General features: G+C 54.2%; 1 protein-coding gene across 1 annotated transcript; it reads right to left on the bottom strand.

Annotated features, from left to right (window-relative positions):
- Nucleotides 1-30100: 30100 nt before the first annotated feature.
- On the bottom strand, nt 30101-41878 carry GHRHR (growth hormone releasing hormone receptor). Its single transcript, XM_074283246.1, has 13 exons — nt 41813-41878; nt 41501-41648; nt 40919-41026; nt 40368-40465; nt 39546-39643; nt 35136-35271; nt 34257-34410; nt 33961-34021; nt 33543-33612; nt 33169-33260; nt 32816-32945; nt 32452-32493; nt 30101-31478 (listed from the first exon to the last, which is right to left on the bottom strand). Exons 1-13 carry the CDS (start codon nt 41876-41878, stop codon nt 31395-31397), a joined length of 1287 nt encoding a protein of 428 aa, XP_074139347.1. The 3' UTR covers nt 30101-31394.
- Between the last annotated feature and the right edge of the window lie 24864 nt (nt 41879-66742).

Below are 66742 nucleotides of genomic sequence, written 5' to 3'. Positions count from 1 at the left end.
TGTCAGATTCTGCCCGGACACTTTCTGGTCACTTAGTCACATTCCATTTCAGAACCTCTCCCGTCTGTATCTTTGTTTCTTTCCCTCCCTCCCCTCCCTCCCCCTCCCTCCCCCTCCCTCCTCCTCCCCAATTTTGTTCTTCTCCTCCCGGTTCTCTAAAGAGCTTCTCGGCCGGTTTCAGCGCGGCGGGAGAGCTGCCAGGAAAGAAATTAGAAGCACACATCAGCTATTCTCTGTTTACGACCTGACCGCCAAGGAGAATCTATCTCTTCCACAATTAAATGAATAGAGTTTTAATATCAGCAGCAGCCAAAGGACTCGAGCAACAATGCGGAATTAGGTTAGAGGCAGCCAATTGGATTAACTCCGAGCTCCCGAGTGAGCCGAGGACGTGGACAGCGGCCGCCAATTTTTCTCTCTGGAAGGATCTTGGTGGAGGAAGGGGGCACAGCTGGGGCGAGGAGGGCAGATGGGAGAAACATCTGGCAGGGGAGGGGCTCAGGCTGTTTCCCGGCCGCCCAGGCCCCACCGGCCCCCGGCTCCTTCGCAGTGAGAGGACGGAGACCTCAGCGGACGCTGCCCGTGACCCCGGCCAGCACCCGGGAGCTGTCCAGCCTGGAGGCCTCTGAGACGGCAGGGACAGAGAACTGGAAACCCAGCTCCCCCAGCCCTGGACGCCGCTCTGGGCAGCCTGCTCAGAATGGCCCGGCTCCTTCACACTGAGAGGCCGCTGTCACCCTCCCTCTCCTTGCGCACCAGGACCCTGGTTATCATGGTCTGTGCGTCAGCCTTCCCGGTCTGAGGGAAGCTCCTGGGCAGAAAAGGCAGACGTAGCGCCCCGCAGAGCAATCCAGCTCCCTCTCCGGCAGCCGTTCTCCTCTTCCCTCTGATGACCCTCTCCCGCTCCCTCTGATTTCGAAGGCCGTGAAGGAGCCTGACTTACCTCTGGTGGCGTGACCGGCCTCGACTCCCCCGGACTCCAGCCTCCCTAAAAGGCTTCTGGAAGCCAGGCTGCACACAGACGGATGGGAGGAAGGACCTGGAGGGAGGGCTACCCCATCGTCTGCCAGGGTCCGGATGAAGGAACTGAGAGAGAGGTCACGATGATGGAATGAAAAGGTGAAATCTCCCAGAGAACGAGTCGTCGATTCAGAGGCATCCAGGCCGATGCCTCCCTTCCAGGCAGCAGAGAAGCAGGAGAAGCCGGACTCAGGGAATGGCAAGTGGGCCCTTTTAGCTGGATCATGGAATGTGAGAAGGGGAACAGTGTACAGCAGGCTCAGACAGGCAGACTGAGGCCACGTGGTCAGGGTCTCGGCTGCCAGGCTGAAGAATTTGTGCCTTGTCCCTTGGCAGGGACTTACACTTTGGGAAAATCTCCTTGGCAGCTGTGAGGAGGATGAGTCCGGAAATGGGCCTCTTCCTCACCCCCACCGCCCAGGGCCCTCGCAGTCTCCTCGATAGCCTTGTCAGGGCTCCTCTGGGGCTCCTCCTCCCTGCCAGGCCGCTGTGTCTTTGCCACCTTTGCTTAATCCTCATCCAGATCGTAGGCATCTCACGGGTTCTGTCCCGGGCTGTTCTCTCCCTCCTTCTTGGAAGCACCCTGGGATAGAATTGTTATCTCTACGGGAAGGATTCTCAGATCAAACTTTCCTGCCCCAATCTCTCGGTTAACTTTCAATCTCACACTTTCAACTGCTCTTCAGACATGTGGAGGTCCTAGTAGACATCTTAACCTCACCACGTCCCAAACAGACGTCTGTGCTAGTAAACCTTCCTTTCCCCACTTATGCTCCTCCTGATATGTAGAAGGCAGCATCCTCCTCTAGTCCCTCAGACTCATAAGCTAGGAGTCGTCCGGGACTCCTCACTGTATGTAACACTTGCCCTCAGGTCCAAGGTCTGACCCAAACCAAGAGGAAACAGGATCAATGGGAGACTGGGGGGGGGTTACAGCACAGAGAGAAGGGGACAGATGTGAGAAATGTGTCCGTCTCTTAGCTTTCCCTTTAATTTGTGATCATAACTTCTCTCGTCTTCTCCTTGGGACATTGATTTTTTGTACCACAGTGTAAGACTTCACATTGATCTCTATTGTCAGTTATAAGCACCATATCTCCTCCAGCAGCAAAGCTCCCTTCTATGATCCCGCTCTTCTCCCTACACACAGAAGCTAGGGAACTCTTGGAGAAGCTTTCCTTGCCGGCCTCAGCGCAGCCTGAGCCCGAGATGACACCCTGTAACACTCCTCCCTATTGTAGCTTTCATCTTCCACTCTGTTCTTTTGCAGATTTTAAAATTCTAAGTTCACTGGTGAATTCCCTCTATGTCTCTTCAGATGGGTCCTCTCTTCCTTCCTCTTTGTAATCATTTATTTTTGCCTCTTCAAAATGTATCGATTGTTCCCCAGCCACGCTGACCAGAATTTCCCCATGGAAATGATGGGGTTTTTCTGAACATTCTGAAATTTCTTCTTTCTAAGGGTTCTTATCAGACTGAATCTGGTTTCTCCTTTCTTACAAAATGTAAAATGGAATTATTAGCCACTTCTCCACGAGCTTCCCATCATTCCCTGTCAAGTCATTAGCTACTCCCTGCTGGTGAAAAGCAGCTTCAGACCACAATTGCCCCTTCTTGGGTCTTTTACCTTTTGAAGGATGAAATTATCATCCAAATGAATCAAGAAGCTGTTCACGCTCTGCTCTTGTCAGAGAAGGTCGTTCAGGGTATGTGCAGATAACTGAACGCTGCCACCCGTCCAGCCCAGAGCAAGTGTCTCCCTCTGGGTTACGTGTGCTGAGGAGGCTGGGGAGAAGGTGGGACATGCAGGAACAGCAGCTTGGGCCAGCCCCACTCTGCTCCCAAAGGCCCAGAACACCATGGGCCAGAGGATTGGGTCCGGGCAGACAGGTGCGGGCAGAAGTGGGCGCCCTGTTCTAGTGAGAGCGAAAAGGACCAATGAGCACAGCTTTGGGGGGGGTGACAGTCAGAGGGAAGGCACAGAGCCTGCAGCATCCGCCAGTCAGTTCTGCTTCGGCCCTGGCTTTCCGCTCTGGAGTCTGGCTCCAGGGAGGGGCAAACTCCTACTCTGTCATTGCCTGAAATGTGGCCTTGGGGGCCAGGTAGCGAGGTCCTTCCTCTGCATCTCTGCCCTCTCAAGTCCAGGGAAGGCTCTCCTCATGATCCAGCAGAAGCTCCAAGCCCCTTTCTCACAGTTCCCACTGATTCAGGTCACCAAATGTTTGCTATGAGAAGATGCTGCTCTCAGGACTGGCAATAAAACACTTTCAGGCGTGTGAGAGAGTGAGTGTGTGTGTGTGTGTGAGTCTGTGAGTGTGTGTGTGTGTGTGAGTGTCTCTATGTGTGTGTGGTGTGTGTGTGAGTGTGAGTGTGTGTCTGTGTGTGGTGTGTGTGTGTCTGTGTGTGTGAGTGTGGTGTGGGTGTGTATGTCTCTGTGTGTGTCTGTGGTGTGTGTGTGTGAGTGTGTGGTGTGTGTGAGTCTGTGAGTGTGTGTGTGTGTGGTGTGTGTGTGTGTGTGAGTGTGTGGTGTGTGTGTGTATAGTGTGTGTGTCTGTATCTCTCTCTGTGTGTGTGTCTGTGTATGTGTGGTGTGTGTGTCTGTGTGGTGTGTGTGTGTATAATGTGTGTGTGGTGTGTGTGAGTGTGTGTGTGAGTGTGAGTGTGTGGTGTGTATAATGTGTGTGTGGTGTGTGTGAGTCTGTGAGTGTGTGTGAGTGTGTGGTGTGTGTGTGTGAGTCTGTGTGTGTGGTGTGGGTGTGTATGGGTGTCTCTGTATGTGTCTGTGTGTGAGTGTGTCTGTGTGTCTCTGTGTGTCAGTGTCTGTGTGTGAGTGTGTGTGTGTCTGTGTGTGTGAGTGTGGTGTGGGTGTGTATGTCTCTGTGTGTGTCTGTGTGTGTGTCTGCGTGTGTGGTGTGTGAGTGTGTGTCTGTGTGTGTGTGTGTGGTATGTGTGTGTGTGTGGTATGTGTGTGTGTATCTCTGTGTGTGTCTGTGTGTGTGTGTATAGTGTGTGAGTGTGTGTGTGTATAGTGTGTGTGTCTGTGTGTGTGTGGTGTGTGTGTCTGTGTGTGTGGTATGTGTGTGAGTGTGTGTCTGTGTGTGTGAGTGTGTGTGTGGTGTGGGTGTGTATGTCTCTGTGTGTGTCTCTGTGTGTGTCTGTGTGGTGTGTGTGTATGGTGTGGGTGTGTATGTGTGTCTCTGTGTGTGTCTGTGTCTCTGTGTCTGTGTGTGTGTGTGTGTGGGGGGGTGTGTATGTGTGTCTCTGTGTGTGTTTCTGTGTGTGTCTCTGTGTGTGTCTGTGTCTCTGTATCTCTGTGTGTGTCAGTGTCTGTGTGTCTGTGTGTGGTGTGTGTGAGTCTGTGAGTGTGTGTGGTGTGTGTGGGGGTGAGAAGCCATGGACATGGATAATTCAGAAAGAAAACAAAGTGCCAGGGCCAGGGAGAAGCTCAGGCCAGGGGGGACGCTTTGCAGGGGGGGAGCGAGGCTCCTGGCAGCTGCGGGTAAAAGGGATTCTTCTCTCAGCCTTTGCCAAGCACTGATTAAGTGCCTACTATGTGCCAGGCTCCACGGGAGCAGCTGAGGAGTCCGGCATAAAAGAAAGAACGGAAACTTCAGGAGTGACAGAGCTCGTGAGACGAGGAGGGGGTAGGGGCCATTTGTGGGCTCCAGAGTTGTCCAGTTTTCTACAGTGGACGGTGTGTGAAGCGCCAGAGCAGATGCAGCGCGCCCGGAGCCAGCTGGTGGAAGGCTGTCAGGGAAAGCATGCAGAGGTTCTCTCTAGCCATCCATGGGGAGTGACTGGGAGGTGAGTCGGCAGAGGAGGGAGACAACCAGAGCAGGGCTTTGGGCAGAGTCCGGGGGCGTCCGTGTGACAGGAGAGAGCCGGAGTTGGAGGAAGAGCGAGGCTGGGTCAACGATCTGGACAAGGTGGATGAAAACTGGACTTGGGCCACTGGGACGGCGATGGAAAGGGAGAGACAGAAAGGAGATATTGAGAGGCAAAACCTCCCAGAGCCGGGTGGGAGCGGGACACGGGAGGGGAAAGGATTGAAGAGACGCCGAGAGACGGGAAGAGAGAGAGAATCCAAAGAGAACTGCTGAGTTTCTAGGGGGGCAGCGGAAGGCCCCGCCTCAGGTCTTCAAGGCCCCGAGGGTCGTTTCTCCCCCATTTACACGGTGGGTAGTGGTTGTTCCAGTTCTGGCTACTTCACCTCGCGTCCACTGTAGAATCTCCGGGCGGCCCTTTCTATAGAGAGCACACCCAACTCTGGTCAATCTTGCTCCACACATGGCCTAGTTAGAATGTAAGAGAGCACGGGCTGCTTCTGCCCTTCTCCAGACCCACAGTGCCTTACTTAGTGGGCTCTTAACAAGGCTTTACCAGCTTGGCTTGGCTGGGTCCCTGCAACAACACAGGGCAGCCTTTTTATGTTTTACTGGGTTCCCTGAAGCAAATGGGGAATCCAATTGGCCACCAGGATGTCCCTTCCTCCACAGGATGTACTAAAGCCCTCTGGGGCCCCGACTTAACGTGGAAATTTCCCAGCTCTTCCAGGACATTCCTCTAAAACTGGAACTCCCATCAGCTGAATAACTTGTGGTACATGAATGTTACGGAATATTACTGTTCTGTAAGAAATGAGCAGCAGGAGGATTGCAGAGAGGCCCGGAGAGACTCACAGGAACCGATGCTGAGGGAAATGAGCAGGACCAGGAGATCGTTGTACACTTCAACAACAATACTATGTGATGATCAATTCTGATGGACGAGGCCTCTCCGACAATGAGATGAACCAAGCAGTTCCAACAGAGCAGTGATGAACTGAGCCAGGGAAAGAACTCTGGGAGACGACTATGAAACTACATAGAATTCCCAGTCCCTCTTTTTCTTCACAGGCTGATTGTACACTATTTCAAACTCCGATTCTTTTTGTGCAGCAAAACAACTGTTTGGACATGTAGACATATATTGTATTTAACTTATACTTTAATATATGTAACATGTATTGGTCAACCTGCCATCTTAAGGAGGGGGTGAGAGTAAGGAGGGGCAAAATTGGAACAAAAGGTTTGGCAATTGTCAATGCTGTAAAATTACTCATGTACATATCTGGTAAATAAAAAGCCATACATATATATATATATATTTTTTTAAAAAGGATAAATCACTTTAAAAAAATAAAATGAAATCTCAGTGATTTGACTCAAAAAAAAATAAAATAAAATAAAAATAAAACTGGAAATCCAAACTATCCTCCCTAGGACAAGTAGGTTTCTTACCAAACCCCCAGGGCTATTGGGCAAACATTTTATGGACCTTAAGGATCTCATAAGGCAAGCTGTCTAAGAGTGTTTAAAAGCAAAAGCAAAAGAAGAACACTGATCATCTGGGGAGCAGCATTTGATGAATGCAAAATCCCTACTCTTCTATTAGATTCAGATTCTTGCTGGATACAGAAATGCAAGAATTGTCAGTACACAAGCGTTCAAACGAGCTAAGCTTATCTCAAAAGAGCTGATCTGACTTTTAAAAAAACTCACTAGAAAAACTGTGCAATTATGTCTAGAAGAAGAGAGGGAAGTAAATTGCAGTTTTTCTGCAGCTCTTAACACCAGGGATGCAGTAAACAAAGTCTTGGCTGAGGAATCTACCCAGAGCTGTGAACGACCCGGTATGTATTCCAGACGGGGTCCCGCACGCAGCAATGCTCGGGAGCTGCTGTCCCGTCTCCACTTTCCCAGGGCCATCGACCCCAAGTGTGGCTGCGCCACCCCCCAGGGCTCTAGAGGGGTTGGGGCTCTTTTTCGAGCCATTTGGTTCATAAATCCCCAATGATATTCGATTATATTTAATGTGCTTTTAGAAAGAGCTGTTTACTAAAACGACATCATGGTACAATAGTCCCCTGAGGACCCTCCGTGACGGTCCGTACAGAATCCAGAGGAAGCTCGCCTCAGTGAGCACGTGCTCATAGATAAATATGTATGTATATACTCCAGAAGTCGATTTGTGCTCCAGACTTTCCCAGGCTTCCAAGTCCACTCGATTCCCCTCCGGCCGAGAGCTTGAGCAGCCCAGACTGAGAACGAGGTTGGGGCTCTGCTTCTCCGGCCCTCGGCCCCTTCTCAGACCTGGAATTTGCTCTGACTCTGACCCGGTTCTGACCGACTCCCTGGATTCATCCAGGCCCCCCGAACGTCACGGAGCTTCCGGACTCCTGCCGCATCACTGCAGATAATTAAGGACTTTGGGGGCCGGTGTGAGGGCAACGGCTGCCCCGGCTGGGAATCACCTGGCTGAGCCCTTAGCAATGCCCCTTCTACTACTTATTTTAAGGAAGGGCCGGGCTCTCCATCCCCCTCGGCCCTTCAAACAACCGTCACGGAAATGCTGAGTTCCTCATCTCTGCAAATAGTCAAGTGGATGCAATGAAAGAGAACTTGAGCGTGGCTTCCAGGCTGGGCCCGCCTCCGCCATGGGGTGATGGGTGGCCAAGCAGCCTGTGCTTGAGGACCTCCAGGGAGGTGACCCCCCCCAGAACCCCCCACCCCCACGGACTCCCCTCCTCCTCACTTATCGCCCTCTCCCCCATCACTCCTGCTTCCTCTGGCCCAGGAGGGTCCTCGAGAGGCTCGGAGATGGCTCCTGTACCTCCCCCCATCACTGAGAGTCTCCTCCGGCACGAATCCCGCTTCCTCCGGCTGTCACTGATGCTCCAGGGGGATCATGGTCTGGGGGGTTGCGGGGAGGAGGAGGCGGTCTCCCGCATCCCCATTGCTCTTCGAATCTGGCTCCAAGGTTCATCTGAAGGCCCCCTCCCCTTAACTCTGCTTTTCTGTTTCCTCCCAGCCATAGTCATACCCCTTCCTTCCCTCCCCCTGCAGCCTCTGGTGTCTGAATCCCCATTCTGTCCAGAAGACTCTGAGGGTTTATTGGAGGGAGGTCTCATCCCCCCCCCCCGCACGGAGGGCAGAGGGTGTGCCACATTGCTTCAGTCCCCCCAAAGGGCTGAATCCAGGGTCCGGCAGCCAGGCTCTCTCTTGGGGTAAGTGGGCAAAGTTAAAAGCTGGTGGAATGGGTAAAGTATACCCAGGGTCCCAGGGAGGGTCCCAGACAGAGCAGCAGATGCAGGGCCAGGCCTGTAATCGGGAGGATGCGAGTTCAGATCCACCTCCACAGGCTCACTAGCTGTGTGGTCCCCACTTAACCCTGTTTGCCTCAGTTTTCTCACCTGTAAAACGGGGATAATAACGGGATGTACCTTGTATGGATGTTGTGAAAATGAAATGAGATATAAAGTGCTGAGCACAGGGCCTGGCACATAATGGCGTAAGAGAAATGGTTGTTCTCTTCCCCTTCCCCTTCCCCTTCCTCTTCTTCTCCTTCCCCTTTATTTAAAGAAACTTCTGGAAAGTGGTGGGACCTTCAGCAAAGCCTAGGGCTTGTAAAGTCTCCTGTCCAGCTGCTGACTGGGTGATTGGGCTGTCTTTGTCCTGGGGCCTGGGCCCTTGCTGGGGCGTGGCCCTGGGCCAGCCCTCTAGGGACCTGGCTTCCCCCACATACCCGGGGTGTGGGGGTCTGGCAGGCCAGACTCCTCTATGGCTCAGGATCATGGGGGTTCGTAAAATCGCTCCCACGGTTTGCAGATGATCCTGGGGATGCCCCGGGAGAGGGAGGCTCAGGTCGAAATGGGGTGAGTCCTTCTCCTCAGCTAGACTTTGTCTCCCCCTCTTCTCTGGATCAGCCACGCTGGAGGAAAGGGGGCCGGAGGGGCCCCCCCGGATGTCCTATGTGCTCCAAACGGCGAGGAAGGGTCAAGGTTGTCTGTTCTTGGCAGGAACCAAGCATTTATGACAAGTGCAGCACTTACAGCTGAAGGACGAGAGGGGAGAGAGATGATGACATGTTCTGGGAGAGCCTCTGCCATGGAGTCAGGGAGAGCTCCAGCAGAGAAAGGGAGGCCAGAGGCAGAGCAGGGCTTCCCACAGCCTCCGTCCTTTCCGAGGGAGCTTAGACAGACGAGGCTCGCTCTCTCTCAGAGGAGAGAATGGCTTTTGCTCCTCCAGGAGCTCAGTGCCCACCAGTGGCTTCGATATGTGACCGTGTCAGCCAAATAGAGTCCGTGACTCACGGTATCTGAGAGGGCCCCTTAGGAGGGGGGACATTGCAGCCACAGGGAAAGGCCTGGCTGGGGAAGGAGGAGCGCCCAGACCGTCCATGCAGCCATGACTTTCCCTCCCTCCTCCCAGTCCTCCCTAGATTTCTATTTCTTCTACTGGGGCTTGTCATTGAGTCTGTCCTACCTACCACGGCCCCTGGACATGAGCCCTGCCCCTCCCAGGGATTCCACCCCCAACATGGCCACCTTCCCCTCCTCTGCTCTTTTCACCCATCAGAGCCTAAGTCCTCGAAGGCGGGACTTGTGTTTGTATCCAGAGTATTTCTGCCAGCCAAGAAGTCTCCTCCTCCTCGGAGGGGGGGGGGTCCCCAGAGCTTGGAAACTTCTCACCCGAGTTTTCAGGGTGGGGGTCATCCTGTCCAATGGCCGCAGATCGAGCCCCATCAGGGAGCTTTCTTCCGGATTATCCGCTGAGAATAATCTGGTCAGTCAGTCCTAAATAGCAATGAAGGTTTTTATAAAAAGCATAAAATTTCCCCCAAGTCTGTGACTCTTTCCCCCACTCGGAGAGCCAGGGTCCAGCCCAAAGCGCTCTCCAGCTTAGAACACATGTTGCAATCACAGCTCCTGGTGACCAGAAACCCTTTCATCCCTTAAAAAGTGTGGAGTCCATTTGTTGGGCTCCTTGTAGTTGCCAGTCTGTCACCACCAGCCCCTCCGAGAATGTCCCCCCGGGAAAATGGAAAGGTCCAAACTCCTTCAGGCCTAGAAGCTGGAAAAGTTCTCCAGCCCAGGGAAAGGGGGGGGACCTGGCTGAGCCCTCCATGTCTCCTCAGGCTACCTCAGGGAGCACTGGAAAGCCACACCCTCCCGCTCCTGGGAGACGCCTCCCATTTCTCAACTGGATTGAGAATTCATAGGTCAAGGGCAGTGGCCATTATCCGTGCTTTGGGCTAAAAGAATTCTTGTGTGACGTCATTCCATCATGTTCCATCAAAGGCCTTTTCCCATAGAGTGCAAGGTCTTTAGAGAGATGCAGTGATTGAAACCCGCTCTCCCCTAGTGAGGATGTCCAGTCAAAATGACCGCGCAGTCCTGGACTCCACCCTCCCAGGTGACAGATTCAGACTAAGTACTTTTTATTCATCAGAGTGTGAATTAATGTATAGAGGCGGGAAATGTAGCCTATTTGTAAGGGGCACCAGCAAAGAACCTGGTTTGGCTGGACCACAGAGAGAACTACTATGAGGCTGAAAAAGATGCAAGAATCTTGGGTGACAGCTAGGGAGGTTGGAATTTGCTCAGGAGGCGATAGGGAGCTATGGTGTGCTTTGGAGCGAAGGAGTCATGAGATGCATTCTACACATCATCAGATCTATAAGCAGTTATCTTGCCTTGCTTGCTGTGTTAAACGCAGGATACAAGGAAAGACAAAAACAATTTCTGCCCACAAGGAGCCCACCCCCTAACAAGGGACACAACCTTCAAACAACTGTGTACCTGGGATGAGATCTTCAATTTCTTATTATAGCTTTTTATTTACAAAACACATGCATGGGTAATTTTTCAGCATTGACAATTGCAAAACTTTCTGTTCCAAATTTTCCCCTCCTTCCCCCCATCTCTTCCCCTAGCTGGCAGGTAGACCAATACATGTTAAATATGTTAAAATATATGTTAAATCCAATATGTGTGTACATATTTATAAAGTTATGTTACTGCATGAGAAAAATTGGATCAAGAAGGAAAAAAAACTGGGAAAGAAAACAAAATGCAAGCAAACAACAGGGAGAGTGAGAATGCTGTGTTGTGGTCCACACTCAGTTCCCATAGTCCTCTCTCCAAGTGCAGATGGCTCTCTCCATCACTGAACAATTGGAACTGGTTTGAATCGTCTCATTGTTGGAGAGGCCACGTCCATCAGAATTAATCATCGTATAGTCTTGTTGTTGAAGTGGATAATGATCTGGTTTCTGCTCATTTCCCTCAGCATCAGCTCATATAAGTCTCTCCAGCCTCTCTGAAATCATCCCGTTGGTCATTCCTTACAGAACATTAATATTCCACAACCTTCATGTACTACAATTTATTCAGCCATTCCCCAATGGATGGGCATCCATTCATTTTCCAGTTTCTAGCCACAACAAAAGAGCTGCCACAAACATTTTGCACATACAGGTCCCTTTCCCCTCTTTAGTATTTCTTTGGGATATAAGCCCAGGAGTAGCACTGCTGGGTCAAAGGGTCTGCACAGTTTGATCACTTTTTGAGCATAGTTCCAAACTGCTCTCCAGAATTCAGTTCCACCAACAATGTATCAGTGCCTGGGATGAGATCTAATGCCTTCTGCCAGATCAGGCCTCATCCCTGGAGCTAGAGGCAAAGGGTCAGCTATGAATTCAAACAGATTCCTGCTACATCCTCTTTATGTGTCTTGGATATGTCAGTCACTCCATGTATTCTCCCTCACCGCAGAGTGTGAGCTGCTCTAACCTCTTTCTGCATTTGTCCCCAGTTACCTGGCGTTTGTTGGTAAGGGAGGAAAACCTTTGGGGCACTTCTTCCCTGTTAAAGGATAGTGACCAGGACTTCAGTTTCAGCCTAAAAATTATTTTTTTCTAAACTATGAATATTTAGGGGAGTAGACAGATATAATTTTAGCTAGCACTCTTTTTTTCCTGAGGAAACCAGAGTGCTAGACTCTAGCCCTAAACTCCTTCACTCCTGGTAGGAATCTAGTCCTGGAAAAGGCTGGGACAGGGACACCAGATTTATTTTTTTCTTCCCTTTCTATGAGTCACAACTGGACAGACCCATGTGGACCTGTATGGACAACCTATCACGCTTACATGCAAAATCATCAAGAAAAAGGGGGTGTGAAAAATGGGGAATGTTGAAAGCTGAAAATAACTGAAGCAGTCAGGTGGCTTGTGCAATACCCCAAATATCCAGCCTGCTGTGGTGCTTCTGGACCCAGCTCACTGACTCGCCTCATGAGTCCATGAGTTACCCATCCAGCTGAGGGTCCCAGGCCGGGCAATGGGTATCTTTTATATGCCTGCAGAGAACAGGTTCTCCATAGCCATTAATCTCATGGAGAAGGTTCAAAAGGCGGTCAGAGAAGCGCTGGCGGTCTGTCCCCTTCACATCTCTTTGGAGCCCTCCTCCTCCCAGTTTCAGCGGCGAATGCTCTTGGGATGACGTGACAGCTGTTCCCCATGAAACTCTGCGGTCCATTTCCCTCTCCCTAGCTTTCCATTGTCATGTCGGGCAGGTTGCTTGTGATCTTCAAGCTTCTCCCTCAGTTTTTCTGCTTGGTTTCTAAGCTGGCTTTGATCTCATCTCTCTCTCTCCACTTCCTAAAACATCAAATGTTCTGACTGAGGAGGTTTCTGGGATCTGGCGGCCTCCTCCGGACAAATATTCGCATAGCCTAAACAACTCCAAGGTTTATCAAAAGGCAGCCGGGCTTTACTTTGGGCCCTTTCCTCTTTCTCAGACGACAGCTTGATTAAGCAGCTTAGGTTTGAGCTGCTGTCAACACAGCCATTGTTTTTCTCTCCTTTTTATTCTTTTCTTCAAATTGAGACTATTTTTGGCCTTTGCTCTCACCAGGCTGCAGCCAATCAATTAACTGATTCAGAAAATACTCCCATTTCCATAATTGCCATTTGCCATGTGCAAAGATAGACTCAATTTCATCTGTGGTATATTGTTCAATGCCCTTGTCCCATATATAGGTGCAAAGCCTCGAATCATCCGTCGGCCAGCATTTGACCTTTTTTTCCACCTAAATCCTTTTTCCCAACATATTTTTGGATATCTCGGGCCTCCGCAGTAGACAAAATCCTCAGCATACTTCTATTCTACCTTCCAACCTACTCCTGGGATGGGCCAAGGCCAGACACTGGCCGACAAATTAGCTTTCATGGGAAGGACTTGGAGAAAGGAAGAAGTCAGAGGCTGAGCTGAGGCTTTGTGCCCAGGCCTGGGCCCCGGGAGCCCGAGGAACACTGGGTCAGTAGTCAGCCAGGCCGCTGCTCTAGAGACCGAGAGGTGACCACAAGAGGAGCATCATGGGAAAAATTCCCTCTTCCCCCTCCCTGTCAAGCTGGTGACTGACTAAATGAACTAGATACCTTCTCATAGGTCTGGCCTTTACCATGATGGAGACAAGAGGAGCAGGAAGAGAAGGAGAAGGAGAAGGAGGAGAAGGAGGAGAAGAAGGAGAAGGAGGAGGAGGAGGAGCAGGAGAAGGAGAAGGAGAAGGAGGAGAAGGAGAAGGAGAAGGAGAAGGAGGAGAAGGAGGAGAAGGAGAAGGAGGAGAAGGAGCAGGAGAAGGAGAAGAAGGAGGAGGAGGAGGAGGAGGAGGAGCAGGAGGAGGAGAAGGAGAAGGAGAAGGAGAAGGAGGAGGAGGAGGAGGAGGAGAAGGAGGAGGAGGAGGAGGAGAAGGAGGAGAAGGAGAAGGAGAAAGAGAAGGAGAAGGAGAAAGAGAAGGAGAAGGAGAAGGAGAAGGAGGAGAAGGAGAAGGAAAAGGAGAAGGAGGAGAAGGAGAAGGAGGAGGAGGAGGAGAAGGAGAAGGAGGAGAAGGAGAAGGAGGAGAAGGAGAAGGAGAAAGAGAAGGAGAAGGAGAAGGAGAAGGAGGAGAAGGAGAAGGAAAAGGAGAAGGAGGAGAAGGAGAAGGAGGTGGAGGAGGAGAAGGAGAAGGAGGAGAAGGAGAAGGAGAAGGAGAAAGAGAAGGAGAAGGAGAAGGAGAAGGAGAAGGAGGAGAAGGAGAGGCAGGAGGAGATAAAGAGGAGGAGAGACAAAAGGACAGGAAGAAATGCTCTATTTAATGTTCGTCCCCGTCCTCCTCGGTCTGGGCCCTCTGATGTCCTTCTGCCTTCTCCAAAGCTCCTGGTGCTCTGCTCTTCAGCTCCCAGCTCCGCCTGAGGCGTCTTCTCTTCCCATGACCCGAAGGCTAAGGAGCCCCCCTGGGGAGGGAGGAGGCTGGCCTCCAGCCGGGCCAGTTGAGCAATGATTAGACCTTTAAAACGACATGTATTTGAAGGGTGTCCAAGCCCCTTCGTTTCACATTTAATCCGCCAGCTCCCAGGACGTGACTCCTGAGAATGGACAAGGATGAAGGCAGAAGGTCCCATCTGGTCCCAGCTGCCGCGGGAGCCTGAGCTCCGAGATGCTCGGGAGCACTCCCGGGCCTGTGCTCCGCCTGTCCTGGCAGCCGGCTCTCCTCCGGCGCTTCCCACACACCCAGGGATGTCCCCAGCCTCAGTTTTGAATCATCTTCAGACCTGAAGCTTAGGAAATGTTTGTTGACCAACTGAGGGATGAGCTGGCTATGCTCATCCCAGCCCCTAATCAAAGGTCCCTGGGCCTCGCCTGGAGAGAACTCCTGCGCCTCTGGCAATGAGCCAAGGACCTCTCTGAGCGCCCAGCCATGGCCGGCAGCAGGGGAGGCCCGGGGCTCCCCTGGGGGGGGCCAGAGTGGCTGCGTTCAGGGCCGCGCTGGGTCCCCTTTGTGGCCGGGCTCTGGTTGGGGCTAAAGTGAGACTGTGTCTAATAGGGGCGGTCCGTCCCTGGCTGGAGCCCAGGCACACCTGGGTCCAGGTATTAATACCACAGGTATTAGCCCTCAGCCTGCTGCCGGTGTCAGAGGTCAGGGGTCAGGGGCCGGGCCTTGGGAAGTCTTCTGGTACCAATGAGGATGGGGCCGATCTCTCGGCTCCAGAGCCCGCGGCTGTCACTCAGCGGGGGAGCCTCAGAGGCTCCTTCCCTCGGCGTGTCCTCCAGAGTCGGGAGCTCCTTCTGCTGCTCCCAGGGGCCGCAGCGATGCCATGGCGACTGCTGGTAACCATGGGGATGCCTTCCGCCCAGCTGCTGGGGAGGGCAGGGAGGAGGGGGTCCCGCAACCTTTCCAGGTGGGGGGGCTGGCCCTCGGTGTCCGGGGCCCACGGGCCCAGGGAGGCACTGAAGGACTGTCTCCAGGGGGCCTCCATCCGCCCCCCTGGCCAAGCCGGGCACGAGAAAGGGACTGAGCTCTCCGGGGCACGGGAAGGCAGGAGCGCCCGGAGGGGGTCATTTACAAGAGAGGACACAAGCGAAGGTGAGTGCAGGCTCAGGGGGCTCCGCGGCAGCCCCAGGCACACATGGGTGGGGAGCCTTTGTGACCAGGCCCTGGCCCGGAGCTTCTGCCCCGACCAGAAAGGTTCTGGATGCCCGGGGTCCCGCCCTTGGGAGCTGGCTCTCCTGCCCCCCCCCCCCCCCACTGCTTCCCCAGACATCCAGGTACCGGGCGGGGGCAGCTCGGCCCCCACCCTCCTGCCTCGGGCGGCCCCGGCTCCTTTGTGCTTCACAGGGAGACCCCCTCCCTCCCGGGCTCCGGCGGGCCTGGCCTGGGCCTCTGTCCCCAGAACATCGCACCTGCCTCCCGGGGGCTGCGGCCGCTCTCCGGCTCACAATCACCAGTGGCTCCCAGTGCTCCTGGAGCACAAAGCTCCTCCCTCCCTCCCATCCTGGGGCACAGACTCCTCCCCGACTATGTTCTCCCTGCCCCCAAAAGTGCCCCCTGCTGTTCCCCCTCCAGACATTCAGGGGCGCCCTCCCAGCCTGGAACAGTTTCAGTTTGGCCTCTATCGGCTTTATGTCCTTTCAAGCCCCAGCTCAGGGCCCACTTGTCCCAGAGTGTCCACCTCTGTACAGATCCTCCTCCCGGATCCCTCCTCCCCTTCCTCCTTTCTCCCCCTCCTCCCCTTCCTCCTTTCTCCCCCTCCTCCCCTTCCTCCTTTCTCCCCCTCCTCCCCTTCCTCCTTTCTCCCCCTCCTCCCCTTCCTCCTTTCTCCCCCTCCTCTTCTTCCTCCTTTCTCCCCCTCCTCCCCTTCCTCCTTTCTCCCCCTCCTCCCCTTCCTCCTTTCTCCCCCTCCTCTTCTTCCTCCTTTCTCCCCCTCCTCCTTTCTCCCCCTCCTCTTCTTCCTCCTTTCTCCCCCTCCTCCCCTTCCTCCTTTCTCCCCCTCCTCTTCTTCCTCCTTTCTCCCCCTCCTCCTTTCTCCCCCTCCTCTTCTTCCTCCTTTCTCCCCCTGCTCCCCTTCCTCCTTTCTCCCCCTCCTCTTCTTCCTCCTTTCTCCCCCTCCTCCCCTTCCTCCTTTCTCCCCCTCCTCTTCTTCCTCCTTTCTCCCCCTCCTCCCCTTCCTCCTTTCTCCCCCTCCTCCCCTTCCTCCTTTCTCCCCCTCCTCTTCTTCCTCCTTTCTCCCCCTCCTCCTTTCTCCCCCTCCTCTTCTTCCTCCTTTCTCCCCCTGCTCCCCTTCCTCCTTTCTCCCCCTCCTCCCCTTCCTCCTTTCTCCCCCTCCTCCCCTTCCTCCTTTCTCCCCCTCCTCTTCTTCCTCCTTTCTCCCCCTCCTCCTTTCTCCCCCTCCTCTTCTTCCTCCTTTCTCCCCCTGCTCCCCTTCCTCCTTTCTCCCCCTCCTCCCCTTCCTCCTTTCTCCCCCTCCTCCCCTTCCTCCTTTCTCCCCCTCCTCCTTTCTCCCCCTCCTCCCCTTCCTCCTTTCTCCCCCTCCTTCCCTTCCTCCTTTCTCCCCCTCCTCTTCTTCCTCCTTTCTCCCCCTCCTCTTCTTCCTCCTTTCTCCCCCTCCTCCCCTTCCTCCTTTCTCCCCCTCCTCCCCTTCCTCCTTTCTCCCCCTCCTCCCCTTCCTCCTTTCTCCCCCTCCTCCTTTCTCCCCCTCCTCCCCTTCCTCCTTTCTCCCCCTCCTCCCCTTCCTCCTTTCTCCCCCTCCTCTTCTTCCTCCTTTCTCCCCCTCCTTCCCTTCCTCCTTTCTCCCCCTCCTCTTCTTCCTCCTTTCTCCCCCTCCTCCCCTTCCTCCTTTCTCCCCCTCCTCTTCTTCCTCCTTTCTCCCCCTCCTCTTCTTCCTCCTTTCTCCCCCTCCTTCCCTTCCTCCTTTCTCCCCCTCCTCCCCTTCCTCCTTTCTCCCCCTCCTCCCCTTCCTCCTTTCTCCCCCTCCTCCTTTCTCCCCCTCCTCCCCTTCCTCCTTTCTCCCCCTCCTCCCCTTCCTCCTTTCTCCCCCTCCTCTTCTTCCTCCTTTCTCCCCCTCCTTCCCTTCCTCCTTTCTCCCCCTCCTCTTCTTCCTCCTTTCTCCCCCTCCTCCCCTTCCTCCTTTCTCCCCCTCCTCTTCTTCCTCCTTTCTCCCCCTCCTCTTCTTCCTCCTTTCTCCCCCTCCTCCCCTTCCTCCTTTCTCCCCCTCCTCTTCTTCCTCCTTTCTCCCCCTCCTCTTCTTCCTCCTTTCTCCCCCTCCTCCCCTTCCTCCTTTCTCCCCCTCCTCTTCTTCCTCCTTTCTCCCCCTCCTCCTTTCTCCCCCTCCTCTTCTTCCTCCTTTCTCCCCCTCCTCCTTTCTCCCCCTCCTCCCCTTCCTCCTTTCTCCCCCTCCTCTTCTTCCTCCTTTCTCCCCCTCCTCTTCTTCCTCCTTTCTCCCCCTCCTTCCCTTCCTCCTTTCTCCCCCTCCTCCCCTTCCTCCTTTCTCCCCCTCCTCTTCTTCCTCCTTCCTCCCCCTCCTCCTTTCTCCCCCTCCTCTTCTTCCTCCTTTCTCCCCCTGCTCCCCTTCCTCCTTTCTCCCCCTCCTCCCCTTCCTCCTTTCTCCCCCTCCTCCCCTTCCTCCTTTCTCCCCCTCCTCTTCTTCCTCCTTTCTCCCCCTCCTCCTTTCTCCCCCTCCTCTTCTTCCTCCTTTCTCCCCCTGCTCCCCTTCCTCCTTTCTCCCCCTCCTCCCCTTCCTCCTTTCTCCCCCTCCTCCCCTTCCTCCTTTCTCCCCCTCCTCCTTTCTCCCCCTCCTCCCCTTCCTCCTTTCTCCCCCTCCTTCCCTTCCTCCTTTCTCCCCCTCCTCTTCTTCCTCCTTTCTCCCCCTCCTCTTCTTCCTCCTTTCTCCCCCTCCTCCCCTTCCTCCTTTCTCCCCCTCCTCCCCTTCCTCCTTTCTCCCCCTCCTCCCCTTCCTCCTTTCTCCCCCTCCTCCTTTCTCCCCCTCCTCCCCTTCCTCCTTTCTCCCCCTCCTCCCCTTCCTCCTTTCTCCCCCTCCTCTTCTTCCTCCTTTCTCCCCCTCCTTCCCTTCCTCCTTTCTCCCCCTCCTCTTCTTCCTCCTTTCTCCCCCTCCTCCCCTTCCTCCTTTCTCCCCCTCCTCTTCTTCCTCCTTTCTCCCCCTCCTCTTCTTCCTCCTTTCTCCCCCTCCTTCCCTTCCTCCTTTCTCCCCCTCCTCCCCTTCCTCCTTTCTCCCCCTCCTCCCCTTCCTCCTTTCTCCCCCTCCTCCTTTCTCCCCCTCCTCCCCTTCCTCCTTTCTCCCCCTCCTCCCCTTCCTCCTTTCTCCCCCTCCTCTTCTTCCTCCTTTCTCCCCCTCCTTCCCTTCCTCCTTTCTCCCCCTCCTCTTCTTCCTCCTTTCTCCCCCTCCTCCCCTTCCTCCTTTCTCCCCCTCCTCTTCTTCCTCCTTTCTCCCCCTCCTCTTCTTCCTCCTTTCTCCCCCTCCTCCCCTTCCTCCTTTCTCCCCCTCCTCTTCTTCCTCCTTTCTCCCCCTCCTCTTCTTCCTCCTTTCTCCCCCTCCTCCCCTTCCTCCTTTCTCCCCCTCCTCTTCTTCCTCCTTTCTCCCCCTCCTCCTTTCTCCCCCTCCTCTTCTTCCTCCTTTCTCCCCCTCCTCCTTTCTCCCCCTCCTCCCCTTCCTCCTTTCTCCCCCTCCTCTTCTTCCTCCTTTCTCCCCCTCCTCTTCTTCCTCCTTTCTCCCCCTCCTTCCCTTCCTCCTTTCTCCCCCTCCTCCCCTTCCTCCTTTCTCCCCCTCCTCTTCTTCCTCCTTTCTCCCCCTCCTCCTTTCTCCCCCTCCTCTTCTTCCTCCTTTCTCCCCCTCCTCTTCTTCCTCCTTTCTCCCCCTCCTCCTTTCTCCCCCTGCTCCCCTTCCTCCTTTCTCCCCCTCCTCTTCTTCCTCCTTCCTCCCCCTCCTCCTTTCTCCCCCTCCTCCCCTTCCTCCTTTCTCCCCCTGCTCCCCTTCCTCCTTTCTCCCCCTCCTCCCCTTCCTCCTTTCTCCCCCTCCTCCCTGGCCTCCTCCTCCACCGCAGCCTCGCCCCTCCCCTTCTCCATCTGCGGGACGCAGCCCCCGCTCTTGCCGCTCCTCCCCTCCCGTGCCCGCTCCGGCCCAAGGCCTCGGCCCGCGCCTGCAGGGAGGGTGGGAGAAGGACTGGCCGCGCCCCCCGGCGGCAGGAGGGGGCAGCGCGCGGTTCCGCTGGGTTTGCCCTGCCCTCTAGTGGCGGGACGGGGCACCAGCAGTCCACTGTATGGACTAAAATGACAGAAAAGAGCCGTTTAAAGCCGGAGGGACCGCGGGCCACGTGGTCCAGTCCCCTCATTGGCGACCCCCAGGCCCCTCCCCCCTCCCCCCCCCCCCGCTTCCCTCCCCGTTCGGTCAGCGCCAGCCCCCACCGAGACCCTCCCTGGTCCCGAACAGCCTCCTCGTCCCCTTCTTCATCCCCGCCTCTCCCTCCCTCCTCCCTCTGCCTCCGGCCCAGCCCCTTGGGACACAACAAATAAATGGGAATTTGGGGGATTTTCTGGAACAGGAAGGTTGGATCGCCCCACGTTACCCCCTTTAGGGGGTAAAGTGCAAAGGTCGGCAGATGGTCCAGAAAGAGTTTAGAAACTCGGCAGCGCATAAGGACACGCACAGAATATACAGAATAATACCGACATATTTATCCTCTAACACTGTGAACAAGAGGTCAGGTTCTTCCCTGGTCGGGAGCGAGGGCCTCGAGAGGAGACCCGGGGCACCACCCCTGACCCCCGGGCCACCACCCCTGACCCCCGGGGCACCACCCCCTGACCCCCGGGGCACCACCCCCTGACCCCCGGGGCTTGGAGTGACCGCTCCCATCTCGGGCATCGTTTTAAAGAGCGTTGTCACTCACGCCCGTCTCTCACCTCAGACTTCTGGGACTGATTCTGGACCCGGATGTGAGCCCCCATCTACGCCACCGCACTCGTTCACCAGCTGCTTGGCAAATAGCTCCCTCCCGCCACGCCCCAGACTCACCAGGCGCGAGGCGGGCAGGCCCCGCTGTGCTCGGGCTCCGCTGAGACACACCTCGCGCGTGCCCAGGTGGACGCCGGGTAAGCTAGAGGCGATCTGGCAGAGGGGACCAGGAAGGCCCCTTGTCCGGGCGAGCGCCCCCGAGCGGAGCCTCCGGGCTGAGGCGGCAAGCCGGCTTGGAAGCGGGAAGGGCGGGTCGGTGAGAGGGACGGCGGAGCCGGACCCCGAGCGGGCCCCCTGGACTGCAGAGGGCGCGGGCAGGGGAGCGAGCCCGGCTGTGACAGATGTAAGTGACACAAACCGGCCGAGTTCTCCGGAGTCGGTGGCGGTCGGGCGGCTTTAGGACTACCTTGGCTCGGTGTGGAGCCCAGAACGGAGCTGCCTGAGCAGGGAGACCGACTTTTCCCCTCGCCCTCCATTCTCCACGTTCATGGGGCCGTCAGTTCCATATAGATTGTGCAGTGGAGAAGGGGACGGCAGAAGCTTTGACCCGCGGCCCCCCAGTTCTTCGCCTGGAATGGTGCCGGCCTTCACCCGAGTCCTGGAGCCGTCCTGGGTCCCTGGTTACCACACGGTGCCTCGCGGTGCTGCTCGCGCCATTTTGTACCGCTCACGTGCGCCCCTCGTTTTCTCTGAGGGCGCCGCCCGCCGCCCTGTAGAACAGCAGTGCTCCACCCCCTCGCGGTCCCAGCTTACCCAGAGCCCTCCCTCCGGTAGAACAGCAGTGCTCCACCCCCTCGAGGTCACGGCTTACCCAGAGCCCTCCCTCCGGTAGAACAGCAGTGCTCCACCCCCTCGAGGTCACGGCTTACCCAGAGCCCTCCCTCCGGTAGAACAGCAGTGCTCCACCCCCTCGCGGTCACGGCTTACCCAGAGCCCTCCCTCCGGTAGAACAGCAGTGCTCCACCCCCTCGCGGTCACGGCTTACCCAGAGCCGCTCCCTCCGAGGGCGCCCCTCAGTTTTGGGCCCTCACCGCCACGGAGTAGCGCTGGGAGCACCTTTGTTCCGTCCCGGGAGGCAGAACCGGTCGCTGTCGGGATCCTCACAAGGCGGGTGGAACGGACTGAGCCAACAGCTACCTCGGCCGCCGGGTCTGACCCACAGGAGGCGCCCCGGGCCAGAACTTGAGACAAGGCCCCGAGGGGGACCGAGGAGACGGCGGCGAAACCGAGCTTAGCACGGATTAAATCCCGCAACAAATGAAGGTTTCCTAGTGACGTCATGACTGGCGTGCGCTCGCGGGCTGCGAGGAGGAGCCCTCGGAACGTGGAGAACTTCAGGGGACGCCGGGAGATCCGCGAGGCGGGAACCCGCAAGCCGCGCTCTGAGGGGAAGGTTCAGGATCCGCTCCCATCCCCCTCATGCGGGCTGGAGGCGTTGGGAAAACCGAGGCTGAAGCTGCAGACAAAGGACTGGCCGGAGAGCTCGGAGCCCGGGAGCCTCGGGGAGCCGGCCGAGCCCCGAGAAGGGGACGGGCCGGAAGAGGCAGCTTTACCTCCGACTGCACGAGGGCCGCTCCAGAGCCCGGAATCCTGGCCCAGAGAACGATTATGAGTGAGAGCAGAGCCTCCCGGCAGCGGCCCGCGAGGCCCGAATGCCCGCCCGCTTTGCGGCTCTTAGGCCCAGTCCCGGGTCACGGTACAGGACGCTCCGCGCCATCCCACCCCAGGGCCGAGCGTCCATTTCCGCCCTCAGATCTCCGGCCGCCTGGGGCTCTGAGAGGGCGGGCGAGCTCGGAGCCGGGCAGGCTGCATTCCTCCCATCAGTAGTGACTTGGAAGTTTCACGGGATCCGGACTTGGCTACTTTGACTGTTCACCTTTCACCCTCAGCCATGGAAGCAGGACATTTGTTTCTGTGTATTTGAGACTCGGGGCCTTTGTTAGAGAAACTTGCTGTGAATCTTCTCCATTACGATTACTGACTGTGCGTTTCACTCCGGGCCCTTTTCCTCCCGTTTATCTCTGTCCATCTCTCTCCTCTCAGTCTGCGCATTCTCAGAAGTGTTTTGCTTTTGACTTTCCCCTCCCCCACTTTGCCCCCCTTTTATCCCTTCCCCTCCTACAACTCTGTAGGGTGAGACGGACGGCTGTGCCCAGCCTCGTGTGTGCTATCCCCGCTCTGAGCCGATCCAGTGAGAGTGAGACTCACACATTGCTTCTCACACCCCCTCGTTACCTGCATCAAAAAAACTCTTTTATATCAGACAGTTCATCCCATTCTGACTCTCCCCTTTCCATTCTGACTGTGCATTTCTTTTTCACCCTCTGATTTTGAGTTTAGATAATCATTCCATCATATTCAACTCATTCCCGCTTCCTGTGTCAGTGTGTACTCCTTCTAACTGCCCTAATAATGACAAAGAGTCTAGGAGTCACGAGTATGAAGGCTTTGGGGGGCCAGTGCTCCTCCTCACCCGAGAAGCGCCACCCAGGACTGCAAACCAGATCCAAGTACGGGCAAAGAGTCCTGCTGCCAGTGCCAGCCGGGGCACCCCGCTAATCTCCTCCTTCAGTGCGAGAGAGGCCCAGAAACCCCACTGCTACTTCTGGTTCAGTCTTTGCCCCCAAGGAGTTTACATTCTTATGGAGGCAAAGTTTGGAGGACACCTGCTCAACCTTAGAGCTTCCACCCCTAACTTTTCTCTGATATCCTTGTAGGGAGTTTCATTTCTCAATTTAATTTTCATAACTCTGCGGAAGCCAAGTAAATTCCCATCCGTTTCTCACCCCAGAGCACCTGGAAGGAGCATCTTGCCTCTATCAGGGCGGAGATATTAGGAAGGGGAGTGGGTTTGGGAGAAAAGACAGTGAGTTCTGTTTTAGACATGGTAAGTCTACACACCTCTCAGATTGGCTAAGATGACAGGAAAAGATAATGACCATTGTTGGAGGCAATGTGGGAAAACTGGGACACTGATGCATTGTTGGTGGAGTTGTGAACCGATCCAGCCATTCCGGAGAGCAGTTTGGAACTCCGCTCAAAGGGCCATCAAGTTCTGCAGACCCTTTGATCCGGCAGTGTTTCTACTGGGCTCATATCCCAAAGAGATCTTAAAGGAGAGAAAGGGACCCACAAGTGCACAAATGTTTGCGGCAGCCCTCTTTGTAGTGGCAAGAAACTGGAAACTGAATGGATGCCATCAGCTGGGGAATGGCTGAGTAAGTTGTGGTATGTGAATGTTACGGAATATGATTGTTCTGTAAGAAATGACCAGCAGGATGATTTCGGAGAGACCTGGAGAGACTGACATGAACTGATGCGGAGTGAAACGAGCACAACCAGGAGATCGTTGTACACGGCAACAAGACTATACAATGATCAATTCTGATGAACGTGGCTCTTTCCAGCAATGAGATGACTGATGCCAGTTCCAATGATCTTGTGATGAAGAGAACCATTGACACCCAGAGAGAAAACTGTGGGAACTGAATGTGGATCACTACATAACATTCTCACTCTATTTGTTGTTGTCGGCTTGCCTTTTGTTTTCTTACTCATTTTCTTTTCTTTTTGATCTGATTTTTTTTTTTTTGTGCAACAAGAGAATTGTATAAATATGTTCACACATACTGGATTTAACATATATTTGAACATGTCTAACATATATTGGATTACTTGCCATCTGGGGAGGGGGTGGGAGGAAGGAGGGGAAAATCTGAAACACAAGGCTATGCAAGGGTCAATGTTGAAAAATTATCCATGCATATGTTTTGAAAAAAAAAAAAGCTTTAAAAATTAATAAAAAAAAGAAAAAGAAAGCCTGAGAAGGAGCAAATAGCTATCAGAATAATCAAGAGAGAACAATTACTGGAAAACACAGAGCAGAGAGAGCATCTAGGCCGAGGTGGGAGTCAGCGCATCAAACACTTGATAAAGAAGGATGAGCCCAAGAAGAACAGCCTATGGGACTGAGCAATTAAGAAATCATTAGTAACCTTGGAGACAGACTCAGTAGAATGTTGAGGTTAGAAACCAGACTGGGAAAGATTGAAAATGAATGTTGTTGTTGTCATTTCAATTCTGTCTGGCCGTTAGCGATCCCATTTGGGGTTTTCTTGGCAGAGATTCTGCAGTTTTTGCCGACTTCTTCTCCACCTCATCTTACAGATGAAGAAACTGAGATAAACAAGGTTACTTTCCCAGGATCACACAGTAAGTGCTTAAGGCCAGATTTGGACTCAGGAAGGTGAATTTTCCTGACTCCAATACTCTGAACTGTGGTGACACTTAGCTGGCAAAAATAAGTGCCAGGTGGAAAAGTAGAGGCTACAATTATGAACTGTTATTTTTTTTCAGAGAAAAGAGAGATGTAGCAGTGTAATTTGAAAGGATGGTAGGATCTCAGGAAGTGTTTTTAGTGCCAGAGCACACTATATCTGTATAAATTCAATATCAAAACTTTCCTTAAATTAAAAAAAAAAGCTTAAATAGCTATACGAATATTCAGTACTCATGGTTAAGCCATGTAATGGAATAAAAACGCCAATTAACCAAAGTTAATTTACAATTTAAATTCTATACTAATAACAAATATCATCATTCTTCTGGAAAAATAAAAGACAAAGAGGTAGGACAGAAGAAAAATTGCTCTTTCAGACCTCAAACTATGTTCCCAAGCAGCAGTTATCAAAATCATCTGGTATTGGCTAAAAAATAGAAACCCGACAAAATGATAGAGAAACAGTGGGATTTAATAATGCAGAGTTCAATAAAGTGGAAAATATAAATTTGTTAGAAAATAACACCTTCCTCAATAAACACTGCTTGGAAAAATTGGAAAGCAGTCTGGCAGAAATTAGATTTACAGTAACACCTTATATCTTATTCCACAATACATTTTAAATGAATATGGAGCCTTAATATTAAAGATAATATAAAAAATAAAAAGAAGTAGATCATATACTTCTCACAGCTGGGGTAGGAGAGATTTTTTTTTTAATTAAAGCTTTTTATGTTCTAGGCCTTTCTAAAATCAGCTTGTTCATCAATTTTTTTTTTTTTTTTTTTTTGAGACAATTGAAGTTAAATGAGTTGCCCAGGGTCACACAGCCAGGCAGTGTTAAGTGTCTGAGACCAGATTTGAACTCGGTCCTCTTGACTTCAGGGCTGGTGCTCTATGCACTGCGCCACCTAGCTGCCCCATTGTTCACTTTTTATAGAATAATAATATCCCATTACCTTCATGTATCACAACTTGTTCAGCCATTCCCAATTGCCTGGCATATTCATTTTCCAATTCTTTGCTACCACAAAAGAGCTGCTACAAACATTTTTGCACATGTGGATCCTTTTCCCTCCTTTATGATTTCTTTGGGTATAAACCCAGTAATGACACAGCTGGGTCAAAGGGTATGCACAGTTTGATAGTCCTTTGGGCATAGTCCCAGATTACTCTTCAGAATGGTTAGATCATTTCACAACTCCATCAACAATGCTTTAGTGTCCCAGTTTTCCCACATTCTCTCTAACACTTATTATCTTTCTCTATCATCTTCGGTAATCTGAAAGGTGTGAGGTGGTACCTCAGAGTTGTTTTAATCCAAATTAAAATTTGCATTTCTCTAATCAATAGTGATTTGGAGCATTTTTTTCACATGACTATAAACGACTTTAATTTCATCATCTGAAAATTGTTCATATCTTTTGACCATTTATCAATTGGGGAATGATTTGTATTCTTATAAATTTGATACATATATATTTTATCTATATTTTATAAATAAGACCTTTATCAGAACCATTGGATGTATAGATTTGTTCCCAGCTTTATTTTTGCAAAACTTGTGCAAAACATTTTTAATTTAGGGGCAGCTAGGTGGTGCAGTGGATAGAGAACCAGCCTTGAATTCAGGAGGACCCAAGTTCAAATCTGATCTCAGACACTTAACACTTCCTAGCTGTGTGACCCTATGCAAGTCACTTAACTCCAGCCTTAAAAAAAACAAAACAAAAACTTTTTAATTTAATGCAATCAAAGTTGTCCATTTTGCCTTTCATCAATGCAACCATTTTGGAAAGCAATTTGAATTAGGCAAATAAAGTGACTAAAAGTTCATTCTCTTTGAACCAGAGATTTCTTTGCTGGGCTTATATCCCAAAGAGGCCACTGATAAGAAGCAAGTCCCACATACAACAAACATTTATAACAACATTTTTTGTGCTAGCAAAAAAGTTGAAAACAAAGTAGATGCCCATTGAGTGAGAAATGGCTAAACAAATTATGGTACATATAGGTAATGGAATATTTCTGTGTTGTAAGAAATGATTAATATGGTGAATAACAAGAAGAAAAAAGATCTACACTAACTGGTGCAGAGAGAAGTGAGCAGAGTCAAGAAAATATTGTATACAGTGAACACAATGATGTAAAACTTTTCACAAAATAATAAAAAAGTTACAAAGGACAAGTATAGCTCAAAAGAACTATGAGAAGATACCCCCTGGCACATGTTTTTAGATTTTTCCAGGGTATTGATTAGTTATACTCATTCTCTATTTCATTTTTTGTCTTTAAAATTATATTTGTCATAGGGAATGGCTGAGGGGAAATGAGGCTACTGGGGGAAATTATGGCGATGAGAAAAACAAATGACATCAATGAAAACTTATTAAAAATTTCAAAATGTTCTTTGCAGAAATAGAAGTAGAGACAGATCTAAATAATTAAAGAGATATTCATTGTTCCTGATTGGAAAATGCCAATATGATAAAAAGAATAGTCTTTTAAAAAGAAAGATAATGAGTCGTTTTAGGGATATATCATTTGTCTATGAAACATGCACTGAGCTCAGAGGAAAAACTAGGGGTAGCTTTATAAATATGTGAGTTGTCTCCATAGAGACCACAATTAAGTCCATAAAAGATAACATCACAAAGATAGAAAGATTCAGAGGCAGAAGGACAGAAACAGAGAGAGACAGAGGAAAGGAAGGAGAAGAGAGGACAGAAAAAGAAACTCAGGACAGAGCCTCGTGTTACACCTGCATTTAAGTAGTAAAATATGTGTGATGGTTCAGCAAAGGAGGTTGTCAGCTACTGATCCTAGAGTGCTGGACCTGGCATCAGGAAGGTCTTGAGTTCAAATCTAGTTCAGATACTAGCTATGTGACCCTGAACATGCCACTTCACCCTGTTTGCCTCAGTTCCCTCATCTCTAAAATAATCTGGAGAAGGACAAGGCAAATCATGTCATTATTTTTGCCAAGAAAGTCCCAGATGGGCTCATGAAGAGTCAGACATGGCTGAAAAAATGACTGAACAACAAAGGAATCTTAGAAGTTGGGGTCAGACAATGTCCTTAAAATGCATAGTCTCTGAGGAAGAGACAGTCGTCCAAAGGGTCAAATGCAGTTTGAGGGATGAAAAAGACGAAGGCTGAGGAAAGCCCATCATACTTGGCATGTGGAAGATCAGAGAAATCCGTATCAGCCGAGTGATCAAGCTGCTGAAGAACAGGAAAGCTGACAGTTTTTCTAGGATTTCACTTGTTGCACAACAAGGGAGAGGCAATATATAGAGAACACCTCTCATACTGAACTTCTAGTTTACTGAAACCCTCACATCTTTTTCAGAAAGACAGAGAGGCAGACAGACACAGAAAGAAGAAGGAGGAGGAGGAGGAGGAGGAGGAGGAGGAGGAGGAGGAGGAGGAGGAGGAGGAGGAGGAGGACGAGGAGGAGGAGGAGGAGGAAGAGGAAGAGGAAGAAGAAGAAGAAGAAGAAGAAGAAGAAGAAGAAGAAGAAGAAGAAGAAGAAGAAGAAGAAGAAGAAGAAGAAGAAGAAGAAGAGAAGAAGAAAGAAGAAGCTTCTTCTGGGCTCAGGCAAGGCTGGATCACTGAATAATTGAATGAAGGCAATAATGCTGGAGGCTTTATCTTACCCCTGAGTCTCTTTGATGAAGATTTCAAAGAGATCAGCAGTTGCTAAGGATTGATGCTCTCTCTGGTTCAGTCACCAGGGGGCTTCTGGGAAGTCCTCTGAGCCCTCCTTTCTCGTTCCCCCCACGAAGCCCAAGGCTCCAGTCCTGCACGTGGCACCCGAGCTCCAGACCTGGTCTTGTTGAGCCCGGCAGCCCTCCCCAGCCCTCCCCAGCAGCTCTTCCCCTTCCTTGGGGGGAAGAGGGGGGCTGAATGTTCTGTTTGAAGTTTGCTGCTGCTGACATGCTTGGGGTGAAGGGAATGTTCTCCTTCTGCCTGCTGGGACCCTCTTGGGAGAGTCAGGAGTTTTTAGTTGTGGGGAGCAGACTCCCCTCTTTGATGGATGGAGTCTCTTCACAGGGAATAGTCAGGGCGATTGGACACTTGGTGCCTATGGGACCTGGGACAACCATTTGGAGCCTCAGTTTCTTCATCTGTTCAGTGAGTGCATTACATTACCCAGGAGAGCAGGATTTTGGAATCCCTGATTCTGAGACCGTCCTGCCCTCCCCTCACCTATAGTCACGGTCCCCACTTTGCTCCTTAGGATGTAGCTTCATTTGCTGCATTTGTGCATCTCACTGCCCGTTGTTTTCTCCTGGGTTTTGCTCTTCTCTGGAAATGTCCCGGATGGTCACTCTCCCTTTAACCGGACATGTGACTTGGGGAAGGCAGTTTGCTTGCCCTTGGGGTCGCTTGGACGGCTCTATGTTCTCATCCTTTGAGACCATGTCTGCGTGTGGGGGCTCTCTTCTGCTTCCATCATGTGGGCAGTGAGCTCAGGGCTTGGCCGGGCAGCTGCGGGCCTCCCTTCGCTGACCCACCCTCTGCGGGAGCACTCCCTTCGCCTCTGGAGCCCGACGCCTCCCAGACGTGCTTCTTGCCCAAATGAGATAAGACTGGAGAGTGTTGTGCAACCTTGAAGGGCTCTAGAAGTGCCGGCCATTTAACCTGTCAGGACACCGGGCCCTGCCTCCAGTTTGCTCAGGCCAGTTTTCAGAAATCTAAACGTGTTTATGATCGTTCTAGCATTAGAAACCCAACATATCGGTTTGGGGATTGGGGGAGCAGTTCTTGTTTCTCAGTTGGAGAAGAACTTGTAACCACTAATTCCCGACTTCCCAGATGTCCAGGAGATAACAGCACCCCTGAGGCAGCTGGACCAATTGTCCCAGGCTCCCACTGGTCCTGTGGTTTAGGGAGATTCCCACAAGACCCCTTCACCTCCGGGCACCTTTCCTGTGGGTGCCCACCGGAGGCTTGTCTTGGGACCATTTCATTCTCCTCACAGGAGTCTGACTCCTTAGGAAAGCTGAGGAAGTCTCACCCCGGGCTGTGGAGATCCCCTCTCTCCTCAGGAGGGCAGAGTGCAAGACTGGCCCGTAGTGACCATCTGGGGCCAGATGTGAACTGGGAAAGACGAGCTTTCTCCCACGGGCCATGTGGCCAGGCGTTAAGTGCCTGCTGTGCCCCAAGTCCGTGGGCAGGGGACAGTCAGGAAGTGCCACCTCTGGAAGGACTCCCCGGGAGTCAGGGATAACGGAGGCCACACTGACTGGGGGAGAAAGGAACCCGTGCTTCCCATGACCCAGAGCTGTTCCCTCAAACAGCGCCTTCTATTGGCTGCCCATAACTCCCTGTGGGTGTCATGCGAGGAACGCCCCTCTCCCCCCCTGCTCGGCGTTGTCACTAACTCAGGATATGGTGGAACCCGGAGGCTGCAGCATCTGCCCAGTGAGGACCCAGAGGCCAGGCAAGGAAGTGGGGGCCAGCCACGGAGCCAAGGTGGGCCTCCTTCCAGCTGGTCCCTGCCTAGGGAATGATCCAAGGCCTCGACCGGTGTGGCCAGCACATCCCATCCATCCCGATGGAGGAGTTGTGGGAGGAAGAGACCCTGGCAGGAGGAGGGAGCACAAATAGGTCCCTATGTTCAAGCAATCAGGGATCTACTGAGAGAGCCGACTTCATTTTTTAAAATAATAACTTTTATTTTCAGCCTACATGCAAAAACAGTCTTCAGCATCCACCTTGCAAACCCTGTGTTCCAATTTTTCTCCCTTTCTTTCCCCTTCTTCCCCTCAATGGCAAGTAATCCAATATAAGTTAAATGCGTGCAATTCTTCTGTACAAAATTCCACAATTATCATGTTGCACAAGAAAAATCAGATCAAAAAGGAAAAAAAAAAAAAAACAAGAAAGAAAACAAGAAGCAAGCAAACCAGAAAAAGGTGAAAATGCTGTGTGGTGCTCCCTTCAGCAGTTCCCATAATCCTCTCTGGGAGCAGATGGCATCACAGGATCATTGGAACTGGCCCAAATCATGTCATTATTGGAAAGAGCCATGTCCAGGAGATCACTGGAGAATCTCATTACCACCTACAATGGTCTCCTGTTCTACTCCCTTCCCTCAGCATCAGTTCCCATAAGTCTCTCCGGCCCCCCTGAAACCCTCCTGCTGTCGTTTCTTGTAGAACAATAATCTTCCACAACATTCATAGCCCTCACTTGTGCAGCCATCCCCACTGCTGGGCAGCCGCCCATTCCAGCCTCCTGCCCCACCTGTGGGTCCCTTTCCCTCCCCTGGGGTCTCTCTGGGGTCCAGGCCCCTCGGAGACCCCGCCGGGCCAAGGTGGGCGCAGTTCGCCGGCTTTGGGCAGAGCTCCCGTCGGAGCCAATTTAATTGGAAGTTCAGTGTTTATGGAGTTTCTCTGGGCGCCATCTGGGAGTGCAAAGCTGGGAGCCCCGCCTTGGGCTGCGGACCTTTTGTTGGGTCCTCCCGGGGGATGGGGGAAGGAGGGAGACCAGAGTGACTCCCACGGGCGGGACAGACACCAAGGGAGGGAAGGAGGAGGGCATTATACAGGGATGCTCCTTGGGACTCCTGGACCCCCGACCCGATTCTGGGTGGGCAGAAGCAGATGGAGACCCCGCCCTTGGGAAGCTTACAGTCTGCTCCAAGGCTCCGGGCCCTGGGCCGCCCCCCAGGATACACTGGAGCTCCCCTCCCCCAGCTGCTGTGCCAGGCGCAGGGTGACCAGGGCAGGGAGATGGAGGAGGGGAGAGCTAGCCAGGCAGGCTTCCTGGAGAGAGGAGCCTAAGAGAAGGAAAGCGCATGGACTCGGAATCCTGTGGCTCTCCTGGGGTTGGGAGATGTTGTCCTCCCCCTGCCCAGCCCTCCCTCCTCCTCCGGCTCTCCACTTTGTCTGAACTCCAGGGCAGAGGGGACGGAGGAAAGAAGGGCAGGGGCAGTAGGAAGGACGTGCTGGGGGACGCTCCGGGCAGCGGGCGCTGGGCTCTAGCCTGCAGACATGGGTGCCCTCCGCGGCAGCCCGAGGCCGTGCTCCTGCCTGCGCCACCACCTGCTCAGCTCCGCTCGGACCTGGGGACCAGAAGGGAGCAAGGGCAGGTTCCTCGGGGAGCGGACGCCAGAGATGCTCCAACACCCCCAAATTGGGCCCCTGCAGACTGCCGTCTCCCTCCACTTGTGTCTTCTCCCAGGGGCTCCCTCAGCAACTCCGGCCCTCTCTCAGGCTCCCCGGCCCAGGCCTCCCGGCGTCCACACCCTCTTCCCGGCCCTGGCACCTGCCATTGGCCAGTGCCCTCTCTGGACATCAGAGTGGCCTCTTCTCAGGGAGTGGGCCCTCCCCCTCGTCTACCTCTCATTCTCCCTCTGCTTTTTTCCATGGCAATCCTCCCCTTCCCCCCCTCCCTTCCCCCACCCCTCCCTTCCCCACCCCTCCCTTCCCCTCCCCCTTCTCTACTATCATGTAGCCTCTTCCCCCCCCCCCTGCAGGGGGCCTGGGCGGTCTCAGCTGTGCCTTTCACCAGGCCCACGGCCAGCCCGGCCTCAGGGGTTCCCTCTATAAAGTGGGTGTGAGACTCCCGGGCCTCCGAGGCTCCTTCGGGCTGCCCTAGAGGCCGAGCTCAGACCCCTGGCCTGGAAGGTCTCGGCCACTTCCTGGCTGTGTGACCTCTGCCTGCCTGGGAGCTGTAAACTGGGAATAACAATCGCCTCCAGGGGTTGTGGGGATCACAGGAGACAACTGAAGGGAACACAGCAGGCACTTAATAAATGCGCGTTCCTTCCCTTTCCGGGCTGGGGCCGCACTCTCCCTCTGAAGGGCTCCTGTCCTTCCCCATCCCCTGGTTAGAGTGGGGCCCAGACCCCGGCCCCGGCCCCGGCCGGACCCCAAACTGCCATCCACAGGGGACGGCCCGGGCTCCCAGGAGGACCCCACCGGGAGGTCCGGCCGGCCGCCTTCGGCCCACCTGGGCCTCGCTGCCGCCTGCTCGGACCGGCCGGGGAGGGAAAGACCGGGCCAGAGGGGGCGGGGGGGGGGGGGGGGGCTCACCTCGTGGTTCAGGAAGCAGTAGAGCACGGCCACGATAAAGCCCTGCGGGGGATGAAAACGGCACCGGGAGGAAGCTCTTCAGCCTCGGCGTTCAAGGCCTTTCCCTCTGGCCCCTCAGACAGTGCTTCCCTGCCCCCAGGAGCACTCCCTGCCCCCAATCCTCCGCCTGTCCCTGGGGGCCTCTCCCTCCCCACTCTGGCCCCGCCTTCACAGCTGCTCAGAGGCGGCCTCGGCCCCTGGCCCGTCCCCCGGCCCGTCCCCCACAGGGGGGGACACGGTCCCTGTCTCCGGCCGCGCCCCGGCTCACCGAGTCTGGGGCTGCAGGAGGGCCCCCCACCCCCCACCCCCGGCGCCCGGCCCTCACCTGGAAGGAGCCGAAGCCCAGCTCGAGGCAGAGGCGCGGGCCGGGGGCGGCGCTGTCCGGGAGGAAGTTGAAGAGGATGTAGTGGCTCCCGAAGAGCGGGATGAGGAGCAAGGTGGACTTGGAGAGGCGCCTGCAGGGGGGAGGGGGAGACGTCCTGGGGGAGGGGCTCGGGGAGGGGGGCCGCGGCTCCTGCAGCCCGGACCCCCGGCGCCCCCCTGGTACCGGCCTTGTGGCCACCCCTGGGAGGGGGCTGCCCCTCTGTGCCCTCCCAGCCTCCTCCCCTGCGGCTCCGCCCCCCGCCTCCCCTCCCCCCAGCCCCCCCTCCCCCCAACCCCCCTCCTCCCCGCCCCCACCGGTACTGGGCGCGGCTGTGGAGGCTGCTCTGGCCCGGGTCCAGCTTCTGGAGCAGGATGCGGACGATGTTGAGGAAGAGGCCGAAGGCGATCTGTGGTCAGAGCGGGGGAGGGGGGGGGTCAGCCGAGCACGCGGGGTGACCCCGGAGCCAGGGGCGGAGGGGCCCGGAGCCTCCCTGCGGGCCTGGGACCCGGAGTCTGCAGCCCCCGCCCTCCGAGGGGGCCCCGGCCTTTGCCCTCTGCCCAGCCCCCCCAGTGTCTCACCTCCAGCCCCCCCTTGTCACTCCCCACACCCCGAGGCCTCTCTAATGGGGAGGAGGCTGAGGGGCGGCCGGGGCTTTGCTAGATCACCCCCCCCCGCCCCGCCCCCTCACCCCAACTGAAAGGACGATGGGCCCCTTGATGATCCACCAGTAGGGGGAGCCCTCATTCATGTCCCAGCACCTGCAAGGATAGAAGGAGGGTTACCCAGCCGAGGGCCCGGGTGCCCAGTGGGGGCTGCCAGGTGCCCGCAGTGCCCACCCCTGCAGCTCTGCCCGCCTGCACGCACAAAGGCCCCCACGCTGCCCACGTGTGTGTGAAAGGGTGTGTGTGTGTCTGAGTGTGAGTGTGCGGGGATAAGTGAGTGTGAGAACAGGAGGTGCAGTGGGACCCGCCAAAGGGCGCTGAGGAGTGGGTGGGGTTCTGCCCTCGCCAGCAGCAGCGGGGGGCACACAGTGTGGCAGCGGGTGGGGGGGAAGGACACATAATGTGGCAGCAAGTGGTGGGGTGGCTGTCAGGGGGAGGACTCACACTCTGTCTTCAAAAGCCAACTTGAAGAAGATCCAGACCAGGATCACAACCGTGGGAAAGCCTGGGGAGGGGGCGAGCAGAGCTGAGCCCCGGAGCCGCCTCGGACCCGGCTGTCAGCAGAAGCTGTTCCGGTTTGGGGCCGGCAGGGCCCGACTCCAGCCTGGGCCGATCTCACCCCTTCCTCTCATTTCCTCCATCTTGGCCCCAGACTGACCCCTGACCCTGGCCACGGGCTGACCCCTGACTCCAGAAGCAGACTGCTCCCTAAGCCGCCCCGGCTTTCCCCCCAGACTCACCCCAGCCCCCCAGAACCAGCCACCAGAAGTGCCTCGGTCCGTGGGGGAAGGCTGTGGCCAGCAGGCACGTCAGGTAGATGGCCTCGACCAGGAGCCAGGTGAAGTTGGTCATGGTGGCGTAGTAGGAGAAGGCCACGGAGAGCTTGCAGCCGGTCTTGGGGGGCGGGGACAGACAGAGCGGTCAGGGCCGGAGGGGGAGCCCCTGCTCCCGGCCCCTGAGTGTCTGGTGCCCATGGTGCCCTGTCCTGGCACAGTGAGGGTGCTGGAGCCAGACCGGGCAGGAGGGAGGCTCGGAGGCCACGGGCAGCAGGGCGGCCAGGAAGCCCAGAGAAAGCCAGAACTCGGGGAGGAGCTCAACAGGAGGGGGCGCTGCTGCCAGGACAGCATGGCCGGGCTCCCTGGGGGCGGTGGGCCAGGGACAACAAGGCCGTGCAGCCCAGAACACAGGCCCCCTCGGCTCTGTCAGGACTTGTCAGCAGGGACAGCTCCGCCCCTGCTGGAGGGCTCGGCTCCGCCCCCTGCTGGTGGGCTCGGCTCTGCCCCCTTCTGGAGGGCTCGGCTCCGCCCCCTGCTGGAAGGCTCGGCTCCGCCCCCTGCTGATGGGTTCTGCTCTGCCCCCTGCTGGTGGGCTCGGCTCCGCCCCCTGCTGGAGGGCTCGGCTCCGCCCCCTGCTGCACATCTGCCTACCCTGGTGTTTGGGTGGAAAGCCTCCTGGCGAGGTCACAGGAGGACCAGGCTGGGCTGGGAGGCAGCGGCAGAGCCAGGAGAAGCTGGCCGCCATCTCTCCTGCCGTGGGGAGCTGGACCTGCCAATCCTCTTCCTGGCAGCAGACCCCCCCCCCATCCCTGTGCTGCCCCCGGGCCCGGGCCGGTCACTCACCGTGGAGAAGGTGCAGTGGTCAACCTCAGCCTCCTCTTGGAGAACAACGGCATCCTTGAGGAAAACGGCCACGGCTTTGAGGATGAACGTGCAGAAGAGCTGGACATGGATGTAATTTCTGGGGCAGCGAAGCCTCCTGGAACATGGGGAGTGCGGGGTCAGAGCCCGCCACAGGGAGGAGGGCAACAGGGGTCAGGACCAGGGGCCCTGGTCAAGGGGACGCTGGGGGGGGGGGGGCGGGAAAGGAGATTAGAGACAGGATAGAATGGAAGCCCTTGGAGGCAGGCTGTGGATGGAGGCAGCGGACAAACAAACGCCGACCCCTCGGATTGGATCCACCCTCTGTGTGTGTGTGTGTGTGTGTGTCTGTGCATTTCTTTCCTTATCTCTCTCTGTCTCTCTCTCTGTCTCTGTCTCTCTCTTTCTCTGCCTCTCTGTGTGTCTCTGTCTCCCTCCCTCCCTCTCTCTCTGTCTCTGTCTGTCTCTCTGTCTGTCTCTCTCTCTCTCTCTGTGTGTCTCTGTCTCTCTCTCTGTCTCTCGGTCTGTGTCTCTGTCTCTCTCTCTCTCTCTGTCTCTCTCTCTGTGTCTCTGTCTCTGTCTTTGTCTTTCTCTCTCTCTCTTTCTCTGCATCTCTGTGTGTCTCTGTCTCTCTCTCTCTCTCTGTCTCTGTCTCTGCCTCTCTCTCTCTGTCTCTGTCTCTCTCTGTCTCTGTCTTTCTCTCTCTCTCTCTTTCTCTGCCTCTCTGTGTGTCTCTGTCTCTCTCTGTCTCTCTCTCTGTCTCTGTCTCTGTCTCTCTCTCTCTCTCTGTCTCTGTCTCTGCCTCTCTCTCTCTGTCTCTGTCTCTCTCTCTGTCTCTCTCTCTGTCTCTCTCTCTCTCTCTCTCTCTCTGTCTCTCTCTCTCTGTCTCTGTCTCTCTCTGTCTCTGTCTTTCTCTCTCTCTCTCTTTCTCTGCCTCTCTGTGTGTCTCTGTCTCTGTCTCTGTCTCTCTCTCTCTCTCTGTCTCTGTCTCTGCCTCTCTCTCTCTCTGTCTCTGTCTCTCTCTGTCTCTGCCTCTCTGTGTGTCTCTGTCTCTGTCTCTCTGTGTCTCTGTCTCTCTCTCTGTCTCTCTCTCTCTCTGTGTGTCTCTCTCTCTGTCTCTCTCTCTGTCTCTCTGTCTCTCTGTCTCTCTCTGTCTCTCTCTGTCTCTCTCTCTGTGTCTCTGTCTCTCTCTGTCTCTCTCTCTGTCTCTCTGTCTCTCTCTGTCTCTCTCTCTCTCTCTCTCTCTCTCTGTCTCTGTCTCTCTCTGTCTCTGTCTTTCTCTCTCTCTCTCTTTCTCTGCCTCTCTGTGTGTCTCTGTCTCTCTCAGCTGTTGTGAAATTCTGCATGTTCCAGGAAGCCCTCCCAGATGCACCACAAGGTAATGGGGAGCTGTTCCTGCTGCTTGAGCAGGGGAGCGGGGAGGCTGGGGAGTGCGGCTTCTGCTGGGATCAGGCCCGGCCCCTTGCTCGGATCGACTCCTCAGTCAGATCCTCGGGCCCCACCTCCCTGGCTCCTGCAAGGTTCTCCTGGCCAGAGACTCTTTGGTAGTGACCAAGTGACAGGAGCGGTCAGTTAGTCAGCACAGGTCACTTAAGCTCCAGTTTAGGAGGCGCTGGGCTACACGTGGGGGCTCCAAAGCCAAAAGCACCGACGGTTCCTGCCACCGAAGAACTCCCATCCTCTAGGGGGAGCCAACAGTAGCATATGTATTTAAATATCACACACAAGGTCGGTGCAAGGTATTTGGGGGCCGGAGAAGGTGGGTCTGGGGTCATTGCTTTCTGGTGAGATGAGGATGTGGTGACATTGCGGATGGTAATGGTGATTCTGATGGGGTTGCTGGTGATTGGTGATAAGTGGTGAGCACTGGGGATCCCTGGTGACCACTGATGATTACCAGTGACCATCGGGGATCATTGATGAGCACTGGTGACCATTGGAGATCACTGATGATTACCAGTGACCATCGGGGATCATTGATGAGCACTGGTGACCATTGGCGATCACTGATGATTACCAGTGACCATCGGTGATCATTGATGAGCACTGGTGACCATTGGCGATCACTGATGATTACCAGTGACCATTGGGGATCATTGATGAGCACTGGTGACCATTGGAGATCACTGATGATTACCAGTGACCATCGGGGATCATTGATGAGCAGTGGTGACCATTGGCGATCACTGATGATTACCAGTGACCATCAGGGATCATTGATGAGCACTGGTGACCATTGGAGGTCACTGATGATTACCAGTGACCATTGGGGATCATTGATGAGCACTGGTGACCATTGGAGATCACTGATGATTACCAGTGACCATCGGGGATCATTGATGAGCAGTGGTGACCATTGGCGATCACTGATGATTACCAGTGACCATCGGGGATCATTGATGAGCACTGGTGACCATTGGCGATCACTGATGATTACCAGTGGCCATCGGGGATCATTGATGAGCACTGGTGACCATTGGCGATCACTGATGATTACCAGTGGCCATCGGGGATCATTGATGAGCACTGGTGACCATTGGCGATCACTGATGATTACCAGTGACCATCGGGGATCATTGATGAGCATTGGTGACCATTGGTGATCACTGATGATTACCAGTGACCATCGGGGATCATTGATGAGCACTGGTGACCATTGGCGATCACTGATGATTACCAGTGGCCATCGGGGATCATTGATGAGCACTGGTGACCATTGGCGATCACTGATGATTACCAGTGGCCATCGGGGATCATTGATGAGCACTGGTGACCATTGGCGATCACTGATGATTACCAGTGACCATCGGGGATCATTGATGAGCATTGGTGACCATTGGTGATCACTGATGATTACCAGTGACCATCGGGGATCATTGATGAGCATTGGTGACCATTGGCGATCACTGATGATTACCAGTGACCATTGGGGATCATTGATGAGCACTGGTGACCATTGGAGATCACTGATGATTACCAGTGACCATTGGGGATCATTGATGAGCACTGGTGACCATTGGAGATCACTGATGATTACCAGTGACCATCGGGGATCATTGATGAGCAGTGGTGACCATTGGCGATCACTGATGATTACCAGTGACCATCAGGGATCATTGATGAGCACTGGTGACCATTGGAGGTCACTGATGATTACCAGTGACCATTGGGGATCATTGATGAGCACTGGTGACCATTGGAGATCACTGATGATTACCAGTGACCATCGGGGATCATTGATGAGCAGTGGTGACCATTGGCGATCACTGATGATTACCAGTGACCATCGGGGATCATTGATGAGCACTGGTGACCATTGGCGATCACTGATGATTACCAGTGGCCATCGGGGATCATTGATGAGCACTGGTGACCATTGGCGATCACTGATGATTACCAGTGGCCATCGGGGATCATTGATGAGCACTGGTGACCATTGGCGATCACTGATGATTACCAGTGACCATCGGGGATCATTGATGAGCATTGGTGACCATTGGTGATCACTGATGATTACCAGTGACCATCGGGGATCATTGATGAGCACTGGTGACCATTGGCGATCACTGATGATTACCAGTGGCCATCGGGGATCATTGATGAGCACTGGTGACCATTGGCGATCACTGATGATTACCAGTGGCCATCGGGGATCATTGATGAGCACTGGTGACCATTGGCGATCACTGATGATTACCAGTGACCATCGGGGATCATTGATGAGCATTGGTGACCATTGGTGATCACTGATGATTACCAGTGACCATCGGGGATCATTGATGAGCATTGGTGACCATTGGCGATCACTGATGATTACCAGTGACCATTGGGGATCATTGATGAGCACTGGTGACCATTGGAGATCACTGATGATTACCAGTGACCATTGGGGATCATTGATGAGCACTGGTGACCATTGGAGATCACTGATGATTACCAGTGACCATCGGGGATCATTGATGAGCACTGGTGACCATTGGCAATCACTGATGATTACCAGTGACCATCGGGGATCATTGATGAGCACTGGTGACCATTGGAGATCACTGATGATTACCAGTGGCCATCGGGGATCATTGATGAGCACTGGTGACCATTGGCGATCACTGATGATTACCAGTGACTATCGGGGATCATTGATGAGCACTGGTGACCATTGGCGATCACTGATGATTACCAGTGGCCATTGGGGATCATTGATGAGCACTGGTGACCATTGGCAATCACTGATGATTACCAGTGACCATCGGGGATCATTGATGAGCACTGGTGACCATTGGCGATCACTGATGATTACCAGTGGCCATTGGGGATCATTGATGAGCACTGGTGACCACTGCTCATCATTAGTGACCATTGGCCATCCCCAGCATTGGTGGAGACGGGCAATACCTGAGCATCATTAGGATGACGATGGCCACAAGGAGGGAAGCAAGTGAGACGCTGTAGCCTATCGTGTAGATGATCTTCACCGTGGAGAAGTAGGATTTCTGGAAAGGAAAGGGCTGTTAGCTGTCAGGCAGGGCTCCTTCAGTAGGACACACGGGCGGTCCAATGGTAAGCGAGCCCAGTACATGAACATTACAGCTCCCACGTGAGGGGTACGAAGCCATGCTTATCCACACAAATGCTCCACACGGTTTCCTGTGGCTCCGGGCCCGCCAAGGCTGTTTGGAAGAAGGGGGAAAGGGAACGGGGATGGGGCAAGGGTAGGAAATCACACTCCAGAGAAAGTGTCTGAGGTGGGAACAGTGCGCAGGGGCAGCCGGGCTGGAGGGACGCACATCCCTGAAAGAGAACCCCGGCCTGGCCTCGTGACAGTTGTGACTTCCAACTTTGCCACTGACTTACCATGTGATCTTATATGAGTCAATTAACTCCTATCGCCTCAGTTTCCCCATTTGTAGGGACTATAGCATATACTCGCCCTGCTCTGTGGGGGGATGGGCCTTGAACAAATGTGAAGCATAAGGGGCCAGAACTCGGGCTTCCGGCCTCTCAGCCTCATGGGCTTTTGGCTCATGAGCCTGAACCACCAAATCATTGCCCCAGCCTACCACCCACTGTCCAATCCCTGTTATTCCCATTCCTGTCCTGCCAGTCCTGAACAGAAGGAGGGGAAAGGACCAGTGGGGCCTCCTCCTGCTCCCTTCTCTCCTCCCCGGACACTTTCATTTCCTCCCCTTTCTCCTCAACATCCCGGGAGCGGCCCACCTCCTCAGCCAGAGATTCCACCTCCACCGGGCACGCTTCCATGTATGGCGGGGAGGGTTCCGACCATCCCGTGGCTGTGCAGTCTCTCCTCACCATTCCTGGAAGGGCGAAGATATTGTAACGAAGAGTCACTTGTCTCTAGGAGTACCCACGGACACTGCAGGGATCCCCAGTATTTCCCTAATGAGAGGGGTGCACAACTGAAAGGCCCCGAACGAACCCATGGGGATCTTGAGGGAGGACGCTGTGCTTGTGGCCCTGACTCAGTGGCGCTCTCCTGAGCTCTATGTCCCCCGGGCCGCCATCCCAACCTCGTCCTTTACCGAACCTGGGAAGATCTGGGGCTGGGCCAAGGAGCTGCTGGCCAGCTGCATCTCGCTTGGCCCTGCGCTCAGTACTTCTGGGCCTTTCCTGCTCTTGTCCCTCCAGGAAGGTCAGCAGATGAGGAGCAGGAGATGCCGTGTTCCCCAGAGCTTTGGGCCTTCCTCCCTGCTCCCCACCCAGGTGCCTCATCCGCCCTCTCTCCCTGGCCACCTCCAGAGCCGCCTCACCTGCCTTGGAGCTGAAGAGAGAGAAAAAGGCTGGGCAGGGCAGGGTGACTGAGGCCCCGGCACCCACAGCTGGCCAGCAAAGCAGACCGTCCCAGTCCCTCTGGCAGCCTAGACAGGAGCAGAGCGAGCAGCCTGGTCATGGAGTGAGCGGAGAGCCCGAGATCCTGGGAAGGCACCGAGGGGCAAGGCCCATGTGGCCTGGGCAGCGGCTGTGCCCTCTGAGGAGGAGCGGGAGTGCTCATGGTGGGAGGGCGAGTCTTGCCCATGGCTGGGGCCCCAAAGCCCCTTCTGTCTCTGTAAGGCTAGGTGCTCAGAAAAGCAGCTGAACGGCCAGAACGGAAAGCTGCCCCCCTCCGCTGGACATGCTTACGCCGGGCTGAGTGGAAGGGGAAAGGTTGGACTGGAGAGAGAAGGAAGCTTTTTATTGATTAAAGAAAGGCTCGATGGATGCAAAGGAAAGGCCAGTCAAGCCATGCTTCTCCTGGGTAAGAGGAAGTCACCAATTTGCTGAGTCCCCTGAGGACTGGCAGCCTAGAGCATTCTGGGATTCTTAGCAGTGCCCACGTCAGGAGGTCTGGATACCTGCGGTGCCATTGGACAGCTCCTGCTCCCCTGGCACACATGCCAGCTCATCCTTCTTCAGCTCCTGGAGAAGATGGCATTCTGGGTGCACCAGCCCCAGCACCTGCGGAGAAAGGCGCTCAGAAGCGTTGGAATACCCCGTTTCATCCTAGCAAGGGGCCCCACTCCCTTGTTCTAGGCACAAGGCTGCTGCCCCTTGTCTTGGGGCCGGGCAGAGCAGCAAAAAAGCGGCCGCGATGTTTGGTCTCCTCAGAGCAGAAGCAAAGGCTGGGGCCCCTTCCCTTTGGGGGGCTGTAGTCTCCAGGGACCCACAGGAATGAACACAAGGTGAGGAAGCTGGCCCATCGGCACATGCACGTAGAACCATTCCAGGAGCATATCCGACAATCACTGAAAATACTCAGATATGGAGACGATTGGAGGCCAGAATCCTTGACTCCCTGAGTGTGTATGGGGGGAGCAGCACTGCATTATGGGAGTTTTGAAGATGGTGAATCAGGGGGAAGCAGCCAGTGGTCAGGAAGAAATCCAAGGTAAGTTAGGGTGGGATAACGGGAGGGAAAATCTGCTGGGGAAGATTGAATGCAAAGGCATCTCTTGTGCTTGAGGAGGCAAGGAGGATGGCCTCTCCAGGTGGGATACAAGTGAAGGTGGAGAGAGTGGCGGAAGGCATCTCAGTGATGGGAAATGAGGATGGGGGGGGGAATTCTTAAAAAATGTTCGTTTTTTCAGTGGAATAGAAAACAAGGTTCTCGAGTGAGGGGAAGAGGAGGCTTTTGAAGGTCTGAGGGTAGAAGAAAAGGTTGGGGAAAATAGTTCTGGTGAAGGGGGCAGTGAATCGGTTGGGGAAGTACCAAAGGATTGCATTCCAGGAGGGAAGACCCTGTTGAGGAGGGTACCACTCCTCTCTCTTCATCTCAAAATCCTTAACATCCTCTCCCACTTTCTCTGGACCTCTGGCACAGGCTGATCCTTGTCTTTGCCAAGGCCAGCCTCTCTAGATGTGCTCCAGATCAGATCCCTCCCCTCTCCTCCAACCACCGCATTCTCAATCATCTCCTTCCCCTTTTTGTGAGTCTTCACCTTTTCCACTAGTTCTTTCTCTCCTGGCTGAAGACACGTGCTCCCTCACCAGAACATGACCATCCCCTCAGAATATCATCCCATATCTCACCTTCCTTTCTAAACCAAAGTCCTAGAGAGAGCTGTTCATACCACCAGCCCCCACTTCCTCTTGTCTCACTCCGACCTCATCACTCAACTAAAATGATTCTTTCCAAAGCTATGACATCTTAGTTGCCAAGTGCAATGTCCTTATCTCAGACCTCTCTGCAGCCTTTAATGTTGGTAGATCACTCTCCTCTGGGGTTTTGTAAACTCGGCTCTCTCCTGATTGATCTCCTGCAACTCTGGCTCATTAGCCATCTCATACCCCCTAATTGGGGGTGTTTCCTGGAGTTCTGTCCTGGGCCTTCTTCTCCTATATTTTCTCTCGGTAACTTATTAGCTTCAACTATCAACACTACTCAGATGATTCTTGCTTCCAACCCCAATCTTTCCTCTGGTTTCTACTTCTACACCATCATATTGGGCATTTTTTGTCTTAGTATCCTCTTAATTTTCATTTTTATTTTTATATTAATAATAGCTTTTCATTTTCCAAAATACACACAAAGATAGTTTTCAACATTCGTCCTTGAAAAACCATGTGTTTCCTAGGTTTCTCTCTCCCTTCTCCCCTAGACAGCAAGAAATCCAATAGAGGTCAAACATGTGCAGTTCTTTTAAGCATATTTCCACATGAATCATGCTGCACAAGAATAACCAGATAAATAGGGGGGAACAAGAGAAAAAACAAGCAAGCAAACAACAAAAAGGTGAAAGGAAAACGTTTTGATCCACATTCCGTCCCCATACGCTGGATGCGATGGCTCCCTCCATCACAAACTTATCGGAACTGGCCTGAGTCACCTTGTGGTTGAGAGGAGCCACGGCCAGCAGAGCTGAGCATTACGTAATCTCCTTGTTGCCGTGTGCCATGTTCTCTTGGTTCTATTCCCTTCGCTCACATCCGTTCGTGTCCTTTCTGAAATCATCCTGCTGATCGTTTCTTATAAAACACTCATTGGGCATTTTGAACGTGATATTCCTGAGATATTTCAAATTCAAGTGTCCAAAACTGAACTTCCCTTTCCCCTAAACTCTTCCCTCTCTCACACTCCCATATGCTTGTTCAGAGCATCACCCTCCTTCCAGTCTCGCATTATTTTGGATTCCCCCCCAACACATCTTGCCATCTCTATGGCATGTTGTTCATCTGGTCCCTTCCCCCGCTCACACAGTATTTTAGACCCTCATCACTCTCCCTCTACATCGTTGCAACAGCTCCCTAACTGTCTCCCTGCCTCGGATGTCTTCCCATTTCCATCTATCCCAAAAGCTGCCGCCGGAGCCGTTTCCTAGGGGATGCTCTACTGGGACAACCCCAGGGGCTCCCAGCAGCCTCCAGGCTCCCCAGCTACCCTTGCACAACCTGCCCCGGCTCTCCCATCCCACTGGATCCGGGTAAACAGGCCTTCTGCCTCCCCCCCCCCCCAACAGGGCCCCTCCTCCGTCTCCGAATCCAGTGGGACGCCCCTTCCCTCCTGTCTGGAATGCCCTCCCTCCTTGCCTCCACCCAACAGTCTGCTCTGTTATGCTGCACTTGAGCACCAGGGGGCGCATGGATATCCTTCCTTTCCTGGTCTCCTAACCACTGGTTCCTCCCTAATTGACCCACTGGCATTTCTGCAGTGTTCTGTCTGTACTGTATGTGTGCACATTTCTCCCCCCGCCCCGAAGGGGAGGTCTCCGGAAGCAGGGATTTGTTCCGTTCGTGGTGGCCTGCATCCCTAGCATGGCGTCCAATGCTCAGCGCACAGTAGGTGCTTAATCTTTGCCAACGACAGACGGAAACTTTTGCCCACTGAGCCAAAGGCCGGTGCTCTTTTCTTACCCCCAACTACCCCCAGAAAGTAAGAGTCTCCCTGCGTCCGCCTTCCTGGGCAGACGTGGCGGGGTTTATCTTGACGTTGCCCCACGCTGGCCATTGATTAAGAAAGTATGGGGGGGTGCAGTGCCCACCTGGGCAGAGGCAGGGGCCCCCTGGGGGCTGGGCCAGCTCAGGACACAGCACTAGCGGCAGGAGCTGAGAGAGGCAAAGCGACGGCTGCCAGGACTGGGGTAAATGCGAGCACCCTCAGGGGTGTCGGGGGAGCCCACCGGTCACCCTAGGCAGCCATTTCCACAAAGCTTCCAGTCTTCGCCCCACCTTTTGTCCTTTGCTGAACGAGCCAGGTCTGAGGCACCTTCCTTGGGCTCAGACGGGCGGGGGGGGATGCAGCCCTGCCGCTCCAGACCCCGAAACTTCCAGCCCCCAGCTTTCTCCTGACAGCCCTGATTCCGGCCTTGGCTTTACATCTGAGGCTGCCATGAGGCAGACCATTCAGACTCCGGGGAAGGAAGGGAGAGAGACCCTGACTCTCCCACCAGCCTAAATCTCAAGGCTTCCTGGAGCTGTCCAAGTGCTGACGTGGCCACCCTGAGGAGGCTTCCCGGAGAAGTCAGCGCTCCCCAGAATTGCCCTTGTTTCATGGGGCTACTGAGGGCCCGCCATAGTGCCCAGAATGCCGAGTCTGAAGTGGACAGTTCTCATCTTCTTGGTTATGTGACTTGTCCTAAGCAACCCCGCCTGCCTCAGTGTTCTCATCTGTAAAATGACCTGGAAAAGGAAGCGGCAAATCTCTCTGCCCCACAAGGGCGCAGCGCCAGACCTGTTTGCACAGTAACAATTTCCAGCCCTTTCCCCTTCTCTTCGGCATTTTCTGGGCCCGACACCAGTGATTAGTCACAGGCGGGCCGGACGCTCCTGCTTTGGCAGAAAGGGTGGGAGGGGAGGCCCTTTGGGTTCAGTTCTCGGAGAAGGAACAAAACAAGGTGATTTCAGCCCCCGGAGCGGTGACCTTCTCTGTCCTCGCTGCCCCCGCCACAGCTGCCTCCCAGCCCGCTCGTTTCCATCTCCAAAGTCTGAATAATGAAAGGACGGGATTGTACAGAGCTTCATCCATATGGACGCCGTGCTGAAGCCACGGAACACGGCTGCCGGGAGGGGGGGGGGGTAAGGGAGCCAGGGTGATACCATAGGGCACTCGGGGCACCGGAGGAGGGGCTTCTCTGCCTCAGTGAGGCGGCTTTCCCTGCATCTTCTGCCTCTGTCCCTGCTGGAGGAGACTGACGCCTCGTTATCTGACCCCCGCCACGGCGGAACGCCTGCTTTTCCCTCCCCTCCCCCCTCCCCTTCAAGCCTCTCGGCTGGGAGCTGGGGAGCCTCTTTGGGATGCTGAGTCCGCCCCCTTCGCTGTATGGGTGAGGTGACGAGCTGGAGCTTGAAGGCCCGCACCGACCGTCTGGATTTACTCCCATTGTCCCCCCGCCTGATGATCTGAGAGCCGGACCAGGACCTCTCCTCCCCGGGGCAAGCACGGCCTTTTGCTGGGTTTCCTCCTCTGTGAAGGTGGCACAGGGCCCAGAGAGGAGCGCGCCCCCCAACAAGCTGCCTCTGTCCCGGCAACACGATAGCCAACCTCCTGAGCCGCTCTATCCCTGGGTTACGCCTGGGCCACACAAACCCTTGGGGGCATGTGGGGGAGCAGGGGGGATTCCTCTTGAGGGAAATTCCAAACCCTGGCTCTAGGGAATCTAAGAAGTAAGAGGCTGAGCCAAGTGAGCCCCTTGTTTGTTCGTCACCCCCCCCCCCCCAGAGCCCCTCTCCTCCTCTTCCTTCCCCCCAGCCTGGTCCTGACTGCACCAACCAGCGCAGCCACTTGGGTGTCTCCTGCCCAGCATCCTGAAACAACCCTCCTCCCGCCTCGAGGAGCTCCCGGCACTGACTCTCTGGGCCATTTTCTGACAACACAGAGTCCGGCAAGGTCCCTGGAAGCCGGTTCTGCCCAGAGAAGCCGCGGCCAGCTCGTCCCCGCTCCCCCTCCCATGTTCCATGGGCCTAGGCTCTCAGCTCCTGAGGAGTCGGGGCCGGCGGGGGCTTGCCTCATCCTGGCCTCCTGCGCCCGGGGCCCTGGAACCAGCTCTTTCCCTGTCCCCAACTCTCCGAACCACGGGCACTTTCCCCAAACCAGCTCCCTTGTGCGGGCCTGGATGCTTGGTCCCTCGCGGTTACCGGCCGGCTGAGCTTGCAGCCCTCTGACAGTGCTGGAGGCTGATAGCCACTCTGCTCTCCCATTAATAATCAACCCTTTGGGATTAGCTGTAGTCATTTATCTGCTCTAAACAGAATGGAAGTGTGAGTCCCGGCCCAGCTGGCACGCCCTGGGATGGGGGTCACTGGGCACCCCGCCCTGAGCCAGGGTTAACTGCGGCTGATCAGGGCCCAAGAGGAGAGGGACTTCCTTCTCCCCGGCCTCTCCTCCTTTTCTAGAGCTGGAGGCCCGGCCGGAGGCAGCCCCGGGGACGCCGGGGGCCGGGGGACATCAAGGCAGATACTCACCCCAACCACGAGACTGAAGGAGCAGAGAGTCCAGAGGCCGCGGGGCTGGGCGGCCATGTCTCCCACCTCCTCGCTGGGCTGCTCAGGCCGGAGTCCTGCCCTCCGGGGCTTGCCGGGTGCACAGGGAAGCGCCTGCCTTGCCATGGCTGCTGATTGGCCCTGAAAGGTCAGCGACTGACTATTCAGCATGGGGGGGATCGGTTTCTCCTTCCTCCTCACACGCAGGCAGACCCCTCCCTCTGGCCCAGGGGAAGCCCTGGCGCTTGTTGCCAGGAACCCGAGGAAGGCACAAACTGAGCCCTTCTCCACAAAGTGGCTGCGAAGTGGGGGGGGGGGGCAGGGGGCAGAGGAGTGGGGATGGACAGCAGACAAAGCTGGAGGGCCGGCTCTACAAAGACAAGTGTGAACAGGGATAAATAAAGGCTTTTAGCGGACGTAAAAAGCAGGTTAAACCCCCAGAGCTGGAGAAGAAGCCCTAGTGTCCGAGGGCAAATCACCTGAAAAAGCCGTGGGGGGCTCAGACTTGTGGGCCGCTGCGTCCGGCTCCTCCCCATCTCTGCTGGAGGCCTGGCCAGCCTCCACATCGCCCCTGCCACCCTTGGAGCCGTCCTTGACCCCTCTCACTCAGCCGGCTGCCAGGTGTCTTGCCTCCATGTCCCGTCTCTCCCTTCGCGTGGTCGCCATCATAGTTTGGGCTCTTCTCACTGTGGCCGCAGCTCCCTGAGGGTCTCCCTGAGCCAGCCTTTGCTTCCCCCCTTCCAGCCCCCCGTGACCGGAGCACTCTTCTGCCCTGCTCCTGTTGAGAGGCCTTGGCCCCACTTCTCCCTCCCCGCCCAGGGGCTCGAGGCCCTTCCTGGTTCAGGGACCACTCAAGGAGGTCTCCGCTCCTTCCAGCCCTCAGGGTCAGTCCCAGAATGCCCGGGTCTGCTTGGACTTGGGACCCGGAGGCAGCGCACGGCCGGCCCCGAGCCAGCTCTCTGCCTGGGCCGGTTACAAGGGCGAGCCCGCGCCCAGGAGACCCTTCACTCGCATGTTCCCTCTGGCTTCGCACCCGGCCCAGCCCCTCCCCTCGCCGAGGCCGTTTTCCCATCTCTTCCATGGGAACATCACAGCTTGGTAGTTCTACAGGGAAAGCTGGGAGTTGTTCAGGATGGGGAGGGTGGGCTCTTCTCCCCCCCACGGCCCAATCCTGGAGAGAAGGGGAAGCCGGGGGAGGGGCTGCTTTGTGCTTCCCAGAATCTGGAGGTGAAAATGCCTTTGGGGTTCTCTGTGAGGCAACAGCGCAGAGTGACTTCTGATTTGGGTCTGCTTTGACTCCTAGAGAGCCTGATGGCCTAGAGAGGGCATGTGCCCACGGCCTAGGGAGGGCATGTGATTGTTGGTCTAGAGAGGGCATATGCCCCCCGGCCTAGAGCGGGCATGTGCCCCCAGCCTAGAGAGGGCATGTGCCCACTGGCCTGGAGAGGACATGTGTCCCCTGACCTAGAAAGGGCATGTGCCCACTGGCCTAGAGAGGGGACATGCCCACATTCCACTGGCACTGGGCACTGGTCATCCAGAGCTAATCTTCAAGGCACCTGCAGAGAGCAGATGTCCAGCCCATTTCACCATGGGAAGGGGGCTTCTGTGCAGTGCCCACACCCCCAGGCATGTGCCAGCTCCCTGCGGGCCTGAGCTGTCCCTCTCTAGTCTGGCACTGGGCCAGGCACACAGCAAGGGCTTAATGTCTGTGGAAAGAAACTGGGCACGGCGTACCTCGAGATCTCAACTTGAGCCAATGCCCCTGGAATTCGGGGAACGTCTTCTTCGCTCTCCTCCAGCTGGCAGCAGAGACAATCATTAGCCGTGGAGGCTTCTGGGGATCCGGGCTGCCCGCTGCCCCGGTGATCTTTCAGAGCCTCGCCCCAGTGCGCAGCCTGCCCTGGGGATGCGGGCACCTGCCCACCGAGGGCTCCCGAGTGACTGTCATGAGTGCCCACTCCCAGGTCCTCCCCGGCCCTGGCCCCCCATGGCTTGGCTCAGGCACTGAGGGATGGGCCGGGAGCTTAAGTCTCCCTGAGCCCAGGGAGGTAGAAGAAACAGCACGGCTGGGGGGGGGGCCGGGGGGCAGTGCTGCTGGGCACCCGCATCACCCCTCCCTCCTTGAACTTTAAACTGGACCCAGACTTTGTCCTCTCGGTCAGAAGTAAGGCTGGGCCCGGGTGCTTGTCTCCAGGAGACAGCAGGGCCTCTCCTGGGCCCCAAAGCAAGGCTTTATGGGACATGTGCCTTGGAAGCTGCTGGGCCAGGGGCAGGGGCAGCAGCCAGCCTGGCAGTGCCATCTGCACAGAGAGGAGACCGAGGTGCGAGGGGAGATGCCCCTTATCATGGCAGGAGCAGAGCCGCCCACAGCCCTGATGGCTCCGACCCCGAGCCAGTCTGGAGCCCGGCTGTGGTCGGAGTCCCCTCGGTGAGGGGGTCATAGGGGTTCCCCAGCTCAGAGTTCCGGCAGCTTTCTGGTGCCCCCTGCCAGCTCCAGTGAGCAGTGAGCTGTGGGAGGCGCAGACATTTCCACTGAGGGAGCGCCCACAGCCCCCATTTTAGAGATGGGCTAACTGAGGCTGACAGATCGGAGCTCTGAACTGCCCTGACAGGGGGCACCAGGGAGGGGACACCCCTCCCCTCCCCCACTGCTGGGCAGCCCATTCCCCTTGGAGACAGAAACACTCACACACACATTCACACACACACATGCACACACACACACACATGCAAACACACACGCACATACACATGCACACACACGCACACACATGCACACACACGCACACATGCACACGCACACACTCACACACATGCACACACACACGCACACACACATGCACACACACACGCACACGCACATGCACACACACGCGCACACACATGCACACGCACACACTCACACACATGCACACACACGCGCACGCACATGCACACACACACACGCGCGCACACACGCGCACACATGCACACGCACACACTCACACACACGCACTCACACACATGCACACACACACGCGCACACACATGCACACACACACACGCGCACACACACATTCACACACACATGCACACACACATTCACACACACGCACACACACACGCACACACACACACACACATTCACACACACACGCACACACACACACACCTAAAGCACTGACTTGGAGACAAGTCTGCCCAGGGGTGTGCGCTTTCCCAGCTCGAGCCCTTGGCTGAAGGATCTTTCACCCTTTGTAGGCTGATGTTTAGTGCCAGGGCCAGCTTTGCCAGGGTCCCACTGAACAGAGAGGGTTGAAGCTGAGTGCTCTCATCAACAGGAGACAGATAAAGTGCTCCCCCCTTCTCTGCCCATGACACCCCGAGGATCAGTGAGATGTGGGGAAATCCAGTGGGGAATGAAGGGGGCTGCTTCAGTCAGGGGGACCTGGGAGGCCCTGAGCACAAGCCAGGGTGACTGAGTCTGCTGAATGAGGTGAGTTAGGGGTGAGGAAGGTCACTCTCCCCAGCAGGACAGAAGGATTCCTATCTCCCTCAATCTGAGAATGGCCCTCCTCCGGGGAGAACGGTCCTCTTCCAGGCAGAATGGTCCTCCTTCAGGGAGAACGATCCTCCTCTGAGGAGAATGGTCCTCCCTCGGGAGGGTTGTTATCAGCGCCATTTGTATTGTATTGTTCCTCTTACACGGACACATATTGTACATATATGATACAGACATGTTATACACACATGGAATTAAAGCCTGTGAGAGCTGCCACGTCCTGTTGCTGCCTGTTCAGAAAGAAGATTCTGACCCAACCTTCAGCGTCGGTGGTCGGTGTGGATGTGGCGGAGGCCGCTCTGAATGTCCTGGTTGTGGAGGCCCCAGGAGGGCTGGGGAAGGGGAGGAGCAGAAGGACGGCCAGCCCTGGGCTTCGGGAAGCTCCTGGAGGATGCCTTGGGGATGGAAACAGGAGGCAGGAAGAGAAAGCAGTAGGAAGCTGTTCCATCAGTGGGGGAAAGGTGCCGAGGATCTGGGGCTCACAGGGTGTGGGGAGGTTGTACACCAACAAACCTTCTTGACCAACTTATTTTCCTAAATGGAAGGAAGTTGCCCTGGGCTACCTGAAGAGAGCCCCGAAGACCCGTTTCAGCAAAAGGCAGTTTGAGCTCCAGGCACTGAGGAGAACCAGGTGGTTACTCGGGGTTGGAGCAGTTGTACACTCATTCTCTCCATGCATGTGCACAGGTTCCTGACCTTCATGTCCTCCCCGAGTCTGTCTGGCCACATACACCCTCTAGGTGCCATGGGTCTGTGCACGCTTCCTTGGCCGCACATTCTCATGTTCTCAGGTAGATGCTGTGTTAGGATGGAAAGGAAATCTCGTCTTGTTACTGGCCACCCTGCTGGATGTGAGATCTTTCCCGTGAACCAGCGAGACTTCCAGTTAACTGGCAAACACAGGCAGAGCACCGTGAGCCAAGCCTAGGATTTTGGGGTCCTGCATTGGAGGGATTGCACCATGTTCTGCCAAAAGCCAATGGAAAAGCATGTGTTTATTTGCTTGCCCCGGCTGATGCTGCTTATCTCAGGCTCAGAGATTACCAGTGATACCCCTGGAGCTGCTGGTCAGCTCCCTTCTTCTCAGAACCAGCCCTTTCTGCCTCCACTCAGGCCACTTCCTGAAGCCTCAGATCTCCCACAGGGTTTCCTAAGGAAAGAGGAGATTTAAAAAAATGCAAACCCACATTAAGAATCTGCTGGGGGCAGCTAGGTGGCGCAGTGGATAGAGCACCAGCCCTGAATTCAGGAGGACCCGAGTGCAAATATGATCTCAGACACTTAACACTTCCTAGCTGTGTGACCCTGGGCAAGTAACTTGACCCCAGCCTCAGGGGGGGGGGGGGAAGAATCTGCTGCATACAACTCCATTTAAATACCAAATTAGAAATTCTGAAAATCAAATGAGATTAATAAAATTGAAAGAAAATTTTTGAACTAACAAACAAAACTAAGTTTTATAAAACAACAAAAATAAAATAGATAAACCTTTAGTTAGTTTTATTAGAAAAAGGAAAGAAGAAAACCAAATTACCAGTATCAAAAATGAAAAGGATGGACTTTCACTAGTGAAGAGGAAATTAAAGCAATAATTAGGAGCTATTGTGCCAAGTTGCATGCCAATATATCTAATAATTTAAGTGAAATCAATGAATACAAACAAAAATATAGATTGCCCAGATTAATAGATAAGGAATTAAATTATTTAAATGATTTCCTTTTAGAAAAAGAAATTGAACAAGCTATTAATGAACTCCCTAAGAAAAAATTTCCAGAGCCAGATGCATTTACAAGGGAATACTACCAAACATTTAAAGAACAATTAATTCCAATACTATATAAAATATTTGGGAAAATAGGAGAAGAGTCCTAGCAAATTCCTTTTATGACACTGATAAGATGCTGATACCTAAACCAGGAAGGGCCAAAACAGAGAAAGAAAATTAGAGACCAATTTCACTAATGAATATTGATGCAAAAATCTTAATAAAATACTAGCAAAAAGATTACAATAGCTTATCACTAGGATAATACATTATGACAAGACTAGCTAAATATCAAGAATGCTATCAGCATAATTGACCATATCAGTAACAAAACTAATAGAAATTATATGATTATCTCAACAGATGCAGAAAAAGCATTTGATAAAATATAATATTCATTCCTATTAAAAACATTAGAGAGCATAAGAGTAAATGTAATTTTTTTAAAATGATAAGTAGCACATCTCCAAAATCATCAGCAAGCATTATATTATTATCAGTAAGATCAGAAGTGAAATAAAGATGGCCATTATACCACTATTATTCAGTATTGTACTATAAATGCTATGTTTAGTGATAAGAAAAAGAAATTGAAGGAATTAGAATAGATAATGAAACAAAACTATCAAACTTTGCAGGTAATATGATGATATATTTAGAGAATCCTAGAGAATTAATTAAAAAACTACTAGAAACAGCAACTTTAGCAAAATTGCAGAATAAAAAATAAACCCACATAAATCATTGACATTTCTATGTATTACCAACAAAGCCCAGCAGCAAGAGATAGAAAGGGAAATCCCATTTAAAATAAGTATAGATAATATAAAATATTTGGATGTCTACCTGTTAAGACCTGCCAGAAACTATATAAATAAAATTACAAAACACTATTTACACAAATAAAGTTAGACCTAAGCAATTGGAAGAATATCAAATGCTCATGGGTAGACCAAGCTAATATTATAAAAATGACAATTCTGCCTAAATCAATCTGCTTATTCAGTGCCACACTAATCAAATTGCCACCAAATTACTTTATAGGACTAGAAAAAAGAATAAAATTCATCTAGAAGAACAAAAAGTCAAGAATTTCGAAGAAATTAATGGAAAAAATGCAAACAAAGGTGGCCTAGCTGTACAAGACCTAAAACTATATTACAAAGTAATTGTCTTCAAAACCGTTTTAATACTGGCTAAGAAATAAAGTAATAGATCAGTGGAATAGATTGGGTTCATAAGACACAATTGTCAATGATTATGGTAACCTAGTGTTTTATAAACTCAAAAACTCCAACTTCTGGGATAAGAACTCATATTTGGCAATAAATTGTTGGGGAAACTAGAAAGTAGAGTGGCAGAAACTAGGCACTGACCAACATCTCACACTTTATACTAAGGTTGAAATGGGTTCATGATTTAGACATGTGATACTATACAAATTGGGAGAAAAGGGGATAATCTGTCTCTCAGATCTGTGAGGAAGAGAAGAATTTATGGCCAAAGAAGAATTAGAGAACATTACAAAATGCAAAGTGGCTAATTTTGATTACATTAAAATAAAATAATTTGCACAAACAATACCAATGCAGCCAAGATTACAAGGGAAGCAGAAAGCTGGGAGGAAATTTTTACATCTAAGAGTTCTGATAAAGGTCTCATTTCTGAAATATATAGGAAATTGACTTAGATTTATAAGAAAACAAGTCATTTCCCAATCGATAAATGGTCAAAGGTCATGAACAGATCAATTTCAGATGAAGAAATTGAAACCATTTCTATTCATATGAAAAAATGCTCAAAATCACTATTGATTAGAGAAATGCAAATTAAGACAACTCTGAGGTACCACTACACATCTCTCAGATTGGCTAAGATGAATGGAAAAGATAATAAATGAGGAGGTAATGTGGTAAAACTAGGATACTAATGCATTGTTAGTAGAGTTGTGAAATGATCCAACCATTCTGGAGAACAATTTGGAATTATGCCCAAAGGGCTATTAAAAGGTGCATTCGCTTTGATCCAGCAATGTCTCTACTAGGCTTGTATCCCAAAGAGATCTTTTTTATTATAGCTTTTTATTGATATAACATATGCATGGGTAATTTTTCAACACTGACCCTTGCAAAAACTTCTGTTCCAACTTTTTCCCTTCTTCCCCCCACCCCTTCCTCAGATGGCAGGCAGTCCCATACATGTTGAATATGTTAAAGTATGTTAAATACAATATGTGTATTGTATTGTTGTCTTGCTATACAAGAAAAATCGGATTTAGAAAGAAGGTAAAAATAACCTAAGAAAACAAAAATGCAAGCAAAGAACAACGGAAAGAGTGTAAATGCTATGTTGTGGTTCACACTCATTTCCCATTGTTCTTTAGGTGTAGCTGGTTTGGCACATTTTGGCACATGTGGGTCCCAAAGAGATCTTAAGAGAGAGAAAGGGACCCACATGCGCACAAATGTTTGTGGCAGCTCCTTTTTGTAGTGTCTAGAAACTGGAAAATGAGTAGATTTTCCTCAGAATAGCTGAATAAGCTATGGTTTAAGAATATAATGGAATATTATTATCCTATAAAAAATGATCAACAGCCTAATTTCAGAAAAGCTTGGAAAGATTTACAACTGATGCTGAGGGAAATGAGCAGAACCAGGAGAACATTGTACACAGCAACAGTAAGATTATGTGATGACCCACTATGATGGGCTTAGCTTTTTTAAACAGTGGATGATTCCCGGCAATTCCATAGACTTGGGATGGAAAGTGCCGTCTGCATCAGAGAGAGAACTATGGAGACTGAATGGGATCAAAGCAGAGGATTTTCTCCTCTTTGTTATGTATTTGTCTGTTTTTTTTTTTCCTTTCTTGTGTTTTTTCCTTTTGTTCTGATTTTTTCTTGTGCAGCATGATGGATATGAAAATATGGTTAGAAGAATTGCACGTTTGACCTATACCGATTTTCTTGATGTCTTTGCGGGGGGGGGGGGGGGCGGGCAAAGAGAGAGAGAAGATTTTGTGAGAGGAAATGCTGAAAACTATCTTTGCATGTATTTGAAAAAAATAAAATACTCTTAAAAGTTTTTAAAACTATGGAGAAGACGCACATGGATGAATTCACAGAGTCATAAAAGAATGGAGGCATATACAACCTTTGAAAGATCTGAGCTCCATCATACAGAAGAGATCGTGGGATGCCACCAAAAAACTGCTCTAAATTTTTTCTAAGTTCTTAACATTTGTATTTAAAGTTTTGTGTTCCAAATGCTCTTTCTTCCTTCCCCCCTCCCTGAGAGAATAAGGGAATGTAGATTATACTATGCAATTATGTAAAACATTTCCATATTAGTCATTTTGTGCAAGAAGACTTGAATAAAAGGGGGGAAAAGTGAAAAACAGCAGCTCAGAATGAATCCAGACAATGTGTGTTCTTTCTCTGGCCTCCGGTGGTGTTCTTCATCACGAGTCCTTTGGGATTGTCTTGGATCGTTGTATTGCTGGGAATAGCTAAGTCATGCACAGCTCTTCATCAAGCAATATTTCTTTTCCTGTGTACAACATTCTTGTGTTTCTGTTCATGTCGCTTTGCATCATTTCATTTAAATCCCACTGGCCATTTCTTACAGCACAAAAATATTCTGCTATACTCATTTGCCCCAGCTGGTCTGCCCATTCCCCAATCGATGGGCGTTCTCTCAACGTCCAGCTCTTAGCCACCACAAGAGAGACAGAGACAGAGACAGAGACAGACAGAGAGAGACAGAGAGAGACAGAAAGAGACAGAGACAGAGACAGAGAGATAGAGACAGACAGAGAGACAGAGACAGAGAGACAGAGACAGAGAGAGAGACAGAGACAGAGAGAGACAGAAAGAGACAGAGAGACAGAGACAGAGAGAGACAGAGAGACAGAGACAGAGGGAGAGAGACAGAGACAGAGAGAGACAGAGAGACAGAGACTGAGAGAGAGACAAAGACAGAGAGAGACAGAAAGAGACAGAGACAGAGAGAGATAGAGAGAGACAGAAAGAGACAGAGACAGAGAGAGAGACAGAGAGATAGAGACAGACAGAGAGATAGAGACAGACAGAGAGACAGAGTGACAGAGAGACAGAGAGTCAGAGACAAAGAGAGAGAGAGAGAGAGAGAGAGAGAGAGAGAGAGAGAGAGAGAGAGAGAGAGAGAGAGAGAGAGAGAGAGGAGAGAGAGGGAGGGAGAGAAACAGAGACAGACAGACAGAGAGACAGAGACAGACAGAGAGACAGAGAGATAGAGACAGACAGAGAGATAGAGACAGACAGAGAGACAGAGTGACAGAGAGACAGAGAGACAGAGACAAAGAGAGAGAGAGAGAGAGAGAGAGAGAGAGAGAGGAGAGAGAGGGAGGGAGAGAAACAGAGACAGACAGACAGAGAGACAGAGACAGACAGAGAGACAGAGAGAGAGACAGAGACAGACAGAGAGACAGAGAGAGAGACAGAGACAGAGAGACAGAGACAGAGAGAGACAGAAAGAGACAGAGACAGAGACAGACAGAGAGAGAGACAGAGACAGAGAGAGACAGAGACAGAGGGACAGAGACAAAGAGACAGACACAGAGAGAGAGAGAGAGACAGAGACAGAGACAGAGAGAGAGACAGAGACAGAGAGAGACAGAAAGAGACAGAGAGACAGAGACAGAGACAAAGAGAGACAGAGAGACAGAGACAGAGGGAGAGAGACAGAGACAGAGAGAGACAGAGAGACAGAGACTGAGAGAGAGACAAAGACAGAGAGAGACAGAAAGAGACAGAGACAGAGAGAGAGACTGAGACAGAGAGAGACAGAGACAGAGAGAGAGAGAGACAAAGAGACAGACACAGAGAGAGAGACAGAGACAGAAAGACAGAGACAGAAAGAGACAGAGACAAAGAGAGACAGAGACAGAGGGAGAGAGACAGAGACAGAGAGAGACAGAGAGACAGAGACTGAGAGAGAGACAAAGACAGAGAGAGACAGAAAGAGACAGAGGCAGAGAGAGAGACTGAGACAGAAAGAGACAGAGACAGAGAGAGAGAGACAGAGACAGAGAGAGAGAGACAGAGAGAGAGAGAGAGAGAGAGAGAGAGAGAGAGAGAGAGAGAGAGAGACAGAGAGAGCGCTGCTATGAAGATTTTTGTACAAGGATCCTCCCCGCTTTATGATCACGTTGGAAGATCTCTTTGGTATTGTTGAATCAAAGAGTGATTTTGTGGCCTTCTGCGCCCAGTTCCCAACTCTCCAGAAGAGTTGGATCAGTGCACAACTCTACCAATAGGGCGCTGGTGCTCCCAATGGAACACACTCTCACACACACTCACTATTCTAGAGCTTTCCTTTAGGATGAAGGTAACACTGGTGAGTTCATGTTGGAAAAGCCTCAGCCACAGCTCCACGAGTTCCTCCCCCCCCTCCTCTCCCCCTCCCTCACATTACTCAGGTCCCTTCCCGTCTCCTCCTTTCCCCCTGCCCCCCCCCCCCCGTGACGCTCCTGGCCGAGGATCGGTCTCCACCCTGATAATCCCCCCTTCCCCCGGCGTTCTGCCTCCTCTGATTGGGAAGCCAGCGCTTGGCAGGGCCCCTGGCACACAGCAGGCGCTCACTAAGCGCCGTCCCTCCTTCCAGCCTCTCTCCTGCCCACACTGTACACCCCTCGGCCCCTCCCCCGCCGGCTTTTGCCTCAGCCAGCTCCTCCGGGCCGCCTCCTCTTGCCTGAGGCCCCCCAAAGTCCCGGGGCCCGCCTGGCACCTGGGGCGGGCGGGGGAGACCCTGGCTGTCGCCCTTCAGCTCAGAGTGCGCCCCAGAGAGCTCCGGAAGAGGGGCCCCTGAGGGGACTTCGGGGTCCCCGAGCTGAAAGAGGGAGAGTTAACAGCTACAGCCCCCCAAACCCGAGCCGGGGCCCGGATGTGTTCCCGGGACTCAGAGGGTCCTGAGGCGAAGGCCCCCCTCCCCGCCCCCCCCCCGCGCCAGCAGCACGTCCCGGGGCGCCCGCCATTGTAAGGGGGGGCGGTTTCCAGAGGGGAATGCCAGCCTTTGCTGGGGGCAGGGCGGGCGGCGTCCGCGTGGAGGAATGAGCCTTAGAAATGACTTTCGTGTGATCCCCTTAATCCTCGGAGGGGGCGGCTCCCGCTGGGAGCTTTACAAGGAGCCATTGAGCGAACTTTCCGAGGCGTGATCCCGGAGACTAGAGAGTGGGGGGGGGTGCCCGCGGGGGGGGGAGGTGCCCGCGGGGGGGGGTGCCCGCGGGGGGGGAAAGGTACGGGGGGGGGGGGCTGCTGTCATTTAGCTGCGGGGCCCGAGAGCGAAAGTGGGAAATTCCAGGCTGCCGCTGCCCTTCCTCTGCCTCACGCGCGGGGACCCCAGCCCCCCCAGAGCCCGCCACGCCCGGAAGGGCCACAGGCCACGGGCAGCCCCGGTACCACCGCGGGCACCGCCTCTGGCCCCGTTCCCGCAGCTGCTCCCGGAGCCCCGGGGCGCTAGGAGAGAGAGCTCGGGCGCTCGGCCGTTCTCCGGCTCAGACATCGCTCCTGAGCTCTGAGGGGCCTCTCGGGCCGGGATGCCGGGGCTGGGGGCACGAGAGCGCCTCTGTTGCTTCCCTCTGACCCCACCCCCTTCCTGGCCGATTCTCCGAGTGGGCCCCCCCTCCCGGAGCCCCGGAGGGCAGAGACGCCCTTAGCCAGACTTAGTTTCTCCTCAGAGACCAGCACCTGCTACTGCACACCCGCGGCCCCCCATCGGGCCCACGGTCGGAGCCGAACTCCTCCCCCTGGCCAGCCTGGTCATCTCCGGCCCCTCCCCTTCACTCCCCGTCCCCCAGCTGCAAGCCCGACCTTTCTTCAGACACCCCGTTTCTCTCCTGGGCTCTCACAGCCCCCACCCGCCCCCAGCCCCCGGAGCCAGTGCAATGGCTTCCGCCGGCGGCCCCTCCCTGCTGCAATCGTCTCTTGGAAAGAATGCTGGAGGGGAGGGGGGAGGGGGGCTGTCCTCAGCCCTCCCCCACGGACGGTGCTTCTGGCTCTGCCCCTGGCCAGCACCCCCCCAGCCTGGCACCCCGGGGTCCCTTCCCTCCCGAATGCCCCCTCCCCGTCTCCTGCGCTGTCTCCTGGCCGGCCCTCAGCAGCCCCGGGGAGCTCTCGGGGTCTCAGGAGGAAGGCCCACCGGCCCCGGGAGGCGCGGTCAGCCCGGGGTGGGCCCCGCCGTGTTCAGCGCTCTCCAGCTTTCTCGGGCGTGGATGAGTGGGGCTTCCCAGCACTTCCCAAGCTCTCCGGCCCCAGGAGCCCTCGGGACGAGTTTCTTTGCTCAAGTTTGTTATTGCTGTCACGCAGCCTAAGGGAGCCCCTGCCTCGCGCAGGGTAAGACGGCGTGGAGCTGCCCTTGCTCCATTCTGGCTGCTTCCCAGCCCCCTCCATCCTCCTGGAAGTCCCGGGCCGGAGGCAGCTCCGCTGGGACTCAACGCCACCAAACGGGACTGAGCTGGGTCAGCTCTGCGAGAAACCCCCGCTCCTCCTTCCGGTCTGGGGGGGGGAATCAGCGCCTCCTAGGAACGTCCCAAATCCCGAGCCCTGCACTCCGCAGGGCCGCGCTGCTGCCCCATGACTCATCTGGCCCCTCGGAGCCTCCCCTGCTCTCCCCAGGAGGGAGCTGCCAACAAGGTCCCAGGGGCTCCCTGGGAAGGAGGTCGGGTCCAACCCCCCTCCTCGGGGTCCGAACAAACAGGGCTGAGAGAGAGAAGGAATGGGGGGGCGGAGAAATAGAGAGACAGAGAGACAGAGACAGAGAGAGACAGAGACAGAGAGAGAGCAGAGAGACAGAGACAGAGACAGAGAGAGAGCGGAGAGACAGAGACAGAGAGAGAGCAGAGAGACTGAGAGACAGAGACAGAGAGAGACAGAGACAGAGAGAGAGCAGAGAGACAGAGACAGAGACAGAGAGAGAGCGGAGAGACAGAGACAGAGAGAGAGCAGAGAGACTGAGAGACAGAGACAGAGAGAGACAGAGACAGAGAGAGAGCAGAGAGACTAAGAGACAGAGACAGAGAGAGACAGAGACAGAGAGAGAGCAGACAGACAGAGACAGAGACAGAGACAGAGGAGAATGGAGAGACAGAGACAGAGACAGAGAGAGAGCAGAGAGACTGAGAGACAGAGACAGAGAGAGACAGAGACAGAGAGAGAGCAGAGAGACAGAGACAGAGACAGAGAGAGAGCGGAGAGACAGAGACAGAGAGAGAGCAGAGAGACAGAGACAGACAGAGGAGAGCGGAGAGACAGAGACAGAGACAGAGAGAGAGCGGAGAGACAGAGACAGAGAGAGAGCAGAGAGACAGAGACAGAGACAGAGGAGAGCGGAGAGACAGAGACAGAGACAGAGAGAGAGCAGAGAGAGCAGAGAGACAGAGACAGAGACAGAGAGAGAGCAGAGAGACAGAGACAGAGACAGAGAGAGAGTGGAGAGACAGAGACAGAGAGACAGAGACAGAGAGAGAGAGCAGAGAGATAGAGATAGAGAGCAGAGAGAGAGACAGAGACAGAGACAGAAAGACAGAGACAGAGAGAGAGCAGAGAGACAGAGAGACAAAGAGAGCAGAGACAGAGAGACAAAGAGAGAGCAGAGAGACAGAGACAGAGAGAGATCCAGAGGAGAAATATCTTTGTAAATGGGTAAAGAGATTCAAAACTAAAAATAAACAGGTCCAATGATGCATCGATAGCTACAGTTTATGCAAACAGACGCCGTGTCTGAGAAGTTTAGATAAACTCTGGGGGTTCGCTCGCCTGTTTGTTTATTTTATTTTTGAGATTCACACATTCAGAGACACCCGGACAGAGACAGACAGAAGGACGAGGCGCGGCCGGAGGGATGAACGAGGAGCAGCGCCTCTTTCCCCCTTCCCTTGTCTCAGAGTCCGCACTTTCACAGGCTGGTGGTCGCCGGCGGCTGACAGAAGGCCCTCCCGAACATCGCAGAGGTGTGAGAGCGGGGTTCGAGCCCAGGTCCCGGGCCTCTGAAGCCTCCATTTTTCCCTCGTTCTCAGACACGAGCCTTGTTTCCCAGACAATCCCAGGGTCCGGCTCTCTCTCATCTTGTCTCCCTCCAGCTTAGCTGAGACCGGGGACCCCAGTCCAGACATTTCCAGCTCCCTCCCTGCGGGGGGTCCCTTGCATGGGGCAGAGCCCGAGGGACCAGTGTCCGCAGGCCCGATCCGATGGAGCTCCACACGAGAGCAGGCCTCAGGCCTGGGGGCCAGGGCAGTCAGCGGGGGCTGCCTCAGCTCTGCCCTGGGCCCCTCTCTGTCCTCGGCCCCCCGGACTCCCCCATTACCCTCATCCCATTGTGAACCCAAAGACAACAACAAGCATCACATGCAGCCCGGCCCTTCCATGAAACATTAATCACCCTCCCGGGGGAGGCTGCGGGCCAGAAAGCTCTGCCCCAGCAGTGGAAAAAGCCTAATCACTCACACCGGCGTCCCAGCATTTTTCTCCTGTGGCGTCAGGGAAGGCCACAGAGACACTGAGCATGGCCTGGGACCCCCAAGAAGGAGAGGGGACACTGAGCATGGCTCAGTTACCCCAAGAGGGAGAGGGGGACACTGAGCATGGCCCGGGACCCCCGAGAGGGAGAGGGGACACTGAGCATGGCCTGGGACCCCCGAGAGGGAGAGGGGACACTGAGCATGGCTCAGGACCCCCAAGAGGGAGAGGGGACACTGACCGTGGCCCAGGTACCCCAAGAGGGAGAGGGGACACTGAGCATGGCCCGGGACCCCCGAGAGGGAGAGGGGACACTGAGCATGGCCCAGGACCCCCGAGAGGGAGAAGGGACGCTGACCATGGCCCGGGACCCCCGAGAGGGAGAAGGCCCCTGCTGACGGCCCTTGTGCAGGATCAGAATCCTGCAGGCCAGGCAGGAGGCTCTGGTCCCCCGTGCACGTGCTTGGGACACATGCTGGACTCCGGGAGTGGCCAGGCTGTGGCTCGGGCCATTTGTGACAGGATTTATGGTCAGTGGAGGTCAGGGTCAGTCTGTAAGTGAGAGAAAAGCCATCCTTATAGGGCCCCATGAGGACTGCAGGCAGGCTTGGGACGAATTAGGGGAAGTTGTTAGATCAAGGGCCCTGCTTTGGGATGCAGGGAGAGCATTTCCTCCTAGCAACCTCTGAGCTCAGATTAAATAGCTGCATTTGGCATGCAAGGGAAACTGAGGCCTGGGCAAGCTGTCCCTCCTTCCCCTCTCTTTCCCCCTTCCGCACCCATTGAGAAGGCAATTGGCCAGTCTTTCTTCTCCAGCTACGGTGGATCAAGATGGCCAGAAACTAGTCACTGCCCGGGTGTTTCTGACTTTGATTCCCCCACATCCCCTCAGATTTTAGGCTCCTCTCCCCAAAAAAGACAATAACTAACGTTTATAGAGGACCTTTAAGTGTCTTTATATGAGTCTCACAAAGCACCCGGAAGGAGGCACTTTCATGGACCCATTTCACAGATGAGATTCACAGAGGTAGAGTGCAGGCGCCGGGCACACGCTCCAGACCGTCACTTCTCTGAGGGGAGGAACTACTTCCCGCCGCCTCTTTCGGTTGTCAGTGGGCCCGGCCTGTGGCCCAGAGGAGGCTCTGAAACAGGAGTTCTAGAGGATGAAGCCAAGCCCCCCCCAGACTGCCCCTGTCTATTGGCAGAAACTCCCCCGCAGATGTCAGTGAAGGTGGGGGGGTCAGAAAGGGTCTGGAGAACCCAGGCCCGAGGCCAGCTTGTGGACAGACTAGGAGGGGACCGTCGTCCGAAGTGCCGGCAAACAGGGCTGCTCGAGTGGGCAGGGTGCCAGGGGAGGGGCCGCGGGCCAAGGGCTGGGGCGGAGGAGTGGAGGCTGTTGCAATAGCGCTAGTAGGAGGCGATAAAGGAGGCAGGTGGGAGGGAGGGCCTCGGGAACCACTTATCGGGGTGTGATAGGGCCGGCGCTGGGAAGAAGGCTCCCCTGCCTCCCCCAGACGCCCATTTCACCAGGCCTGGAATGCGGACTCCTTTGGGGGCAGGTGCCCGCCTCCCTGGGCCCCCCTGAACATTTTCCCCCAGAGCGGGTGAGGGGAGATCCCCCATGACAGCAAAACGGCCCTGAAGGGGTAGGGTTCCTTATTGTAGCTCTGAAGAGGAGTAAATTGAGGCCCAGCAGGCACAAGTGACTGTCCCAGCCCCTCCCAGCCAGTTCCTGAGTCTGCAGGGGCCGGGGGGGCTCCGGGGCTGGTCCTGGGCCTTTGCAGCCACGGGGCCTGCGGGACCCCGGAGGGCAGAAATCACCCAGCCGGCCTCTCTGTGCCCCCTTCCTCTCTAAATAAAGGAGGGAGGTTTGTCTGAACCTCAGGGCCCCAAAGCAATCAGCAGCGGGGAGCATGGAGGCCTCCCGAGACCGAGGCCGGGAGCACCCGCTCAAAGCAGAGGGAGAGGGAGGAGGCCGTGGAGCCGAGTGGGCCTCTATCAGCCAGCATGTATGAAGCGCCTGCTGTGTTCTGGACGCTGCTAAGCCAGGGGTTGCAAAGCCTGCTTTCCAGGAGATTGCAGCCTGTAAGAAATAAAAGTCTCCAGCAAGGTGTCATGGGAGTGTTCGCTCTGAGAAGGGCCCTTCCTTTGCCCATCCCGGCTCCCGAAAGCTCTCCTCTAAAGCCTTCACCATACTGGCTGTTGGCTTCCCTTCCTCCCCTCCTCCCCTCCCCTCCTCCCTTCTCCTCCTCTCCCTCTGCTCCTCCTTCCCTCCCTCCTGCTCCTCCTTCCCCCACCCCCTCTTCCTCCAGCTTATCAATGTCCTTCCTAAATGCTGGTGCCCCAAAGAAACACAATAGTCCCGGAAACGGCCCCTCCTGGTCCCGCCCTGGGATAGGAGATGACTCTGGCCATGTGGGAAGAACAGATTAGAAGGGACAGAGAGGAGCGGTGGGAAGTGCCCTCAGGAGAAGAGGGGACCCCCGACAAGCTCATCCTCCCAGAGCAGATTTCAGGAGCCATCTAACACTCAGCGGGCATTTGTGAGCGGCCCGTTATGTGCCAAGCCCAGAGCTTGGGCCACAGAGAAAGCCCAAAGCCAGCGTCTGCCCTCAAGGGGCTGCCAGTCAGTGACTGCAAGCCAGCGCAGACCACCGCCAGGGGAGGTGCCAGCTCGGAGGCTGCAGGCATGGGCACAATGGGCACAGGCCTTGAGAGGGTTGGCAACAGCCATGAGTCATGACTTCCTTCAGGGACGCTCTGGGCATCTGACTTCGGGTGGTGGGTGGGAACCTGGCATCCCTCTGCCAGTTTGGGGGGTTTGTCTGGACTGGGGCTGGTACAAGAGAGCTTTGGGGAGGGAGGGAGCCCTGAGAGTAGGTACTGCCCCAGCTGGAGACTTTCTTCTCCCAGTCAGCCACTTCCCACACCCCCTGGGGGTTCTTCTCTCCCGGAGGGTGTCTGCTCTCCCTCTCACGTCCACAAACCTGGAGGGTGAAGGCCTAATCAGTGCTTGCTGCTGCCGGAGTGCCAGCCAAGGCCCCAGTCCCAGTCGGCTCCTTGACGGCCGGCTCATGACAGACATCCCTGGCTTCCTCTTGGGGTGCACCCCGCCAACAAGGGTGACCCCAGCTTTAAACCGAGGACATGAGCCCCTCCCCACCCTGCAGGCTTCCTCATGGGAGACCCTGTGCCAGGGCTCTGCAGGGAGCAGGCCTGGAGAAATTGCAGCGAATCGTAGTGCCAGGATGGGCACCCTGCAGACTCTCGGGGCCTCCGACCCTAGCAGGGGCAGCCGCTGGCTCCGTGGGCAGGTCCTGCTTGCCAGGAGAGCTCAGGAAGTTCTGCCCCATCCCACCTTTTCTGGTTCTGTCCCTGGGGCCAAGCAAACAAGGCTTGTTCGTCATGCAGCCTGGAAAGCCCTTAAAGCCCCTCGCAGAGCCCTCCTGCCCGGCCTTCTCTGCCTCGGGCAGCCCTTGGCTGCTGCTCTACTCAACCTCATCCTTGCTTCAAAAGGAAGTGGGGGGTCCTGCACCCTGGGAAGTGGCTGGATTTTTAAGGGCATCAATGAAGCCTTTGTTTTTTGAGGGCTATTATCACCCCCTCAGCTATTCCAGCTGTCACTGACTCCACCTTCCGCCGGCAGGGAAAGGGCCCCTGACTCAGGAGGGAAAGGAAAGGCCTCATTCATGGCTTCCCCCACGCTGGGGGGATTCAAGCTCCCAAAGCAGAGGCCATGAGCCTGGGTGAGAGAGGGGCCCGTCACTTAGGCACAATCCACGACCGGCCACCGCTGAGACAGTCAACAGGGCAGCCTGCCGCTCTTCTGCATTGCCCCACACTTAACACCATACACCAAGATAAGGCCAAAATGGGTTCATGACCTAGACATAAAGAATGAGATTATAAATAGATTAGAGGAACATAGGATCGTTGACCTCTCAGACCTGTGGAGGAGGAAGGAACTTGTGACCAAAGAAGAACTGGAGATCATTATTGATCACACAATAGAAAATTTTGATTATTCAGTTTTTGTACAAACAAAACTAATGCAGACAAGATTAGAAGGGAAGCAACAAACTGGGAAAACATTTTTTCACTCAAAGGTTCTGGTAAAGGCCTCATTTCTAAAATATATAGAGAATTGACTCTAATTTATAAATCAAGCCATTCTCCAATTGATAAATGGTCAAAGGATATGAACAGACAATTCTCAGAGGAAGAAATTGAAACTATTTCTAGCCATATGAAAAATGCTCCAAATCATTATAAATCAGAGAAATGCAAATTAAGACAACTCTGAGGTACCACTACACACTAGAATGACAGGAAAAGACAATGAAGATTGTTGGAGGGGATGTGGGAACACAGGGACACTGATGCATTGTTGGTGGATTGTGAAAGGAAGCAACCATTCTGGAGAATGATTTAGAACTGCTCAAAAAGTCATCAAACTGTGCATCCCCTTTGATCCAGCAGTGCTACTCCTGGGCTTATATCCCAAAGAGATACTAAAGAAGGGAAAGAGACAGGGATGGGGAGCAGCCAAGCTTCCAGAGCTCAAGGGAGGAGCCAGGCGGGTGCCGGCTGCCGGGTCCAATAGCACGGGCTCTTGCCCAGGTGCTTCCTCAGGTAGCACGTCCAGTTCTGCCCCAGAGGGTGGTGAGAGTCCCCTGTGACACATGGCACGGGGACATGGGGACTTGGGGCCGCTGGTAGCTTGGTCATGTGCAGATCACCTGTAGGGAACGTGAACCAGGGATGCCAGCCCTCGGGGCAAAGAGGTCAGGGGAGGGGCTAAGGACCAACCCCCCCAGGGGCCCAAGGGAGAATGGAGGGATCTGGGAAGCCGGGCTTTTCTGGGGCTGGGGGGGGGGGAGCA

Source organism: Sminthopsis crassicaudata, chromosome 1 (genome assembly GCF_048593235.1).
Source record: "Sminthopsis crassicaudata isolate SCR6 chromosome 1, ASM4859323v1, whole genome shotgun sequence".
Classification (NCBI taxonomy): Eukaryota; Metazoa; Chordata; class Mammalia; order Dasyuromorphia; family Dasyuridae; genus Sminthopsis; species Sminthopsis crassicaudata.
The sequence above is the reverse complement of the archived record's forward strand: the minus strand, read 5'-3'. Positions and strand labels throughout refer to the sequence as shown.

Excerpts from the sequence above, each read along its gene's own strand:
- GHRHR (XM_074283246.1), bottom strand. The coding sequence starts at position 41,878 with ATGCTCCTGGAATGGTTCTACGTGCATGTGCCGATGGGCCAGCTTCCT. Across the intron at positions 33,261-33,542 it reads CCATCGTCCTTTCAGTTGGG|ATCGCCTTCGGCCTCTTCCT; the intron begins GTGAGGGGGCGG and ends CTCTGACCACAG. Across the intron at positions 32,494-32,815 it reads TGGGCTTCGGCTCCTTCCAG|GGCTTTATCGTGGCCGTGCT; the intron begins GTGAGGGCCGGG and ends CATCCCCCGCAG.